The following is a 60900-nucleotide window of genomic DNA, read 5'->3' on the forward strand; positions in this document are numbered from 1 at the left end:
TTACCTTAATAATTATAGGCTAAGAGTGAGCTTATGTGATTGGGATTATTATTGGTTGCTTTGGATCAAGGTAAATAAATTCATGCATAATGTTTATTATAGTTATATATGTAAATATCTACGAAATGAATAATCTTGTTCATATGGATTGGCATTTTATGGTTTTGAAGTTATTTTACTCTTATAACTTAGGATAACAAATTATATTTTGATTAAAAGTTTATTTAAAATGTCTTCTTAAATTATTTTAAAAATGACTTTTAAATTTTCTTTCCATAAATTATTTTTCTTTAAAATATTCATAAAGCTTTGCCAATTCAATGTCTTATAAGAGAGTTTTACCGAAATATTACTCAATGATTCATATTGAAATATTTAAAATTGTATTTAAGGTTTTAGCTCATTGCGCGTAGTTACAAATGACTTACTGAACTACTGACTAGGTCATTAAGGTTGCAGGTGACGTACTAAACTACTGACGGGGTTATCGAGGTTACAAATGACTTATTGAACTATTGGTCAAGTCACTGAGAGTATAGGTGATACTATGTGGCATGAGCAATTAAACAAATGAAAAGTTTTTGTTGATAACTTCAACATGATCATTCTTGATCTTGAAGATATCAACATGAAACTGGAAGATGAAGACAAGGCAATAATCTTGTTATCATCTCTCCCATCTTCCTATGAACATATTGTAGATACTTTGTTGTATGGAAGGTAGTCAATTACAATGGCTGATGTAAAATATTCTCTCAGTTCTAAAGAGGTGACAAAGAAGTCAGAAGTAAATGATGGAGAAAGCTTAACAATAAGGGGTAGACCAGAAAAAAAAAGATAACAATAACAAGAACAAAAAATGAGGGAAGTCTAAGTCAAAGAATAAGAATCTGAAATGTTTCCAGTGACACAAAGAAGGACATTTCAAGAGAGACTGTTCAGAAAGAAAGAACAAGGGAAACGATGGGCTCAAAAAGAATAGAGATGTTGATGTTGCATCCGAAGAAATGGATGATGATGGCTATGACTCAACTAGTGTACTTTTGGCCACTGGAACTCAAACCAATGGTAAGTGGGTTCTAGATTCTGGATGTACTTATCACATGTGCCCTGATAAGAATCTTGTTTTTTTTTCCATTTATATGCTTTTTAATGGTGGGGAAGTTATGATGGGAAACAACTCACTTTGCAAATTAATTGGTCTTGGAACCATTAGACTTAAGATGTTTGATGGGGTGATTAATGAAGTTAGGCATGTTTCTGATTTAAAGAGGAACTTAATATCCCTAGGAATTCTTGATCAAATGGGTTGTACCATTAAAATATAATCTGGTGTTATGAAGATTATTAAAGGGTCAATGGTGATAATGAAGGGGACTAAAAATAATGGCTTGTATGTGCTGCAACGAATTGCTGTGACAGGGGAGGTTAGTGTCTCAACAAGTCAGAATCTTAATAAGACACTTATATGGCATATGAGATTGGGGCACATGAGTAAGAATGGGCTAAAAGTCTTAGAAAGTCAGGGAGTCTTAAGGGGTGATAAATTATGTCCTGTTGAGTTCTGTGAGGTATGTGTTCTAGGTAAATCCTCTAGAACTAGCTTTAAAACTGCAGTGCATAAGACTAAAGGGACCTTAGATTACATCTACTTTGATCTGTAGGGGCCAGCACAGACAGTATCTTTAGGTGGAGCTAAATACTTCCTATCATTGATTGATGACTATTCTAGAATGGTTTGGGTGTATGTTTTGAAGGGTAAAAATGAAGTCTTTGAGAAGTTTAAGTAATGGAAAACACTAGTAGAAACAGAAACCAGTAGAAAGGTCAAGAGGCTAAGGATTGATAATGGATTGGAATTCTGCAATCAACAGTTTGATGATTTCTGTGCTCAGAATAGAGTTGTAAGACACAAGACAGTAAGGCATACTCCACAGCAAAATGGACTTGCTGAGAGGATGAACAGAACACTCATGGATAAAGTAAGGTGTATGTTGATTCATTCAAAACTTCCTCAGTCTTTATGGGCTGAAACATTGATGACAGCTTACTATCTAGTCAACAAAAGTCCATCAAGTGCCATAAACTTTAAAACACCTGTAGAGATGTGGTCTGACAAGGCTGCAAACTATTTTGATTTGAAGATATTTGGTTGCCCTGCATTTGCACATGTAAAACAAGGGAAACATGAGCCTAGGGCTTTAAAATGTGTTTTTCTTGGATATCCTGAATGTATAAAAGGTTATAGGATTTGGTGAACTAATTTAAAACTACCTAGGTGTATAGTAAGTAAAGATGTGGTCTTCAATGAACAAGAAATGCTTAATAGTTATACACAGAAACTTAGAGACATAGACAAGGACTCTGGTTTACCTAATAATCAGATTAAGGTGGAGCTTACTCAAAAATTTGGAAATACAATATCTGATGAGGTAGTAGAAGATAAATGCAGAGAAATAAATGATTCTAATGAAACTCCAGACAGTCAAACAGCATTGCAGGATTATCAGCTAGCCAGGGATAGAGAAAGGAGAGTTATAAGGGCACTTAAAAAGTATGCATATGCAGATTTGATTGCATATGCATTGACAGTAGCTTATGAACTAGACTATGATGAACCTAAATCATATAAGGAAGCTGTTTCAGGGAAGAATGCAGACCAGTGGTTGAAAGCCATGAAAAAGAAAATGGATTCCTTGTATAAGAATGACACCTGGGCACTTGTGAAAACCAGAAAAGAAGAAAGTGATAGCCTGCAAATGGATTTACAAACTCAAGCAGGGCATCTCAAGGGTGGAACCAAGGAGATTCAAAGTTAGACTTGTTGCAAAGGGGTTCACTCAAAAGGAGGGCATTGATTTTACTGAGGTATTTTCACATGTAGTAAGGCATGCCTCTATAAGAATCATCTTGTCACCGGTGGCTGTAAACAATATGCACTTTGAACAAATGGATGTAAAAACAACATTCTTACATGGGAGTTACAAAAGCATATTGTAATGGCACAACCTGAAGGTTTTATAGATGAATCAAAGGCTGATTAGGTTTGTCACCTGAAGAAATCTCTGTACGGACTTAAACAGTCTCCAAGACAGTGGTACCTCAGATTTGACAGTTTTATGTTGGAGCAAAATTTTCAGAGGTGTAACGTGGATTGTTGTGTCTATTTCAGAGAGGAGTCAGGGGTGATAGTTTATCTGGTATTGTATGTAGATGATATGCTCATTGCCAGTGTGAGTATGAGTCTAATTGAAAACTTGAAACAGAAACTTAAGGGAGAGTTTGACATGAAGGATTTGTGTCCAGCAAAGAAAATTCTAGGAATGTAGTTACATAGAGAAAGAAAATCTGGAATTTTGTTTCTTAGTCAGGAAGAATACATCAGAAGGGTACTTGATAAGTTTGGAATGGCAAACTCAAAGCCAATTCAAACTCCTTTAGCACCTCATTTCAGGTTATCTAAACAACAGTGTCCAAAAGCATAAAATGAAGTGTCTGAGATGATGAATATACCTTATGCAAGTGTTGTAGGTTGTCTGATGTATGCTATGGTCTTAACTAGACCTGGTTTATCCCATGTCGTGAGTGTTGTAAGCAGGTATATGGCAAATCTGGTAAGGAACATTAGCGGGCTGTAAAATGGATACTCAGGTACCTAAATGGAACAACAACATATAATTTAATGTATAGAGGACAAAGACAAGATAACAGTTAGACTGTTGGCTATATGGATGCTAATTATGCTGGGGACCTAGATAGAAGAAGGTCACTTACAGGATATCTTTTCACATTCAACAATTGTACTGTCAATTGGAAGGCTCAAATGTAGAGTGTTGTGGCACTTTTAACAACAGAAGCTGAATACATAGCTACTGCAGAAGCAGTTAAAGAAGCAATCTGGCTAAAGGGAATACTTAAACAGCTTGGTGTTGATCAGAGGTCAGTAGTAATAAACTGTGACAGCTAGAGTGTTATTTGTTTAAGCAAAAATCAAACACACCATAAAAGAACCAAGCATATCGATATCAAGGTGCATTTCATAAGGCTGGAAGTGTCAAAAGCAACAGTGAAGCTGCAGAAGATTCATACAGACGAATATTACTGATATGCTGACTAAATCAGTTACAACTGCTAAGTTTAAGCTTTGCTTAGAATTAGCAAGAATCTGTCAAGAGTAAGTGACAAGTAGTTGAAGAGAAGAGTAGCAGGTTCATGAGGGTTTCAAGCTCAAGGTGGAGAATGTTGAAGTATGAGCTTTGAAACTAGGGATGGCAATGGGGAGGGGACCAATCTCCCCATACCCATCCCCGATATTTTGCGTATGTCCCCGTCCCCGTCAGAATTGCTTGAGAGAATTCTCATCCCCTCCCCGAATAATAACAAGGGATCCCCAAGGGTCCCCGGTCCCCGAATAACTAATAGTCTAATACATTTTTTTATTTTCGATTTTAAATTAATTATATTAAAATAAAAAAAATTTCAGATAAAAATAAAGTTCAAAATATATCTTACATTAATATTGATCCATTACAAAGTCACATTCAAAATATAAATTATTAAAATAATTATCTTTGTCAATGACTCAATCTTCATAATCCTACAATAAAAAGAAAAAAAATTATTTTTATATCGGCAATAAAATAAATGAAATAAATGTAGATACTTAATTAATATTTTTAATAAAACTATTTACCTCCTGCTCGTCTTGCTCCTCCTGTTCTTCCTCGAGAAATGTGGTAAATTGAGAGATGCCCTCAGATTTCAAATCTAAAACAATGAAAATGATATAAGTAACGTAACTTATAAGTGCAAATATTAATAACTGTATAATATAATTACAATGTAAAATAAACTCATACTACTATTGTAAGCTCGTAACCAACTTTGACAGCACATTAAGGCCTCCAATGTGCTTGGATGAAGTTTGTTACGGTGTGGGCTCACAACTCTACCACCGGTGCTAAAAGCTGATTCAAAAGCAACTGTTGTAATTGGAATTGCCAAAATATCTCTAGCAATTCGAGCTAATGTAGGATACCTATTAGCATTTGTCTTCCACCAACTCAAAATATTAAAATCTTCCATCCGGGGTATAACTTTCTCATCCAAATATGAATCTAATTCATCTGCAACAACTGCACAATCTCCATTGTTTACATAATCATCAAAACATGTCATCCATTTGGTTGCTTTCTTATAAGAATCTCATGTAGATCTAGTAGAAGAACTACTACCAGTATAATCAAAGCAATAAACAGTTGGTGAAAACTTCAATTGATACTCTTCCACTAATTCCCAGCAAAGGGTGACCACTTTCCCAACATACAACTCTTTAACACCACCATAAACCATAGAAAAGTAATATTCAATGAACTTCTTTTTATACCTTGGATCAAAGATACAAGCCACACCCAAAATTCCACTCATATCTTGCCAATATTTATCAAATTTCAATAACATCAACTGAGCCATATGTTGAATCCTATCACAAGGTGATAAAAGCCAATCTTGTAAAGATAATTTAATCTCACACACATGTTGCAAGAATACATTTGTTGTTGGATACTTAGTTCCTGAAAATAACTCAGTGACATCATAAAAACTTTTCAAATTCTCTTCCAAAATAATGGCAAACTGCCAATCTTCCTCACTAGGACAACACTTATATTGTCCATCAATATGCTTTAATCGAAGAAAAATATTTTTATATTGCAAAGCAGATGAAATCATAAGATATATGGAATTCCACCTAGTAGGACAATCAAGCACTAATTGTTTATCATATTTAACATTTGAACGACTAGCAAATTCTTCAAACTTCTCCTTTCTTTTACATGATCCAGTCCAAAAAACAACACTCTCACGAATTTTTGCAATTCCATCACTAATCACAGTCATACCTTCTTTGACAATCAAATTTAATATATGGGCACAACAACGAATGTGAAATAATTGTCCACGTAAAATGAGATCATCTTTATTAAGCTTAATCAAAAGATATTCCATCATGCGGTCATTGGCAGAGCAATTGTCCACAGTCACAGAAGATACCTTATGTTCAAGGTGGAGATCCATCAAGCAATTAAATAATGTGTCACAAAGCTTTAAGCCAGTATGTGAACCTTTTACATGCTGAAACCTATAAGAAGAAAATAAAAAATATATATATTTTTTGTTAAATTTTTTTAATTAACATTAAAAAATAAGTTAAATACAAAAAATAAAAAATAAAGACCTTACCTCAAAACTAGACTCCGTAACGTCCAAGATGTTGGGGAAAAATTAGGTTTTTAAATTTTTATTAAACCTTTTGAAGATCGCTCTCATATAATATATAAGAATACGTAATCTAGAAATCGTACCTTGAAAATCCAAGTTGGCTTTTTCCGCTGAAGTGTTTTAGGCTCCTAGATCACGATCCGCCACCACCACTCTTGTTAGATCATGATCCGTCACCACCACGCTTGTTAGATCATGAACAGTCTCCAATGATCTTCCAGGTTATGACTCAGGTTCGATCTGCACTTGACGTGTGGGCGCCTTTATCACTACCAAAGCAACTAGCACGAGAAAATTTTTCTCTCAACAATGGAGAGAAAAATCTTATTCTCTGATCTGTATAAAGTGGCTTCCGTCTTTTTCTTTAGGGAAAAATAAGCCTTTTATATCACCCTTTAGTGAAAACCCTAGGCTCCAAATAATGCTCTAAATAAAACTCACGTTATTTTCTTTTTCAATAGGGGACCCACCTTGTAAAATAACATAAGGCCCCTTATACAAAAGCTAATTAAATGGAGCCTCTCACTAAATGATATATTTAGGCTTTTGACCCAAATAGCTAGTTATCTTACTTATTAGTCCAGTAGTGGTGCAGTCAATTAAATGAGCTAACCCGGGGATCATTTGGGAACATACAATAGTGGCTACAATAATTAGGCCTGTAATTAAACTAGCCCAATTATTTAATTCCAAATTTACTCCACTAAAAGATTGGAACTGACTTCCATAATTGTATGCTCGAATAATAATTCGTCCCAAGCCACATTGATTTCTTTACTGCACAATCCTTTGTACCACATCGTTAATTAAATTGATATCTCAACTGTCCAATCAATTTAATAACATCTTATTCTTTGATCCTTACTGGTTTTCTCTAATGATCATTTTCAACATACTAAATATGTTGACACACTCTGGCCAGAGAATTCTATGATCAAGTGCCGAAAACCCATCAAGAGATGTGTTGTACAAATTCTATATTGTTAATCCATAACTCCAATACTCATAATTGCTCCCACCAAGATACCGGGTAATCTTGACCACAAGGTTGTGTCGTGCCCATTGGTAACTCAAATGGAATAACAATTACAATCATGAAATCATAATTAACTCAAGATTAAGATTACAGTAAAATCAACGCCTATGAGATTTAATAAGTCTGACAGTTATTACAAAGTTAATTAAATCTCATATGTGATCCTGTTCAATGTAGTCGTACTACATCAATAAATTCATACATGATTAAGACAAATCATTCAATGAATTTATTACAGTCTATACCTAAATAAAGTGCCCAACTTTATTTATCAACTGTGAACTAAATTTATTTAATCATAAGATAACTTGTATTTATGTCTTCTGTGAATCTACATGGTGATCACATAAATACATATAATATGATTAAATGGACTTTAATACAAATATAAATGCAATTAAGATATTTGAATAAAATACCTCATTTATTTTATTAATCAGAAAAATTGTTTATTACAATTAAATAAACACATATGCTTTTAAAGAGCATATTATCCCAACACAAGAATCATCAATAAAGTGTCCAGTAACTGCCATGTACCCTTTTGTTTGGGTATCTGCAGTCCACATATCTGTTGTGATGGCCAGCCTACTTTGATTGCTCGCCAAGGCATTCAAATTCTTAGCCTTTTCGTTCTCATACAAATCCAATATCTCCTTTTTAATTGTATTTTGGGACACATGCTTCCACATTGGGTTAAACGAGGATAATATCTCTCTAAATCCTTCATGATCAACGATACTTAACGGATATTCATGCTTGACAATTGCACGTGCAATTGTTTTCCTTGTGACATCTTGATCAAAAACAAAAGATTCTACCTTTGAATGTCCTTTATCATCCTTGACAGTATTCAATTTTGTCATGTAATGATTGATATCTTTTTGTTTTTTCATGAAACACGATTTCATATGGTCATGCAAATGCTTTGTTCCATCATTTTGCCTTGATACCAACTTGGAATTGCAATGGTTACATACTGCCTTTTGTTCCCCATTAATTATCTTTTTCTCAAAATGATCCCAGACAATAGATCTTAATTTTCTAGTGCTTCCTCTTTTTGATGACCCATCCGAAATAACATTTTCTGTTTGACCATCATCATCCACATGGACTACATCCACTAATTGTGGTGTTGGTGTAGCACTTGACATGTTTGCTTCTATTGGTCTAAAAATATACAAAATAAAATAAATTAAACATAATATCAATTTAAATTTTCAATTAAAAAGATTTGTGCACAAGAATTTTATAGAATCAATAAAGCATCAGAGTTGTCTTCCACTTTCATTATATAAAATGACAAAAACTTAGTTTACTTATGAGATGTGAATGAAAGAAATTAATAATAAAAAAATTAAACATATAAATTGCAAGAATCAAGACTTACTTGTGGATGTTGATCGTGAATGCTTATTTGACAATGGTGATGTGGCGCATAAATGATGGCATGTGAATGGATGTGGTGTGATGTGAGTGATAAATAAAAAGCCACCAAAGAAGAGTGCTGAACGCGCAAAGACTTTGATTAATTTGCAAAGACTGACTTGACAAAGACAATTGTAAGCGTGCGCTGTTCGTTTGGGATTTTTTTAATTTGGAACGCACATAGGGATCGCAATTGTACCCGCAAACCCACTCAAACCCACCCGCCAAAATTCACCCGTTACGAGTAATTTTATCCGTTGCGGGCGGGTTTAGTATTATAAATTAAAACCCGCATATGGATGCGGGTGGGTTTGGTATTAACCTTATACCCGGTGGATACCCACATGGATATCCACCAAACCCGCAATAATTTTTTTCAAATATTTTTAATTTAATTTAAATATAAAAATATATAAAGAAAATAATGTAATTAATCAAATTACCAAATAGCCAAAGGCTCAAAGTTGTGTATGTGTGTATATGGCTCATCTCCTATTCTAAAGTCATAACCTAAAGAAAACTAAAGACATTTCCCTTCGAATTAATATTTGAAAATATTAATCTTAATTATTATTATAGGCATTGTGTTGGATGGGTGCTTATAGTGGTGAATAAAATGAATATCTTCTCTTGGATCTTGTTTTAAATGATAATATAGAATGTAATTATGATTTTTAGATATTAGTTTGTGCTTTTTAAATAGATTTGTGTAATTTATACTTAAATTTGAGAATTTGTGTTGAATTGATGTGGAAATTTTACTTTTTCATTTACATTGTTTAAATATAAAATTGAATATGTTATATGGAATTTGAGGTTATTATTATAAATTTATATATTAAAAATTTGTGATTTTAAATACGGAAACCCGTAAAAAATCCGCCGGATACCATTGCGGGTTTGGTAATTGTTAAAACCCGTTGTGGGTGGGTTTTTTAAAAAAAATTAAAACCCGCTGCGGGTTGCGGGTGGGTTTGGTAATTTAAATTTTGTGCGGGTTTTGGTTTGGTAATGGCAAACCCGCTGCGGGCGGTGCCCATTGCCATCCCTAAACGCACAAGAACAGAGAGCTGTGTATTTATAGGCAAGCTTTTCAAAATCTGAGACGAATTTCAGCTTTTGGAAATTCTTTCCGAACAAGAATAGGTTTACCAATTTGGTATTGCGTTCATTGTCCCGTCCGATACGAATTAGGATTAGGACTGTTGTAAATTATAATTAGGCAGCTCTCTCCTGTATCATTGTGGTTTGGATTAAAAATTTAAGACTTTAATTAGTTAATTAAGTTTAAAAGTTTAATAATATAAATATTTTGATATTTATTATTTTTAACAATATTTATAATTTTGTTATTTATTTATTAGTAATTTTAAAAATAAAAATAAAATTAAAAATTAAAATGGGGAAATGGGTAGGGGATGGGGATTCCACCTCATCCCCGTCCCCTCCTCGAATAAAAAATTGGGTAAAAAATTTTTCCCGTCCCCTCTCTGAATAAAAAATTGAGTATAAAATTATCTCCTTACCCTCCCCGAATGGGAAAAATCCCCGAAGATACCGTCCCTGTGGGGATTTTTGCCATCCCTATTTGAAACTAGGTTTCCAGAAAGTCATATGTTATGTCGATTTGCGGTTGTAGTGGTATATGACATGTCAGTGAAGCCCTCTTTAGATCGTATGACAATCTTGTTTCATCATCTATTTCTGAATAAGTAAAGCACGTGGCTATCACATGATTTCACTTATCTTTACGACCTGTTGAGTTGTCGTTTTGGGGCTTTCGTTTAACGTGTTGCGAACACGTGGCTCAGAGACTGTTATATTATGTTACAAGAGCGGGAAAATTCTGGAGTTTTGGCTGTTAACAAACCAGAATTCAGCTAACTGGTGAAAGAACTTTTTGGGTTTTCTTGGGCGAATATTTATAGCCTTAGGAGAGAGGAAATCGAGTAATGAGAAGCTTGTAACTTCATCTTTAAGCTTGTATCTTGATCTTGGTGATTGAATAAAGACTACTACTCTGTTCTTCAGTGGATGTAGGTCATCTCCAAGCCGAACCACTATAAATTTGTTCTTTTTTGCTTGCCGTCTTCAGTTTTGCTTTTGTTTCTTTTGTGTTTACTTAGTGTTTCTTTATCAAATATAAGAGAGATTAACTAGTCTTGGGGATTCTTGGTTGATTAAATTCAATCAAGGTTTAACAATATATAATTGTTCAATTATAATAAACTTTAAATTTACATTAACATGCATGATAAGAAGTTTTGGTTTGCAATTAATCAAATCATATGCTAATAATTTTCAATATTTATCAGTATGAAATAACTAACTTAGGATAAATAAATTAATTGATTGATTTTTTTAATTTAAATATCTTGTATTTTCTCTAGTAACCATTTGGTCCACTTAATTACTATAATGCCACCTAACTAAAGTGTTTAGTGCAAATAATATGTTTACTCTAACCCACTCTTCATTCTCTCTATTCTCTCTAACAAGTCTCTGAATCAGCCATCGAAACCGAATCCTATCTATTAATGGAATAAATAAATAAAAGCCACTGATATTAAGTGTTATAAATTGTGAGGTATTTCAAAATGCCACTATTCCAAATTGACAAAACAGATGTGGTCATCACCAATGAGCACACGGGGTTGGCCCATTTCTTAGTCACTTGATAAAAGCCGAATATATTTGTTGTGTTTTGAATTAAAATCAGTTCATTGAACCGATTGGATTTGGTTAAACTCCATGTCTTTATATTGCAGCAGTGGCTTGCAGCAGTTGCTGGATATCAGGAGTAAATCGGGTTGAAGCTGATTTTTGGCAAAAATCGAGGGATGTCGTTGGGTAATTCAAGGCCGTAAAGGCAAGCTGCTGTGATTGATTACCTATATGAAAATTTTCATTTCTTCTTCTTCTCCTTCTTCAACAAAACCATTACAGGGAAAACAAATTAAAACTTGTTGTTCGAATCAACTGTAGTTTGGAGTGCGCTATTACAGTTGTAACACCATTGAATTCTGAAAGGTCAAACTGTCTTTAATTCCTTTACGCACTGAGGCGGATTCACTATAGGACCACTGGAGGCTTAAGCCCACACTGAAAAAAAAAATCTCTATTTCATAAAGAAAAATTAACATATTTCTAAATAGTTTTGTCAAATTATTAGATAGTCCATCCTTTAAAATTTAAACTATTATTTTATTAATTACAAAAGTTATACTTTGACTTAAAAATCAAAGCTCACAGCTCAAAATATTTATAATTCCTAATTATTAAATTGCGGGTGCCACAGTTTAACTAGAGATTGCATTAAATCAAAAAAATAATATTCAAGTTTTCAGTTTTTATGTCTTATTATTATTTAATTTAGTTCCCGATAAATTATTTTTCTACATCCGCCACTGTTTACGCACCTAGAAATTATCTGAGAAGGAGCAAAATCTTTTCTTTAAGGATAGTGCTTCTGGGCACATCCTGGCTTCTTAATTTTATCACTTTTTGTGTTTTTGTCTGTTATTTTGCAGCTTCTGAGTTTTATCGGTTGGTTTATTTGAAGATTTGGTGAATTGAGAAGAACTTGAAGCTACTGGATTATTGTTGACTTGCAGCCGAATTTTATATCAAATTTATTGCTTGGAATTTGAGTTCAATTTGGCTTGTAAATTTATTATTGGTGGGCATTTATTTTCACAGCTATTTTACTGATTTCCTTTGACTTGTTGTCATCGTAGAGGGAGTTATTTTTTACTGCTGGAATATTTCAAACACCAGTTCTCCTTACATTAGGTGCAATGGATGAATTCATCTCCTCTTTTTTTATATTATATATCTCTTGAAGGCTTTTAATTCTATTTTAGGGCCATCTTCTAATTCTTTTGAATTAAGATTTATAAAATTCTGGGGAGATGCTATTAGATTTTTTTTTTTTCCATTACCTTAAATTTCTTAAGCTTGACATCAACTATTGTTGGCCTCATTCTCACAAGGCTGGTTTGAATCTTTTTCTGTTAGCCTGTTTGGTGAGGAATTATTTGATTAATTGTGGCTTGTAGGTAAGAATTATTATGATTTTTTGTTGTTCATCTTTTTCATTTATCAAATTTTAATTCACAATTTATTTTATATATATTGTTATGTAGGGAATCAAAATTTGAGGACGACAAAACTTTGATAATCAACTTTTACATGGATTCAGTTGTTCAATCCACATTGATTCTATCTTTTATCAACACCAAACTATCATTGTAGCATTTGGTGTGATTTAGTGATTAATCCACATTGATTTTATCTTTTAGCAACACTAAATCATGCGGTACCATCATGTAACTTTTGTTATATTATTTGTATTTTGTTTAAGCTGCTGCACATGTTTCTATTGAAATTATTTATAAAAGAATATTTGTCACTGATTACTAAGTCATTGTAATCGCATCGTGTATCTTTTGGTGTATTATTTGTATCTTGTTTAAGTTGTACATGTATTTGTTGAGATTATTAAAGAATATTTGTCATTGATTCATTGATTACTAAGTCATTATAGTAGCGTTGTGCAGCTTTTGGTGTATTATCTGTATTTTGTTTAAGCTACATATGTATTTGTTGAAATTATTTATAAAAAAAATATTTGTCCATTGATTCATTGATTTTTTTCCCTAGAGGTAATTAACAAAATCAATTTCAACCATATATGTGTCTATTAATTCATCGATTTTTCTTTTAGAGGTAATTAATAAAATGATCATTTTAAATATATGAAGTAGAATAAAATGAATTTCAACAATCATCTTCTTGAAAAAAAACTAAAACTTAATTAAAAGTATGATTTATAATATATTTCCAATTGCATAATCAATTAGAACTAATATTTTTCGACTATAATTTATTTTTTAAAACCGTGTTTGCCCCTAAAATATAGTGTATTTATAACAGTAATTAGTTAGTTGAAATTTATATGATGGAGCAGGCGTAGTGAAAGCATAATTAATAGGGTAAGAAAACTAGATTTCGTTCTAGTACTAGACCAAACCAACGTGATTAGGTTATGTTCTAATCGAAGTGTGATTAGATCTCATTCTAATCCAATGACTCAATGAGATTTTTAATAACATGTAATGTGAGATTAGATGATGCTCTAATCCAAACGACTCCACAAGAGAGATTTTGATAAATAATTTCAAAGGGAATTATAAAAAAAAAATTTATTGAATAATTGAATCTGAGCTATGAAAACAACAAGATCTCTCTATTTATAATAGAGTAAACCAACTTCCCTAAGTTAATTAAATCTCATACCTTAATCGACTCTAATGAAAATAGAAAGTCCTAAAATAATGAATATCATGATTGACTCTAATTAAAATAGAAAGTTCTTAAATAATAAAATTCTAGAATTTTAAAATTCATAAAATAACGTCCTACATCAATCTTTCCTTCTTAAAAGAAACTCATCCTCGATTTTGAATACAAATGGAGGATGGAACTTGTAGTATAGTAGCAAATCATCTTATTGTCCTTCTCATCAATCTTTCTTGAAACTTTGAAGAATCCATACTTCATTAACTTTCTTCGTTTTTACATTCTTCGTTGTGATGATGACTTCCAAGAACGAATAATGATTAAATAACTCTTGCCCTTCTCCAATTGTCGCTCAATGTGCTCTCCAATAAGTTTCACCTTTGCAATTAAATCTTCTTCGAGCACAATCTTCTTGTCTTCAATGTGCATAGGTATAAACATTTCAATCATTTTAACTTCTTCAACTTGATTTTACTGCACAACTTTAATTGTGCTATTAGGCTCAGTGTGCAAATCAAGAGTTGGTTGTTCTTCTTCTTTAAAAATCCCAAAGAGATAAAACATCTCATCATCTTCAATGCTTGTCTTATCCTCTAAGGAAACATTATGTACATTCTCACACATATTGTCATATTGAAATTTTAAATTGATAATAAATTGTACATTTTCATCTAGAATTTTAGGCACATCCTCGATATGTGGAGAGGCACAAACTTCTTTCATGTGTATGTCTTTCACTTTAGGCTATTGGCTTGTGATAGGATTAGGGATCTCAAATTGGTGTCGAGGATGAGGTTGTCTTGATTGCTTCAATGCTTGGCTTCTTTCTCTTCTAATTTGCGATAAAGTTTGTGATTCAATTTGCTTTGCTACAAGAATTGCATGTTGCAAAGTGTATATAGTGTATGCAAGCCCTTTCATAAATCTTATAATTGTATTCCCTTCACGCTCATAATAATAATTGCATCCATAAAGTTACTCAATCTCATAAGCATAAGTAGAAACGGATCATGTACCTTACTATACTAAACAATAATCAAGAGTTAGTTGTATGTGGCAGCTGTTATGGTCGTTTACGTTTAGAGTTTTTGTTTTGTTGGATTTTTCGTGTTTTGCTATTTTTGGTTTTTTTTTTTTGGGCGATGGATTTGGTGGAATGGATGTGGGTATACCTGAAAGTTGTGCGATTCATATAGAACCTCTCTGATAACAATTGATGGAGCAGGCGTAGCGGAAGCGAAATTAATAGGGTAGGAAAACTAGATTTCGTTCTAGCACTGGATCAAGCCAACGCGATTAGATTACGCTATAATCAAAGCGTAATTAGATCTCATTCTAATCCAACGACTCAATAAGATTTTTAAATCGTGTAATGCGAGACTAGATGACGCTCTAATCCAAACGACTTCACAAGAGAGATTTTATTGAATAATAAAAATAATTTTAACAAAAATAATAAAAATAATTTTGGCTTTCATTAGACAAGTGTGTGATAAAATTAATTTAACTTCTAAAGTACTGCGGTTAGCGTTTACTAAATATTTTACTGTTGTAACTTAAAGGTTAGAACTGTCCAATCACAATACCAATCTGGGCTATAATAAAATTTTGATTTCAATTAAAGTGATCAATCAGCCTAATTGGTGCAGGGGTCCAAGAGGATGTGGATGGCAGCACATATCTGTGTTGGCTAATTAGGCAACATTCTATTTAATTGGCATGCCACTTTCAGTTGTTCTTACATTTAAGTTGAAGCTTTATGTTAAGGTTAGATCAACGAATTACTTTTTCAAACTTTCACTAATTGTTTCACTTCCAATTCAATGACTTTATTAGCTTTATCATGTTTTGAATAGGGTTTGTGGATTGGCGTAACTTGTGGCCTCTGCTGCCAAGCCATCACCTCTTAGAACTCATTGCATCGTGCAGAAGTTGGACTAAATTGAGTATTCTTGTAAACAGAGAGATAGAAACGTCTATTTTTGTTTAACCAAGTTTCTTCGTGAACTAAGAAACAAAAACGTATAAACACACGTTACATATTAAATGCCTAACTAGGGGATTTAGAAATTTAGAGATTGTGTTAATCTCAAGTAGGCCTATGGGATGCTGAAACTTCAATTTATTCATTCATATGAAATAATGCTTGAAAGAATTTTGTATCTATAAGAGAGTTCAGTAAGTTCAGTATATTATGTTTTTGTTTCCGAAATGTTCCATATAAGGTAGTCAAATTGTAAATTATGGACATCTTCTCTCTACTTAGATGAATTTATTTAGTTTTGAGAAAATTATAAATATATTACAATCGAGGGTCTAAGAGTCTAAATTTATACACTTAGGGTGCGTTTGATACACTGTATTGTATTAAATTGTATTGTATTATTTTAATGCTGGTGTATTGTATTATGTTGTATTGCATTAATACTGTATTATAATAATGTTGTACAATGTTTGGTGTTACACTACACTGTATAAATTTTTAATTATACAATATTTGGTATTGTACTATATTGTATTAATTTTTTGTGATTAATTTAAATTATATATTCAAAAATAATATTTATTAGTACTTAGAAAAATATTAAATATAAAAGTTTTAAATTTTAGAAATTTAATATTTTTAATATTTATTATTAGTTATATTAAATTATAAATCTGCTAATAAAGTATAATCTAAATATAAAAAATATAATAATGTAAAATTAAAAATATCATATAATATTATTGAATAATAAATTATTGATTTATATTAATAATTATAATGTAAAAATAAAAAATTAACATTAACATTATATTATTTATATCAAAAGTTAGATTTAGTTATTATTATAATTAAAGTTTAAAAAAAAAAAGACAAGCTTTATTAGCTCACCCCTTTAATGCAATGCTCTGTGTGTTGGTTTTGATGCCAAACATGAGTGTGTATTAATTTAATACAAAATAGTACTTTTATGCAACTTTATGCGGGCCACCAAACGTGCCCTTAAAGCAGCATAATTTAAAATTTTACATCTCGTAGAAATAAGATCTAAACACACACCTTAGAAGAAAATCTCCTCTCTCCCACATTTGTGGGAAGAGATTTTGTATTGAGTCCTCTCGTAGGACGGTAGGAGAACTCGAGGTAGCACTATCAATTTTGTAATAAGTTGTATGTCCAAAGTAAACAATATCTACTCACTTATTTGAGCCACGCTATTACATTCAATCCATTTTCTTCCACATATTCCTTCACAAGATCCCATAAGAAATGTTCTGCACCATAAGATTACCGCAATTTGTATTTTTTTTTTAGGTCTAAGAGGCTATTGACTTTTCTAGTAAAACTTAGTTATTCATCAACTTAGCAGTTGCTTTGTCTTAAGACTTGCTTCTACCCACACACGAATCCATCGGAGATCTAAACCAATAAATCTATACAAACCATTAAATAATTCCACTCTCACTTCGTTAAACTATATCTTAAACCAATGCTTGAATAGAAATTCTAAAGTACGAGTATCTAAACGCGAATTTCATTCAGGCTATTACATTTTATGGCATAATAGTTAATTGAACAGAAACACTAACGCTATATGGTGTGATAATATATCTGGATGAAATTTATTAGCTACACTATGACAAGTAATAGTATCTTTTAGGGCTATTAAAATACCTAAAGTAAATTTAATTTAAATAAATAAAAAAAAAGAATCAGAAGACTTAAAGAAGAGATTGTAAATTAATTTGGATGGGCGATTTAGGTGCTAAGATAAAGAAAATGCAAGGCCTAAGTTTGAGAGGAGCTTATTAATTTATACATAAAACCTGAAGAAGAATTAGGGTTGGCAAAATTTTCATATCCGGATGTGGACAGATATTCCGGATATCCGGATCCGTAAAAACTTAAAATTAAATAATTTAAAATATAATTTAAAAATTCAACAGTTTAATTAATAATATCAAATAAAATTTAATTATAATCCAACAATTAACAATTTAACATAAATAACATATAACATCAACATAAATCCACAAATAAAAATATCACAACATAAGTCAAATATAAAAAATTACTGACAAATTAATTCCAATCAGGCGAGGCTTACACGGCCAGGGTTGAACGATAGCGAGGCTTCTTCAACGAGTACCGCAAGGCTTGGACAACAAGGCTTCAACGACAAATCAAGCAAGGCGATAGAAGACAACGACCAGTTGAGAGCGAGATTTGAGGGATACGACTTATGGCTGCTGGTGAGGTGAGTGTGTGTGTATGAAAGTTGAATGAAGGAAGCGAGTGACACTGACAGCTAGGGATTAGATTTTTTTTTAATTTAAGTTAATATATTTTAATTTAAAACAAAAACCAACCGGATCTGGATATCCAATTTTCCAGATGCAAATGCATCTGGATTCATATTCAGATATGTGCGGGTTTTAGTTTTTCAAATCCAGATCCGCATTTTCAAAAATATAAATTTGGATTTTTCCAGATCCATATTTTATGGATCCTTACGGATGCAGGCCGAATCCAAATTATATTACCATTCCTAAGGAGAATGAACATATTAAACCATAAACATTGCTTCTTGGATGAATATATGGAAGTCAGGGTATGTTTGAGATTGCTTTTGCTTCCCAAATAATCTATTTTAGGCTAGATTTTGAAATAATCAACTTTGCTAATAATTTGGTTGCTTGTTTGGTAAATTTAGATTACAAAATAATTACTTCCCAATAAATTTGCTATACATGTTTGGTAAATTGATCTTAAATATAAGGTGTCTATGTAAAATGATTAAAATATCCACATTTTGTTAAGAAACTGGTATTTTTATTCAAATTTCAAACTAATTATTAAATAATTACTGAAATTATAACAACTCATCTTTTATCAACAAATAAAGCACATATGCAATAGATAAAAATTGTTTTTTAATTAAATAAGTATATTATTATTATTATTATCATCATCTAATAATTACAAAATATTTTTTGTTGCCAACCTTACCACCATTGCCAACACCGGAGACAGTAATCGTTCATGTTCATTCACTATAGGTATCATTGGATCGCAAATTAATTTTGCGATCTACTCAATAGTGGAACTTAAGTCAGTATCGAAGGCTTTGTAGCGAAGCACATACTGCCCAAGTGTATATGAAAACTGTGTGGCAACCGCTCAAAGGCAGTGGTAAAGAGCACAATCCCGCCTGATTCTTGACTAGCGTTTATCAACCCATCAGATGATAGTGGCAGGCAGCTTACCTTTATTTGTCTCCTTTTCATGGCAACATTATAGTAGCCATTTTATTTAAGGAACACACGAGGCACCATCATTTCTTCTCCGCTAACGACGGCATAACAGATTGTGTACGGAAGATAGTTTGAAGTCTAATAGGGTTTGTGGTGTCACACTAGGAATACTTCCACTAGACGCTGATGATGGTGACAGAGACATTGCTGGCACCGGCGATGGCTTTGGTATTTTGTTGTTTTTGAAAAATTAAATTTCTAAATATTAATAAATTACGTAATTTAGTGCATGGGTATTTTTGGACATATGTTTCTAAGATAAGGATAAAAATGGTATTGCAGATTCTAATATCAGATTTTTTTTTTAAATGTGATATTCCAAAGCTAATCCTAGTAACTTTTAATGTTTAGTACAAAAATAAATTATTTGAGAATCAAATTTTTAAATAATTTATTTTTTAAAAGTGTTTTTGGGTGCTAAATTATCAAAGAATGATATTGATATGTGTATGTATGTATGTAGAGAACGTGATACATCATATGCATAATAAATTGCCAAAAAAAAATAAAGTAAAATAATCATCCTGAAGAACAAACTAATTCTTGTTGGGAATGACAATGAGCCGGGCGGAACTCGGTTTACAAGTTCCGACTCAGGTCCGTCATGTGGCGACGGGCTGGTGATCCCGATTTTTATTGAGAAAAGATATTTGATCCTTTTAATAAAGATTTTACCTATTAAAATTATATTTACATAAGTTTTAAGGGCAATTAAAGTTAGAAATATTTTTAAGTGCAGTAAATGTATTCATGTATAACGAATAGTAGAAAAATTTGTGTGTGTGTATACATTATATGAAATCAACGTAGGTATTGATGGAAACAAATAATGTCTTAAGTAAAACTATATGGAAAAGTATATTAATCATTTATACAAATTATGGAAATAAATTTGTGCGATTCCATATACATATGTGTATTTGTTGAAACAAAATAATAGAAACGTATGAGTTTTTTGCAGTTATCGTATCATTATCACTAATATATTGTATCAGTTATAATAAGGCACTTGGTTTAATTATAATTAAACATTAAAAATTGGTACAATTTTTTAAAAATTTTTAACACCAGTCTTACGTCGGGCTTGGGCTATTTCTGTAAAGCCCTAGCCTGACCCCCTCATATGGTGCCCGGCAGCGGCCCAAGCTATAGCATCATTTTAAAATTTATTTATTTATTTTGTGATTTTATGGGAAAGTTTTAGAAATTTGAAGTTACTTGATCACATAATTTTCATTGTTTCTCAGAACCGGATTATGATCTGATGGAATTTGAGATGTGTTTGATTGATCTTAATTTTTTTATAAAAAAAAATGAAAATAGACATTTCGAATAAGTCAAAGTGTCAAACTAAAATATATTAGTAGGGAAGGCTGAGATTTTTGTCATTCGAAGATAGTGAGGGAATAATTTTATATGAGGAAGGGCATGGACCATTTTATATCTAATATTTTATTCGAGAAAGAAATGGGAATTAGATGAATGTCATCCCCTGTCAATTTCTCCTTTATCATTTTTAATTTTTTAAAATTGTTGGTGAATATATTTAAATTTAAATTAAATTTTAAAATATGAGTGTAATAACAAATATCATAATATTTATTAAAAAAAATATAGATATTATTTAATATCAAGACTTTGACGTAACTTGCCACTATTATTTAATGAAGATCGAGGAGGTCATTTTGTCATGATTTGAATTGTGTGATTTTTGTAACAGGTAATGGAAGAAATATTATCAAGCTTTGTTTTTTTTTTTTTGGATAAGTTTAAAGATTGACTTGTAATATTGACAGCATTGACTTATAGTGACATAATTTTATATGTAATTTTTTTTTTTAATATAGTTAAATTATGTTCAAAAAATAAAGATATAATAGTCATGAAGGAATTGTGTACTCTTTAGAGATTTCTATTCCTTTCTCTCGTGTAATTCCAATGGAAACGGAAGGATATAAGGACAAATAGTCTCCCCTTCCCATTACCATCAGCAAGCATGTAGTTAGACGAATCAAGGTTAATATCGTCATTTCATTGTCATTTTGTATTAGGTTTCATAGTTTCATACTCCTTCTATGACATTATTAATAACAGAAGCAAAGAGTATTTATTTAATCAAAACCATCATGGAAGGCTGGAAGCTCAGTAGCCGTAACCAGATCTCGTGTCAACCGTCAAGTGCACAGTTTCTGTAGCCATCAACGTTTTTTTTTTTTTCCTCTGTATCTGGGTGAGTATTTTCTTGCCCGAACTTTGTTGATTCAAGTTAAACTTTTAGAGCTCTTGCATTATTCAATCTAAATTTTCAGTTTTGTAGGAAATTGCTCATGAGTATCGCGAATTTATAAAACTGAGAACCAGAAAATTACTTTTTATGAACTGGGTATTTACTTTTAATAGCTATAATAATGCGATTGAAAGCAAAATTTGATCTTGCACTTGCTTCACCTGCATTTTGTCTGTGATAATGGTATTATGTATATATTAGCAGTAGGATCGGTGTAGAATTAGATTCCTCCGTGATTTTCAGCTTAATTTGAGTTGCTGTTTTGTTCTTCTTTAAGCTTTGATGGTTTATATGAGCATTATGTTATAGAGTTTTGTTCATTTGGTATTGCTGTAGAGGTACTAGAGTGTTGGCACTCGAAGGAAACATACTGTGCATTTTATGCTTTTTCTCAATTCAATTTGTGCTGGAGATGATCTTTGAGTCAGTTGGTCCATTGAAAGGAAGCTTAGGCATGAGAGCATGTGGTGGATGTCGCCGTTTCCTTTTCTTTCTCCCTTTGGTCTTCTTCCTCCCTTATCTGTTATCAGGTAATAGTTTTGGTCTACTTCTAATTATTCCGTTTACAGCATTTCAATGTTGTATTTATTTATAAAGGGAATTTTTGCTTGAATAATGATTGGTGTCCATCTTCAGTTCTGGAATTGCATGAAAAGTCGGTTGTAGAAGATCTTCCCAGGAAAAATAGACAGAAGTTTGATCATCTGATTCTTGGTCCAGCTGCTGGCCAACGGTTGCCTAACCGTTTGCAATGCCAAGGTAGGTTCATTGTCCTTGTAAATAATATGCTAGTATTTCCTGCTAATATAGACTTACTATTTCTATTTTGGATTTCTAAAATGAAATCCTTCTTAATCCATTATTATCTGTTGATCATCTACTTTAAATTTGAAAATAGTGGTTTCAACATATTTGAAATTGATTGGCTAATTAGCTCCATGGTATTTTTCTCCCAATTGAAACTGGCCCTGCAGTTCCGTAGCCTTTTTCCGCCAATAAACACGTATGTGAATGCTCAAATTATGAATTGGATCATATTGTGTATGTTTAGAGTTTATTTATTGAGAAGTTTCCATATTTTTGGATGTGAAGGCCTTTTAAATCTCACATTGTAATTTATACTCTCACTCATTTGGTGGTCATATGACATAATCTATGGAAACATCCTCTTTAATTGTACTTGTCAAAACTTGTCTTTAACACAATTATCAGGCTCTTGCCTACCAATTTAAGCTTTTGGGTCAAGTGGTTTTACTACCAATACTAATGCTGAAGGTTTTATTCCATGTTTTCTGTCTCAGGATTAAAAGCTCTCAACAAGACCTCTTTCCAAGCCTCTAGCATTGGAAATAGCATTTCCTTTGTCACTGTTTTCACAATTTATAACACATCACTTGATGTTCATGTAGATAGCAGAGCATCAAACATGGTTACAGTTGGAAATGCTTCATATAGTAAGACAGAGAGGTCAATGGCGATACTGAATGTCTTCATTAACTTTATTCAGGCAAGTCTTTGACAAATCCATCAGAAACTGGGGTAGAGTTCATGTTTCTTATCCAAAAAAAAAAATCTGAGAATAACGTTCATTGATTTTACATGGTAATTCAGATATTAACTTTGAGCTTTACTATTTTTAGCATCTATTGTTGCAACTTTGGGATGACTCATCTAAAACTTAAGAGCGATCTTTATGTTGGTGTATTTGGGAACTCTTATCATTGATAATTATATTTACATTTACTTATTGTCATAACTACCTTTGTCTAACATAGTAGAATTGAGAGCTATTTCATCTATTAATGGACCTGTATGGTTTGCAGCTTTCAAATTTTACTAATTCATGACTTCAAACATAAAATTATTGCAGGTGACAATGCCCAAGAGTGATGTTTTCATTCTGACTGATCCAGCTTCAGACCTCTCAATGCCCAGAAAAGGGGTCACCATATATCCCATTCATGGTGAATATTCACGAGACAAATTGATGCTTCAAAGAATCAGGTCTTACATTGTAAGAGCAAATCGCACTGATAAATAGGTAGAATGTTTTTGTTTTTCATTCATATTTCTGAGAAATAAAAATCATTTGCAGAAATTGTCTATAATGTCTTAATTTATCTATGTATATTTCTGCAGCTTTCTTACCAGCTTTTCATTTGTATTTTGTGTTCCCTTTCAAGATTTTTTTTTTTTTTTCTTGTTCTTTCTACTTATTTTCCCCCTAGCAATCCTTCATTGTAGTTTTTCTTTTGCCCCCTCACCAAACTCTTGTGCAGACTCACAAATAAATTCATTTTGCTTTTGGTCTCATTTCTTGCGAGAAGAACATTCTATGCCCTAGTTGCATTTGCCACAAAGAGTTAATAGTTACTTATTCATATCAGAAGATATCGTTGAAAATTGTCTTATTTTGCTTAACGATTAAGATTGCAATGATAAAATAATTAGTCAAGAATTTTGCTTCTTGAACTATGACGGCACTGTTTTGAATTTTATGTTTCAATGTTATTCTGTTTATGCAGACTTTTCTAGAAAGAAGAATTCGGGAGCATTCTCAGGGGCAAGGGCATATAAATCATTATGTCTTCACTGACTCAGATATAGCCGTGGTTGACGACTTAGGACATATATTTCACGATTACCAAAACTTTCATCTGGCTCTGACTTTCAGAAACAATAAAGATCAACCTCTGAATTCTGGATTTATTGCTGTCAGGGGCACCCCAGATGGGATTTCAAGGTGCCTAATTTTCTCCTTCTGTGCAAGGCTTTTTCTACTAGAATAAAATTAGGTGGTGGAAAAAAGTTTGAAATGTTTCTATTGTCCGTTACGGAGACTTTGAAATTGAAATCTATATCTTGCAAATCTTTGTGGGTCATTGGTTGGAGTTATTGGTCCATTAGTTCGTTACAGATTATAAGATACATGAACCAATCTTGTCTTTTTCCTATTTCCTTCTTTTTTTTTTTTGGGGTCCTTCCTTCACAATTTCCTGGTGCATGAAAGGCTGTATGAATAATGACAATAAAATTCACTTGAGAAAATTACAACCTGAAATTGATTTCAGGGCGAAGATATTTCTTGAGGAAGTATTAAGGGTTTACAGTTCCAAATACATGAATGCCTCCAGAATGCTCGGTGACCAGTTAGCTCTTGCCTGGGTTGTAAAATCGCACCCTTCTTTTGATGCAAGGAGATTTACCAAAGCACAGCCCTTTGTTGAAGACATTATTGGAGCTTCTGTGCTATTTCTACCATGCGCTACGTACAATTGGACACCACCTGAGGGTGCAGGCCAATTTCATGGAATGCCTTTGGATGTTAAGGTATGCTTGAATATCTAAATTCAATTGCTTAGTTTAAATATTTTGTTTTTTTCATATGACTTCCTCTTGCTGTCACATAAAAGTTTTCAAGTGTGCATTATTTTAAAATATTGATTTTATTATTGTATAGGTTGTTCATTTCAAGGGATCAAGGAAACGCCTAATGCTCGAGTCTTGGAACTTCTTCAGTTCTTCTTCTGACATTTCAGATATGCTGTGTCTCATCTTGATGAGTGGGAGAACAAAGTATGACTTTTGAAGAGACCTTTTTGTTTTCCCTTTTTTTTTTAATTTTATGATATTACACATTCTCTTGAGGGAATGGCTGATTTCATTCATATGAACTGGGTGGGGAATTCTTGGTGCATCATGTGAATTCCATTTGAGTGAAAAAAGTTGTTTGTTTGCGGGGTATTTGGTTCACACAAGCCCTCGACACCACCCTTTTCCCACCTATAATGTACATTTCATATGAGTAGTGACAGAGGTAGCTGAATACACACACAGAAACTCAAAATTATGGCTCTTGTTAGAGTTCTTGGATTCCTTTACTCGAGGGTTGAAGATTGTTTGACCATATTCATTCATTTCCTGCAGATTACACTTTTTTGCCTTTTCCACACTTTTGTTGTTGAATTTTCAAAATTAGCGGACAATTTTTATATACACACACACACACATGCATGCATGTATGTTATGACTTCAGTAGATATAGATAGGTACATGAATGTCATAGCGCACCCGTTGTCCTAGACTCTACTAAACAGTAGATGAGAGTAGGTACCATTCGTCTACTCCTGTGTTCTATGTAAGAGAACCACAGCCACTTAATTCAGGATGAAAGTCATAAAAACTTGGAGGGTCACCCTTCATTTTAACCCAAAGGCTATGAGACTCAGTAAACTTTCCCTACACCAAAGCATGGTTTAATTATTTATGGTGAAAGGACTAATGGTGGCCATGAACAGACTATCTGTCTACTCCTGGGGCCAAGCACTGGATATATGAGCCCTTCGACTTGAGCTGGTCCAATCTTGCATAACTGTGAAGTCAACACCAACGGACAAAGAGGCATTAATAGTTCAACGGGAAGAACAAGTCTTATAATCAATTTTGGCCGACTAAAATGTATTGATGATCATAAAGATTAACATTTTAGCCTCCAAATTTAGCTGGGCTAATTGTGAGTGCAATCCCATGAGTTTTAGTGCTAATAGGAGAGGAGTTGTGATAAGTGTGTGCTTAGTGAGTGAAGTTTTTCATCTCATCCAAGCCCCTAAATATTAAGAGTTAATAGCTCGAGTGAAATACGTACCGTATGATTATGAACAAATTTAAGATACAATTGAAACGTGTATCACACGGTTGTGCGAAGAGACACATGGGAGGCTCCAATCTACCCCACAATTGACACTACATTAATTTCAATTGCATGATCAACGTTCACGTTCTCTGATTTTGCCACCTGTAAAAAGAAACAGAAGACCAAATACTAGGCGTAGACTAATAAGCAGACAAACAATAACTTCACCTGGCTCGACTCTAATAAAGTTTTGGGATTCATTGATTGATTGCTATTACTATTCAAACGGTAATCTGAATCTCTCTTTATATATCAACGCCACTGCCTCTATCTTCACTTTCCTTCTTATCTCTGATTTTCCTTCTCCAATCAAATCTCCAAAATCTTTTACTTCCAAGTAAAAAAGCAATACCAATAAAAACTTCCAATTGGCAGATTTTCTGTGAAGCTTCTGGGTCATCGTACATATCTATATCACTTTCATCGCTATATAAAAACAGAAAACACACAATTCTAGAGCACATTTCTGTTCAATGGAGTTTCAGAAATCTCTTTGCCTTTCCTTGGCTCTCTTTGCATTTTTCATCTCTTCCTCTCACGCACTCAAATTCAACGTGGGTGGCAAACACGGCTGGGTTACAAACCCTGGAGAAAATTACAACAAATGGTCTGGGAGAAACAGGTTCCTCGTCAATGATACCCTCTGTAAGTCTTAAGGTTTACTCTGTTTCTGTCAGCGTTCTTTGAGGATTTTCTGTTTGAATATCACTGCTTAACCTGTGTTTGGGGGTGACGATCTAATGAAAGAATGCTGATTTCGATTTTTTTTTTTTTTTAATTTATGGCAGTTTTCAAGTACAAGAAAGGATCAGACTCGGTGTTGTTAGTGAACAAAGATGATTACGACAGCTGCAACACGAAGAAGCCTTTGCTGAAACTGGATTCGGGTGACTCAGAGTTCAAGCTTGATCGTTCGGGTCCTTTCTATTTCATAAGTGGAAACCATGATCATTGCCAAAAGGGACAGAAATTAATCGTCGTCGTTTTGCATGAAAGGCCCCCCCCTCCCTCAACTGGACCCCCCACCACGAAACCTCCACCGCATGCCCCGTCTCCTAAGTCTCCTTCTCCGGCCACACAGCCGCCGGCGACTTCCCCCTCCACCTCACCAACATCTCATGCACCTTCGGCTAATCCTCCTAAAGGGTCCTCTCCGACGCCGGCAACTTCACCTTCCACGTCTTCGCCTTATCCTCCAAAAGGATACTCTCCAGTGCCGGCGACTTCACCTTCCACGTCACCATCATCTCATGCGCCTTCGCCTTATCCTCCAAAAGGGTACTCTCCGGTGCCGGCAACTTCACCTTCTACGTCACCATCATCATCCCAATCACCTGCGGCTAATGCTCCAACTGGGCTGTCACCGGCTCCGGGAACTTCCCCCTCCACGTCACCGTCATCGCAACCACCTGCGGCTAATGCTCCAACTGGGCTGTCACCGGCTCCGGGAACTTCCCCCTCCACGTCACCGTCATCGCAGCCACCTGCGGCTAATGCTCCAACAGGAGTATCTCCCCCGCCGGGAACCTCCCCTTCCACGTCACCGCCGGCGGTTCCATCGTCACCTGGTAATGCGCCATCATTGGCGCCGTCGAACTCAAGTAATCCGGCAGGCGGGACGCCACCGCCGTCGCCGTCGGGGTCGCAGACGTCGGGGTCGCAGACGTCATCAGCAGTGTCTACTCCTTTGAGTTTGGGGTTGTTGGGAGTTTCTCTTGTGTTGGGTTTGGTTTCGGGTATTATATTTGTTGGGGTCTAATTAGAGATATTATATGATTTAGGTTTAAATTTGTAATTTTTGGATTTTATTGTGGTTCGTTTGTGAATTATTGATTTGTTTGTTTATTATTTTCGGAGAAATAAGTTAGTTTAATTTTTATGTGGTCGGAGTTTGTTTTATTGAAAATAATATTGATTTATATAAATTGGATGTTGAAAGTTATGGATATCATTGTCATAACCAAACATTATTTCTTTCGATATATGATTTCTATTATATATCATCTTAATTGCTTAAGACGTGAAATTTTGATCACTTCTTGATAAGGTTATCCGGTAATTCTTGTCAATTTTTTCCAGCTTCAATCCATCAAAATAGTTGATAGGTGTGTGATCGTTCACATGATATAACTTGACCTCATTTGACTTTATTGTTTCTAGTTAGACTTGTCATTATATACTATAATTATTTAGTTGAGATTCATTAAAGTAGTATTTCAATTTTACAATGGTAAGTGTGGTCACATTCATCCCATTTGGGTGATGAGATGGAATATAAATTAAGTAATTTTATAAATTATAAAATTAATTATTTAATTAATGATTGTCGCATCAACTCTGGGGATCAAAATATTACTTGAAAAGTCTTAGTATAATTCTTATGTATAAGACATATGGTTGACTAACACATTACATATGGACGTCAATGATGAATATGTATCAATTCAAACACAAAATATGTATAATTACGGAGAGATAGCGCAATGAATATTAATTGGAAAGTGGGTTATAAGAAAATTAGAATATCTTTACCATTAAGGAAATGTATATAATACTAGACACTATGAGTTGGAAGATTTAAAGGACAGCTGGCAGCATTATTAAGTATTTTAATGCATAAATGGGTGAGGATTATTTCAATTGATTTGCTACCAATTTTTTTTCTTTCTTTTTGGGTATAGGAACGAGACAGATTCTAAAAAAGAGCATTTTACACATGGGGCTTTCTTGAAATAATTGATTTGCTGTCTGTAGTATCACAGATTCACAGTGGATGATGATATCTGGACATACCGACATAGATTTAAATTAGTAAGTTTTGGATTTTATAGGGGTTTGTTTGTAAAAATCTTGAATTGTTTATCTTTTTCCTCAAAAGTTTAATCAAATTAAAATATTGGAATATTACTTGATAATTATAGTAATATTTGCAAGTGATAAATATGCTTCTATACACGTCAAATTATAAAGAATAAATAAATAAAAATAAAAGCATTAATAAACATATCTTGGCTATAGTGAGAATATTCGTCCATTTTATAATCCTTTTGTAAACAAACTATAATTGGAGGATACAGAAAGAAAAGGGCAAGGTGATGATGATAAACTTTTGATTGTAGTTTCAATTATCAAAACAAGAACTATTAAGCTTATTGATGAAGCCCCCCATCTTTTTTGTGCTTTTTAATGCATGTTTAGTCAAATTTTATCAATGCGTGATGGTGGGGCCTATAATATTTTTCCAATAAAAAGATTATGAAATTAGGGTGTGTTTGGTACATAGATTACAGGGTATTAAAATACTGTTTATATTAATTTAATACTAATATTTTTTTTCTTTTTTTAATAATAATAAATAATATAATTTTTTAATTTAATATAATATTAATTTTTATTTCTTTTATTTTTACATCATAATTATTAATAAATTATTATTCATATTTTAATTTTTATTATATTAAAAATATTACTAAATAATGTATTATTTAATTATATAATAATTAATATATAAAATTGATTAATAAGTACTTAAATAATATATAAAAATAAGAATATAACTTGATATTACATTTTTTAATTATATTATAGTAATTAATATATAAAAATTAATATAACTAATAAAAATATTTATATATGAATAAATTTAAATAATATTAATTTAAAATTAATACTAATAAAATAATAATATAAAATATCATTACGTTATGATATTATTTAGAGATTATTTGATTAAATTATTTACTTTGATCTTTATTTCACATGTTATATATTTAGAAAATACCAAAAAATAAATGTTATGTTGTCGATTATAAGGCTATAAACTTCAATCTTTATAGAAAAATTATTTTTTAATATTTAAACTAAAAAATAATGCTAAATTTCTAAAATTTAAGACTTCTAGATTTTGTATTTTTCTAGGTACTAATAAATATTATTTTGTAAATATATAATTTAAGTTAATCATAAAAAAATTAATACAGTACAGTGTAGCACTAAATATTGTACAGTATTGTTATAATATGATGCTGATACAATACAATATAATACAATATATTAATATTAATATAATACAATATAATATACCAAACACACCCTTAAATGATAAACTAATATCAGAACGTTCAAGAATAATCAAATTAAAGAGAAGGTTAATGCGGTAGCATCCTATTCGTTGTCTCATTATGATCAATTCTCCCAACTTTACAACATTTTGATGCGTTGTCGAATAAAGAGAAGGTTAAAAAAAAAAAAAAGTAACCATCGTTTTTTTCAATTAGCTACATAGCTGTGCATGAAATCATCCCCCCCCCCCCCCCCTTATATTAAACGTTGATTCTATGTTTAAGACAAAAAAAACAATGAGGGCGGCCCTTATCCCGAATACTCTAAATGCAACGGCTGTGGTTTTTTTTTTATTTTTTAAAAAAGACAACATTAGTTTAAAGTTTAAACCTTTTTAATAATAAAAGATGAAGAGTTTATATTATTTTATCGTGCGTCAAGTTTTTTGGCCTTTTATTTATCGTCAGGTATTATAGTCAGAGTTTTATGATTGCCACCGACACACCTGAAAACATCTAATCTATCTATTTATACGGATGTGTGTGTGAGTGTGTGTGTATTTAGCGACCTCAAGTCATCTTATAAATTTGACGACATAAATTAAATAAATCTTAGACTAATTATTTTTGGTTAATTTACCTCCATTCACATAAATCTTTATAATCATGCACCACATATTTCATTCAAAATTTCAAAGTGGAGTTCCCACGAATGTATGCAAACCTTTAGTTAATGTTATCTTTTTAGCAAATTCACATGGAATTTTGGAGGATCAATCATCTTTTATATTCTTCTTTATCTCATTATCTGTCTCTCCATTAAAATTTTTGAACCGCTTGTTCAAAAGTGAGACTTTTTCCTATTGAGTAGAGACACCTTACTCGCTCGTCACAAGGCGAAAACGACACCCAAATAAGAAAAAGCCACGTATGTGGGGTACAAAATTGACAAAAAAGGGTGTCCCAAACATGTTACCATCACTCGTTTCTCCACGTAATCCCCTCCCACGTCAATCACAGGACAAAATCTTAGATTGTTACTTGCAACTCCCCCAACTGAGCTTATAATCACATGCAAACGCACCTATGTTAATGTTCCCACCCGTATTCTTTTTTTGATGGGGCCCCAACCATATTCAATCATCCATCCATTTTTTGAAGGCTTAACTTTTCCCTGAACTACAGTTCAAAAAAAATATATATATATATATAAACTCTCCCTGAACTAACCAATGGGCCTTTACCATATTCAATCATCCACCCGTGTTGTCTTTTTGTCACCACCCGTATTCTTTTTTTGATGGGGCCCTAACCATATTCAATCATCCAATTTTGAAGGTTTAACTTTTCCTGAACGGTCTTACTTCCATGGGAGAATCATTACATTTATAATGGTGAATATAAGGGTTCGAGCTTCTATAAGAATTTTATAAAGATTAATTTCAGTACTCTCTTAATTATTAGTTAATTGAGTAAAGATAGTCTCTTCCTTACTTATAGTGTGAGTAGAGTAGACACCCCTCGAATATTAGAGAGTGTTTAAAGAATTTGAACAAGTGCTTAATATTAGTAACAATCTGTGTATAACAGAATTCAAAAAAAAAATTTCACTGACTTAGCTAATAAGCTTCAGGATTAAGGCTAGTTTGGTAATATTATAATATTTAAAATAATTGTCATTATTTGTATTTTAAAAATAATTAACTAGAAGGGAATCAATTAAATATTTAATAGAATTTATTTTAAAAGTGTTGCGAGTCTTATTGTTAAACTGTTGTAAGAATATAAATAACTGAATTCGACAAAATATTGAATAAAATCTACTTAGACATTTATAAGCATGTATATAAAATATTTTTGTGTTGTGTATATATAACAATTAATAACTAAAATAAATATTTTATGTTATTAATTTTATTTGTTTATTTTGTTATCTCTAGATAATTGGTTATAACAATAATCTTTTACTATTAATGATTTTATTTCTTAATTAATAAGATAATTTTAGATTTTTATAATATACCTGAGGATATATATGAAATTGTATTAAGTATACAATAAATTCTCAAAGTTAAATTTTTCAAAAACTACTCATTCCCTATTTTTTAAAATCTCATATAGGATAAAATAATTTTACCAAGAGTGATTTCTAAAAGAGTTTACTAAATTAAATTTACTTTTAGATTTTCAAAATCAATTTTAAACTTTCCAAAAATAATCTTAAACAGACTCTAAGTCGAGTGATTTTCAAATAATTTTTTTTAATTAATTATTGGAGATAGAATAAGTAGTTAAAATCTCCTGAATTTGATTATTTGATAGGACTCGATCAGGCATGTGCTCTCGCAACATGTGTAATGTATAGAAGTTTAAAAAATATATTTGAGATGTTTAAATTTAGACTAATAGGAAATTAACACTTATTGGGATGTCGATCTATTCATTGCGTTTGTACATGGAGTGTCGTTTTGGAGGACAAGCAGGGAATGCCTTGGTCAAATCAATAAATAAAAAGTGCCGTTTGCTTTCATCTTCAAGACAAGAAGCTGGATGGTCGCTTGACAGGAAGAGTTATTTTCGGTCCATCAGTATGTGTCGGCAAGGGAAGGGGGTTGCAATTTCCAGCTTTGATTTTTCCATCTTTGATTTGGACATTTCGAGGTGGCAGTCCATCACCTTTTTAAGTCAATGGCGTGACTGAATGAATGCAAAGACCAAAACAAACATTTGCCGTCTTGAGTGTGCGCAAAAGACTTATGAAACCGTACAAGAAAAAAGTTCTGCAAGTGTACATCATTAACAGTCTGCATTTCCAAGTGCTCTGGAACTAGAAGAAAAATGAATATCCTCAAAACAAGTATTAGATATAAATCCCGGCATATCGCAGGGGAACAAACCTTTTTGGACAGCCGGGAAGTGAAAAATAAGGGCTCAGGGCATTATTGAACACCGAGTAATATTAATAACTTGGAAGGCTAAAATTCTCTAGAGAGAAAGGACACTCATTGCATCGTCAAAAAATACTTTTCTGCAAGTGAGAAGAGTACTATCACGCGGATTACAAATTATACAACATGAGGCAAAAAATGATACAGAAAAGATAGAAGTATGGCCATGGCACTGACCGTATGAAAAACTTGGCTGAAATAGCCTAGCTAGAAGAACCACCATCTCTTTTGCCGAGCCTTCTGCAACAAAATATAAGCAAGCACTGTTTAAGAATGCATAAATAGAAAGGAGATGAAAGTGCAAGTGTACTTTTCATGTAGTAATTTTTCCGAAACATTAAAGCAAGATCTAAAAATTCCTAGTTACACCCAGCTGAGAAGAGACAAATCAATTCAAGGTAACACCCTGCCATACTGCTTAGTGCTTACCCACCCCCAACTTAAAAGTTTAAAAATATATATATATAATTGCTAAGAAGGGCAGAGAAACCTTCTGATTCTTATTCTTATTTTCATTCTGTGGATGCATTAGAATAGGCCGAGAAAGGACAGCGTTGTCAATGTTCTGCACGAATGGCCGCACCTTCTCCTCCAACATCTCATTCAACTGATAATAACAAAATAATCATACCCTACTTCAGAATGCAACAAAAACGTATTGACAACACTGCAAATTAGCCCACAGAAAATGCAGGATAGTATTTAGGAAATGCAAATCGATGTATATGTATGATTGTATATGCCATGTAACATGCGTGCATGAGTTCTAAATGTCATTCCATCTTCTGGTAAGCTTCATGATTCTTCCTCTTTCAGTTCACAACAGCCAAACTTATGAACAAGAATGAATGCATAACTGAGTGCAACTGTGTGAAAAGCAAAATAATCAGAAAAAAGGCTAAGCTTATCAACTTTCTGCAGCAATCAAATTAAAGAAAAAGTTTTTAACATTTCTTTTTCTTTTCTAGGTTCTCTTGATTAACAAATCATAGTTACCCAAAAAGACAGATGTGCAAAAAATTTTGCCCTGATTTTGACAAAGATTTGAAATCTGATCTCTTAAATAAACAGAAAGCTTTTCAGTCAAGTCTTTATAAAATCCATCATGTTATAAGCCATAGTAAATCTTGTCAGCAAAGCCGTAATCTCACCCAAAAGGGAAAAAGGAAAATAATATACTGAGCGTTCAATCAGGGAGAATAAACATTAAGTTTTCCAAACCTTTTCTTGCCGCCATTTAGTTTCCCACTGAGCATCCAACATTTTATCAGCAATTTCTCTTTGAGCATTAAGAAGAACAGTCTTCTCATATAACTTTTTTGGGTCTTTGAGATCATCCTCACTCCAAGAAGAGGCATTTAGTGGAAGGTCCAGGTCCTGCAAGTGCTCAACAGTTGGCTCCAATAATATTTCCTTAATTCTATTTAGCACTACCAACATGTAATAAAAATTCAAGCAAATACTGGATATCTAAACTACAGTGTATAGATTAGCAATATAGGGTACGCACACCCCAGTTTTCAGGCCGCAGTGGAGGATCAAGCTTCATGACTTCTGTCTCTAGAGCCTTCTTGGCCTTGTAGTAAGGGATGTTTTTCACTATAACAGGGTCTTCCCTAGCACGGACAGGATCTATGGAGATCAAGGCCTGCAAATGATAAATGATTTCATATTAGTGACTTTGAGCAATAGTGCACAAGTAGGTAGAGTCCTGCTCTTGGAATCCTCAAAGAGAAGGATTGGCGAGAGCCATTTCCCAGTAGTGGAGTGGACCGAGGAGCATAGCATTCGAAGGTCAGCATAAGGAGCGTAGCGTTTGAGGGTCAGTATCTATCTTCTAGTTTTTTTCATTATTTATTTTATAATCATTATGTTGATTTCCGGTTGCATTGTGCAGAAGTTCAATTATCAATACACAGATAGGAATAGGAACAGAAAGTGTTTGCATACATACACACAGACAAACAATGGAGTCATCAACTGATTGAAAGATATCAATATATGTCATTAATCATGATCCTCACCAAATAGAAAAAGGTAAATCAGTTACATTTCTAAACAGTATAAAATCCAGACAATTAGAACATCTTGAATATTGAAATCTTTTTCACTCTTTCATATTCATTCCAGGATAAACAAATAACTTCGTACAATCATGTTTGATACATCAAAATTGGAAAGGGATTCTGGAAATGAAATAGAAAAGGGGTGGAAAATTAGAGCATTAAGAATGGAATTTCAGTTATTCAATAATATGAAAATATTGCATAATTCATGTGTCCTTTAGAAAGAGATAGGCCATAGGGGGGAGTTTCTGTCATGTCAAGTAATCCCCACAAACTCACAAGTTCATCATGTGTAAGTACTAAGGTCAATATTCAAAATGTGATAAAACTTCAGGAAAAGGAAACAAAACTGAAACCAGAACTTAAGGACTGGTTAGATAAATCAGGACTTGAAAATTCATCGGAAGTCTTTTTGTTTTAAACAGAAAAAAATTTAAATTAAAGTGCTTAAACTTTTTATTCAATATGAATCTCTGCAAAAAGGGAACACACTAGATGGAAACATAGTTTAATAAAGACAAATTTATATAATACTGGGAAGTACTTGGAAAGTATGAAAAGAAATAAGAAATAACATAAAGTAAATGAAATCTTTCACAACTTCCCACAGAATCCAAGTATTAACCACATTGCTTTTCAACATCCATCCCATGGAAACATCCAATTGGCCATGACCATATCATTATCATTCTTTTACAGGACATTACACAGCAGACTGCCAACTTTTTCTTTTTTGTAGAAAAGTCACATTTGTGAACTGAAAGAGTCAGTGAATTTCGGAAGAAGAGATATTTGCAGTAAGAAGATTATCTTACTTCCTGCAAGTGCTCCCAACCGGGACTTCTCTTGGCCACCAACTCACGAAGTTGATCGTACCTCATAGATTCCTAACCATGCAAAGACCAAAAAAATACAATCACCCACCATTAGCAGCAGTAATTTCAAAGATCAAAATACTGAATAACCATAATAACAATATCAATTCAATTGTTAGCCTGAATATGAGATGTTCAGCTCTAAGCATACTGTTAGAGAGTTCATATTATTTTTATGTTCTTCTTTCAGCTTGCGTGGAATAAGCAAAATGGTGAAGCCACAACTTTAGGTAAAATAAATAAGAATTAAAACATGTGGCATTTCATAAATGGAAGTTCAAGAATTAGCTGGAACCATATATCCAGTTACTGTTGGGATGAAAATAAAAGGTCAATGACTCTGTGCAGCTAATGCATGGATTAAAAAGAGCATTATCATTATGCTTTCAAGCTCAGGCTAAGTACTGGTGCCAAGTTTTAGCATGCTTTTTTACAGACACGGTTTTAACCAAAACTTCCACACACTGAGCAGGTAATATGGAATATGGGATGTCAGACTCTAATTTCTAAAGTATACAGCAAAATCAATAATCTAGCCAAAACCTTTTATTAGACAACGCTTAAAGAAAATGAACAATTTTATAAAATTTTATGCATGCAATGACATTTTTTATAACAGCGGCAGAATCTTGACTTTGAAAAAATAAATTTGCAATCCATAGTACATAAGGTGTAGAGAGAGAAAGAGACAGAGAGACAGAGAAAGAGAGAGAGGATGGAAAATTGCAAAATAAATAGTAACCAAATAATAATAGGGGGAGAAAGAAAAAATCATTCTGGAACCTTGTATTGCCACCAAATTTTCTGCTTGACCTCATCATCAAAGTCAAATCCACCCACAATTTGAGGAAAGGTCATCAACCAGAATGCTGCAATACTGGGGTCTCTCATGCTTTCAACTATATGCTGAAACAGTAAACAAAGTCAAAAAACATAGTATGAATTAGAACAAAATGTTGTTCTAAGGCACTAACTCTGAAATCTGCATTAGCTATATTTTTATGTAAAAAGAATTTATAGACAGTAATCATATTTATACATAAAAAGAACGATGATTTAAAAAGCATTGCATACCGGGAAAGGAATATAGTAACAACAAAGTAGACAATAAAATTGACCTTCAAGAATGACTATCCCATGAATAACAGCAAACTATATATATCCATTCGAAAGAATGTTACAACCCTAATTGAACGTTTTCCCAAATCCTGTAATTCCTTTCCTACATGGAGCTCCACTGAACAATTTGAGCATTTCTTCAGTCAGGGTAATGCCCATTGAGGACCAACAAAAGGAAGCCTCAAACAACGTCTTTACAAACTTTAAAAATTCTTTTGGAGGACTGAAAGTGGATTGTCCAATGTTGGAATGTTTCAAAGAACTTAAAGAAGATTGCCCAATGTTGATAACTACGATGATTTCTAAAATTTTTACAATTTGTTGTTAAGTAATCAAGATATGTCCTTCAATTGTACATTACTTCCAAAGTGTGAATATTAACAAAGTTGTGTGATGAAGCTGTACAAATATTATCAAATCACCAAAAAGTTTTCCAATCAAAACTAGAATATTGCAAAGAACAAGAAAATTTGAAAAGAATTAGAAGAGACTCCATCATTTTGATAATTACAAACTGCAGCTTCCATTAGTACATGAATCCAAGATATGAAGCAACAAGGCTTTTTAAATATTCATAACAGTGAAAGATTTAAAACTACTGCTAACAATAAAATTTTTTTTGAAACGGATATGATACTGACCTCATACGGGTAATCCATCTTTCTCAGTACATTGTAGGCTTTCCATGGAGGTTCCATGATCTGCAGAAAGAAAACAAGGATAAAACTGCATCAATTCAAATTTATAGCAAATAGACATCAGTGTAACTAAGTACAGCTCTTTTAGCAGTGTCACAAATATCTACAATTTGTCGGACATTTCTACAGTAGAATATTTGGCGTGTCAAAGAATTAGTAACACATCAAGCGTGTCCACCTTCTCCAACATCTATGTAGATGGTTACAGCATAATGAGATTCATTTTTCGTAGATTATAGGTAATATTTTGAGGTACTATGTAAACTTTGTTATGGAACTCCTACATACTCACAAGCTTGATTGTTGTTTTATTTTCTATGATCCTTCTAAACAAACAAAACACGAAACTTTATGAGTGCACAAACATAGAAGTACAGACGTACTGTATCTAAATTTCTGTAAGCTGCCATGTCTGGCACTGCATGTATGTATTAAACAAAAAACTCATTTTTGTATCCACAGACCATATCATAACATTGAAGTATCAAAAAATTCATAGAACAACTCACATCGTCGGCAGAGATCGTGACTTGTAGCTTGTTTTTGCATTCAGGACAGCCCATTACGCCCTGCAAACACATTTAGTTATTTCAATCAGAGATCAAAATAAAAAGAATACAAGTCAAATATCTGTCCAGTCTCTTGGCTATAACTTTCATTCTTTTTGACCCAAACAAAATAATAATATGGTTGAAATATCTCTTTCTAAAATGCTGCATGGGAATATATTCAAAGCAGCAAACTATCTGTGAGACAAGAAACATGAATGAAGGGTGGGAAGAACTTGTTAACTTAGTCACATGTGCTAGGAAATAACAGCCTCACCGTTCCATCACAAGTTGGGCAGTCTTTAGATGGCAATGGTGTGTTAAGATCAATTGTTGAAGGAAGGTGCACCAACTCAGCTCGATTGTCAGCAATGGCATCTGCAACGTGTTCTGCTGTTGCCTTCTCCCCACTACAAGAAAATTTACCATAAACATCAAATTACTACGGTTGGATTGACACTTCATACTTATAATAAGATAACTAAGATGATAAATCAATAAGACCAACAGTACTAGCTTCTGATTCTAAGCGCACGAAACCCTACACAATTTGCAAGCTAAAAGAAATCAGACCTCAAGGACACCTGCATGGAATCCTCATGCATTCATGAAACTGATAAAGATCACAGGAGGCAAAGCAGAGTCTTCACACCTTAGGGATTCCTATGCTAATGTTGAAACCAGTAATTACATGATTTAACTACAATGTGGTAGATATAGTGACCAAGAAGTCATATTACATCACTATTAAACTATATCAGCGAAGACATAGTAGAAAGCCAATTATAGTAATTCTAAGAGATACTTAAGAGGCGGATGAGAAATCATATGCAACATGTCCGCTAAAAAATGGTTCAAGAGAACAAATGAGAGTAATAACCAATCTGTGATCATACACATGCTTAGAAGTTAACATACTGAAACTCTCTAGCTAAACTGACTCCCACAAACCAATTATTGAACCTTCCATCTTTGTCTTAGATGAAGAGAATAATAATCCAGTATGCTTAAAAATATCAAACTGATTGGAGACCAGTCTCTACCTTCTCAAGGTGTAACCTTTTACTTGATACTGCACCTGACCTGATCCTCGGCACATGGTACACCGCAATGCCTGCCATCCGTTGCATGTCCGACAATGCCTGCACTTTTTAGACCAAGTTCTTGTAAGAAACCAGGTAATTCTTTAAACAAAATGCATATATGTACTCCCCTTCAATTGTGAAAAGCTTGATACAGAAAATTCTATCTTGATGAAAGAACTAAAGCGAAGACAAACTAAAATGACAAACAGAAAACGATCAACGATGATAACAGAGCGCCAGAATAAAAAATTCAAGAAGATATCGAAAAGCACCTCTGACAAATCACCTTCTTCCCCAGCTCAAATGCAATATCATAGGTCCCAATTGCAGCAACAGCCTGCACTCATACCCGTCCAAAAAAAGACAACAACAATTCATTTTAAAATGTTCCCAATAATTTAGCAACCATCCAAATGAGAAGAGAGAAAAAAAATAATTTTGAAGGCATTAAATATGAAATTTCACAAATTCTATAAATAGTTGTCAATTACAAACTGTTTTATCTTTCTATAAACACACTGAGAATCGATTGAATTTCGAGAAAAGCTAGAGAAAGAGAAGGCGCTTACGAAGACAGAAACATAAGAGAGCTTGGAGATGAGCTCGGGGACACCGAAGCCGCGAGGGGCGGAGCCAGCGATGTCAAAAGCGAGTGTAAAAGGAGACAAGACGAGCTTAATTGGGAACTCGAATATGTCAATGAGTTGCTGACCGTGTCGAGTCGTGAACTGCTTGTAATGAAAGTCCGTGAACTGCTTCACGCTCTTCATAAAACGGTCGGAGCCTCTCGACATTTTTCAGAATCATTTAATAAGCGTATCAAATGAGAGTCAGTGAGGGAGAAAATGTAGAAGATAGGCAAAGTGTTTATGTTGGGGACTTGGTGGGTTTATCTTCTGGGTTTTGGATAAGCTGAGTTCAGGGGTAATGTATCACTGTAACCAAACTGCAGCGTATCAATTCCTTGACGTGTCTTTAAGGGTAAACTGGACTTTTTGTAATTTATATGGGCATATACCTCAAGAAGGTGAAATTAACAAGATAAAAATGCCTACGAAAAAGAATATCCAGTTGAGTGGAATCATTTCTTGATTGCTTTATGCAATGTTCTGTATAAGATCATATCCAAAATGTTAGCTAACTGCATAAAATCAATTCTTGATTTGGTTATTTTAGATTCTCAAAGTGCTTTTGTCCCAGGTCGAGCTATCACTGATAATATAATCATTTTCGGCTGAAATTATGCACCTCTTAAAGTGAAAGCGGCAAAGAAAAAATGGTGTAGCTGCTCTGAAAATTGATATGTCTAAGGCGTATGACAAGATTGAGTGAAATTTTCTTCAAGCTATGATGCTTAAGTTGGGGTTTGATGCCAAGTGGGTGGAGTTAATTATGCTTCGTGTATCAACTATCTGATATAGTGTGCTACGGGAGGGGAAGGAAGTTGGTCCGATTGTTCCTTGTAGGGTTCTTCGTCAAGGAGACCCATTATCTCCGTATTTATTCATTATTTGTGCAGAAGGATTAAGCTCTTTAATTCGAAGGCAAGAAAGGAATGGCTTGCTTCATGGTGTTAGAATTGCGAGAGGTGCTCCATCGGTGTCTCACTTGTTCTTTGCCGATGATAGCTTCCTTTTCTTTAGGGCAAATAACAATGAACCTTCCTTAATCAAGTAGTTACTGGCAGTATATGGTCGAGCCTCTAGTCAAGAGGTTAATTTCAATAAGTCTTCAATTTCATTTAATGCTAATGTGCTTGACTCTGTAACTCGGCAGGTATGTGATGTTATTGCGGTTAACACGACCACTAATCATGGAGCCTACCTTGGTCTTCCATCATATATTGGCAGAAAAAAGAAAGAAGTTTTCAGGCATATTCGGGACAGGCTCTGGCAAAGGCTTCAGGGTTGGAGTACGAGGATGCTCTCTCGGGTTGGAAATGAGATTTTATTAAAGACAATGGCCCTCACTATGCCTAATTATGCTATGAGTATTTATTTGCTGCCAAAGGATATGTGTAGAGAATTAGAAGTGATGATGAATTCATTCTGGTGGCGTAGCAATCGTAGTGGAGGGAAAGGAATTAATTGGCTTAAATGGGAGAATCTATGCAAACTAAAGGGGTGCGGTGGCCTTGGCTTTAAACAACTTCATTTATTCAATATAACGATGCTAGGAAAACAATTGTGGAAATTGTTAACTTGTCCTGATTCTCTTGTAGCTAAGATTATTAAAGCTCGCTACTATCTGCGAACCTCTGTCCTTCAAGCTTCTGTGGGGCATAATCTTAACTATGTGTGGCGCTCTATTTTGGTTGCAAAGGATGTGGTGATTCAAGAGAGTCGACTGCAAGTTGGATGTAGGCATACGATCTCCATTAGTAAGGATCCATGGCTTCCCGATCTCAATGATGGTTTTGTTTCTTTTAATTTTAATGCAGAGCTTGCTACAACACTTGTTAGTAGTTTAATGGTGTCTAATCAACAAGCCTAGGATTATGATATTGTTTAGGATATGTTCAACACAAGAGACAAGGAGATGATTCTTCAAATTCCCCTTAGTTCCCGTTGAGACAATGATGTATGGTATTAGCTAGCTGATCCTTGAGGCTGTTATTCGGTTCGTAGCTGTTACAAGTTATTTCACTCTATTACCCTTGGCTCTTTCACACGTGTGTGGCGAAAACTATAGAACTTGAATGTGCCGAGTAAGGTTAAGAATTTTGTTAGGCAAGCAGCAACAAATGTACTGCCTACTGCAGTTAATTTAATTTCGAAAAAGGGTGAATCTTATCTCTACTTGTGTTGTGTGCCATGCTTTTGACGAAACTGTTCTACATTCTTTGCTTAAGTGTTGTTTTGCTAACTCTTATTGGTTTTTTTTCCTATGTGGGTTTTGTTGGCCATTGCTCTTCTTTCTTAGAGTGGCTTGATCACATTTTTACACGATGCAGTAAAGAAGAGTGCCATGTTGCCATGATGATTTGCTGGAGAATTTAGGTTAATCGTAATGACAAAGTATGGAATAATAAAGCTAGTTTAGTGTATCAGGTTCTTAACTCTGCTGGGCAGCTTCTCTATCAGTGGCAAGAAGCAAAGAAGCAACATTTTTATGTTGATGCTGATGTTCAAAAACTGGTTCATGGGGCAATGTGTTGGGAGAAGCCAAAGTTTGGTTGGGTTAAGTGTAATGTAGTTGTTGCTATTTTTTCATCCCAGGGAAAGATTGAGTTTGGTTGTGTGCTTCAAAACTCAGAGGGCGTTTTCTTGGCAGCAAGATGTGCTGGTATGGTTGGAAATTTTGGAGTAAGGGAGGCTGAAGCTCTTGGCATCCAAGAGGCCCTTAGTTGGCTTAAAGGATTGCAGTTTCCTTGCATTATTCTATAGATGGATTGCTTACAAGTGTTCCAAGCTTTATTTGAGGAGTTTTCAGGGCCTAATGGTTTTGGTTTAATAATTGACGAATGTCAAGCTTTAGCTATATCTATAGGAGAAGTGTAATTCTCGTTTGTGCGTTGGTCTATGAATCTAGCTGCTCACTCTGTTGCGAGGCAGGAAGTTCTATGTCAGGTTCCCAAGAGTGGAATTTTGTTCCACCTTTGTGGTTATTAAACAGTTTGTAATTCGTTTTGTTTAATGAAATTGTTTTCCTTTAAAAAAAAAAAAGAATATCTAGTTGAGAATTATCAAACTTCATTCTTAACTTTCAAGTATCAAGTCGGGTACATTTAAGTAGGTGGAAAAAAATCAAGTCGAATGGTAAATAAGTCAAGTAAAAAGTTAAGTAGTAAGTTGAGAAATAGATCAAATTAATATATTTAATTTTTAAATAATTATAATATTATATATCTTTATCTAAATGAGTATAAGATTTTTTTAGGGGAAAGGACCGTGAGACCCTAACGTTTAAGTAAAGAAATATAAAGCATTTTAACATTTCAAAATAGACATATATTCCCTTTCTGCTAGTAAGTTCTGTTTGTTTTAAGAGTAAATTTATTTTTAATTTATAATTACTATTATATTCTTGAAATAAGTAAATTGATATATTAACAAAATATATTTGATTAAATTCAATCATCAACTGGGCTACCACAACTCCTGACGCCATGCGCTTTGATAATGAGATCAGAGCCAAATACACGTAGCAAATAATGACAGCTGCCATAAACTTCATATGGAGGCTATTCCAGCAAAACACTTATGCCAATGGTAGAAATATACCTCAAGTTGCCTTATTCATTGATGACTTGAAACTCAAGGAACTTGCTTTCACATACAATAATAGAATCCATTTCGGTGACGATTTTATTCAAAACATTCATGCTGATTCGACAAGCAAGAGTCTAATGGAGTTATGTATCATGATACGATGCATGTGTGGCTGTGAAATGACATGCCCTTAATGTTGGATGTATGGATGGAAATAAAATCCGAATCTGACCCGCATCTACAAGGATCCGGATCTGAAAATGAAAATTCGCATGGATTCAAATGTACTTGCATCCGAAAAACAAATATCCGGATCCATATGAATTTTGTTTTAAATTAAAAAATGTATATAATATATTAACTTAAATAAAAAAAATCTAATCCCTAAACTTAAGTCAATATTGCATTCAACTTTCACACACACTCACTTACTCATGTTGTTGTTGCCAATGCCCAAAACCGAAGTAGCTCACCACCAATAGTTGTAACCGGTAATCCTCAAATCCCTAACGCCCAAAATCAAAGGGTTTGTAATGCTATCGACCAGTCGTTGTCTTCCTCGCAATCTCACCCGAGCCTCGCGTCAAAGCTCGCCTGAGCACGTTGTTGTCACTATGCACTACACGCCTTGCTGTCATCTAAGCCTCACCTATGTTGGAGCCTCGTCATGCCACTGTTGCAGCATTTATCACCACCGTGCAATCCTTGCCTGATTGGATCGTTCTTGCCTATAATTTGCTCTTTTGTTTCTATTAATTTTATGTTCTTCCTATTAATTTCATGGCTTTTTTTTGTTAATATTTTGGTATTATGGTTAATTGTTTGATTGTATTTAATGAGTTCAATCTAATATAAATCTATTTAAACTTGAAAATGTTGCTGGCTTAATTTAAAATTCCTTGCCGATTCAATTAAATTTATTTTTTATTAATTGTCTTTGTTGTTTTGTTTAATTATTTTAATTAAATGCATTAAGTTTCAATATAATGTAAATGCTTAATCTCATTTTTTTTTTCAGTATGCTAACTCATTTTACGAAGTACTTTAATTAGGTTTTAGGATTAGTTGAACATGGCCGAAGAGGAACAAGAAAGTAATTTTTCATTCTCTCCAAATAGCGTTAATAATGCGGATGTTAGATTGGAGGATGTTCACAAACTTGAAAATGACAATGTTGTTGAAGTTGAATCGATGGTAGAAAGTAGTAGTGGTCGTGGTCGTGGTCGTGGTCGTGGCGATGCGCGTGGTGTCGAACAAAAAGGAGGTAATGATAGTGGAGGTGTAGCGGAAGGGTCTACATCAGCACAATCTAGTAGTGGTGTGCTAATTTCTGATGTATGGAATCATTTCAAGAGGTACAAAGACGCAGATGGGGAGTATCAAGCAGTTTGCAACTATTGTAGTAAAGTATTGACTAGACATTATTCTAGTGGGACTACACACTTAAAAAATCATTTTACTAGTTGTTTAAGAAAGAATTTCAAGGATGTTGGCCAAATGCCTCTTGCCAAGAACAATGATAGAACCGTCATAGTTGAGAGTTGTTCTGAAGTAAAATGTGATATGGTGGATGATCATTTTACACGAGCTTACATTTTCATTTGTTGGATATCAAGGGTTTCGTGGTTTGATGAAGTTGGTTTAACCATCACTTGATATAATAAGTAGAAACACTATCAAGAATGAAGTTTTGAAGCTTTATGATGTTGAGAGGTCGAAGACAATAAATTTGTTAGATGCTTGTGAAAGTAGAATTGTAATTACTACGGACATGTGGAAAGATAGTAACAAAAAAAAGTTTGTATAGTTATTACGACCCATTATATTGACAACTTCTAGGTGCTACAGAGTCACATTATAAGGTAACACTTAATATTTATATTATGTTTATTTCAATATTAACGCATTTTAATGATTTCAATTACATTATTCTTTGTTTTTTTTGTATTATTAGGTTTATATATATGACAACTCCACATAGTGGTGAAGTGATATGTAATGTTTTGTATGATTGTTTGATGGATTAAAATATTGATAGGAAAGTGTCAATTGTGATTATGGATAATTGCGCTGCTAATGATGCGATGATTAATATATTGTTGGATAAATTTTCATCAAGCTCATTGATTTTAGGCGGGACAATTTTTCACACGTGTTGTTGTGGCCAATAATATTTAACATCCAAAAAACTCCCAAATAAAATGCGCCCCAAGCCGAAATATCAACTATTCCTTATTCCCGGTCCAACCCACCCAACTAGAAGAAAGTGGATGGGTGGGGCAAACAGGAATGAAGTAGAAGCCTGCTACTAGAAACGTAGTGAAGTAGATTCGTCTTGTCTTTTTGATTGATCAAAAAGATCCTTCACTCCCATTGAGCACAGATGTTTCAGTACTCTGTAGCTTGGTCGGCAATGACCAAGCCGCGGAGTTTATAAAGCGTCCTCGTAGATACACCCACCCTCTAAGTTAGTCGACAGCCACACCAACATATAAAGTGTAAGTGTGAAAGTAGGCCAAGAGTTGTAGAACTCGAGCGGCTACCCATGGGTAAACCATACTATGTTCGCCTTCTTCTCGCTTCCCAAACCTGAATCACTGAAAGGGGCTTGTATTAGTAACCACACCCATGACTCAGTCAAGTCGTTACTTAACAAGCCTTTACAGCTCAGATCTTTATGCCAACCATAATACAAAAGAAAAATCAGTCAAAGTTATTTTTAAACTAAATGAATCAATGCCAAAGCTTCTAAACTAAATGAATCAATCTACTAAAGCTTTCAAGATAAGAAGTCACAAGATGTAACAACACACAATTTTCAGTATTTTAGATTTTTAAGTAATAACACAAGCTCAAACTATAACGACTTTGTTAGCCAAGATAATGAAGTAGCTAAATGTAATCACATTTATGCAATACTAACTAGGCAACCTAAGAGGGGGGTGAATTGAGATATTAAAAATTAATCAATTCTAAAACAAAACTCAATGCAAATAAAAAACTAATTTAAAGCAATAACAAATAAATAAATCACAATATAAAAAGATAAGGGAAGAGAGAGCAAACACAATGATTTTTACATGGTTCGGCAATCCCCGTCTACGTCCACGCCTCCAAGCTCACCGGGCTTGAGAATTTCACTAAGCAAGCCTCCAAGGCTTCAAATGCTTACAATTGACTTCCAAGGTGTCAATGTACCTTCACAATAATAGATTATCCTCAATCTCTAAACCCAAGTGTATCTCAACACTTACAATCTCTTAACTTGATTTTACAAAAAGGATTACAAATGAATTTCTCTCACACAATGTGTTTGATCACAAATGAAAGCTCAATGTGTGAATGAATGAGATGAATACAAAGATTTAAAGCTCAATGATAATTGTTGGAATTCTTCTTGTTTGAATTGGATTGAACTTTCTGCTCACTGTCAGATCGCCGCTAATTAGATGTCGGATCGCCGTTTGACTGGTCAATATGACCGTTGGGCTGAATTTTCAAATTGTCGGATCGCCGTTTTATAGATGTCAGATCGTCGTTAGCGTCCAGAGGCTAATCTTTCAATTATGTGCAATGTCGGTTAACCGTTATCTAGATGTCAGATCGCTGTTAGTGTCTAGAGACTAATCTTCAATTCTGTTAGATGTCGGCGAGCCGTTATCAAGATGTCGGATCGCCGTTTTCTACAGTGAACTGCTACAGTGAATTATTTTATAAAATAACAGTTTGATCCCAAAACTTTATATAACTGTACTATGACCCAAAACGTTATAAATTTTACAAATAGGTCCAATTTCAGAATTTCTAAATAATGCTTAATATTCCTAAAACTTTTGAAAATTATGATATGGCCCAAAATGCTATGAATACTTTTCAAATAAATCCTTCTCCAAAATTTCAAGCAATACTTGTTGATTTCAAAGTTTTCAAAACTCTTTCAATTAAACCATAAACTTGAAAAACAACTAATTTCATAAAATCATTTTTCCATTAAATATAAAACCTTTAAAATGTGAAAATAATGATTTATTTAAAATGTATAAAAATAATTTGAGCTTTTAAAAACTGAATCATTCTTAATTTTGTTTGTTATAATCAAAATCAACATTATGAATACATAAATGTTAACAATTTATTCATTAATCGAAGACAAATTATATATAAAAAAAGTTCATAAGAAAGCTTTTCATCTAATAAACTATATTCATCAATTCAACAAAAATTAAACCCTAATCTACTAATCCCAACACCAAAAAAAATAATTAAGAAAAAAAAACTAAAGAACAATAAATAAGAAAATAAATTCAACACAACTCATCTTCACGGACGTGGCAACAATGACTGAGAGAGGCTTCAACAGGAACGATTAGTGATAATGACTGAGGCGACGAGCTTAGGTGACGGATACAATCACAGTCACGAGAAGATACATGAAATAGTGTGGCTGACTGAGTAGAAGATGACGACTATGAAACGAAAAGTGGAAGAGATGGCAAGCTAGTGACGGTGGTAGATGGGGATTGCAATGCATCAACATTGGCATGAATGAGAGTGAGAGTGAGAGTGAGAGAGAATAAGTAGAGAGTTAGGGTTTAGAAATTAGAAAATATTAATTTTAGTTTTTATGTTTCTTTACTCATTTATTTTTTTAGTTTTAATTGAAAGATCCAATCGGTTTTTCGCTGATGAAGATGATCATAGTCGTGAGAAGTTCTATAAAAATTGTGTGTCTGGCTAAGTTGAAGATGACAACAACGAGACGAACAGTAGAAGGGATGGCAAACAATTAATGGCGATAGATAGGGATTGGGGTGTGTCAGTGTTAGCATGAGTGAAAGTGGAAATGGAAGGGGGGGGGGGGAAGAGAGAGAGAGAGAAAGAGAGAATCGCGAGTTAGGTTTAGAAATTAGAAAAGGGAAAAAGTCATTTTCATCCCTAGAGTTTCATGCAATAGCTCATTTCATCCATAATTTTTAAATCATAACCCAAAACATCATTCCGCTAATTCACTGTTAGTTTAATGCCGTTAACTAGTAATTCATTGAGGGCAAAATATGATTTTTTTTTATTAAAGTGGTACAAACTATATTAAAATAATTTTTTTACACAACTAAATAACACTACAAAATATGCAAAATTCATTAATTTTTTCTTAAATGAAATGAACAATGAAGTGGTTTGATATAGCCACTGAATAATTGTCATAAGCAAAAAATTGTAATTAGCACAATATCTTTAAATTATTGGAAGAAAAACTCAAAAATACAACCAATTTTTATGTGCTTGCATGTGCTGAAAATCTTCTTAATCTTCAACCAATTTTTATTTTGAGTTTTACCACCACTCTTCTTTGACCATTATTGTCTCCCCAAGTCCTAACCACTATCTCCCAAGTCGGCTCACAGTGTAATTAGAGAGTATATTTATACGAATATGAAAATTGTGATTATTTTTTGTACTTCAATCTAGGACTTCCATGCCGCCAAAATATAGAGAAGTGCAAAATAATTGCTTAAAATATAAGTTTTTATTTTTTTTCGGTATTTCCTGTTCAGTGCGATTAGATAAACATCTTTTTTAGTTATATGTCAACATTTATTTATTTTTTCTAATTTTCTCTTTAATGAAAAATCCTTTTTACCTTCAATGAATAACTAACAAATGACATTTAACTAATAGTGGGTTAATAAAAGGATGTTTTGAGTTATTGTTTAAAAAATAGGGATGAAATTGGCTATTGCATAAAACTCTAAGAATGAAAAGAGATTTTTCTCATTAGAAAATAGAAATTTTATTTTTTATGTTTCTTTACTTACTCATTTTTTTATTTTAATTAAAAGAACCGATCGGTTTGTTGGTTTGGTTTAGTTTTTAGTCAAACCTAACATAAACCAATCGGTTACTCAATTTATGGCCTTTTCGATTTTTGGCCTTGGAACTTAACTAAGAAATTTTGGTTTCTTTTGGTTTGGTAGTCACCCTAGGAATAATGGGAATAGGTAGTGAATGGATTTGATTTTTTTTTTTTTTTGGGTTTATTGTTAGTGTTTGTGATAGACATGTGTTGATAAAATTGCTCCAAATGTTTAAAATTATGAAAAAAATATATAAACGAAGCGGCTTGAAAATTGAAAAACACAAAATAGGCCCAATAGCCTTATAACCATATAATCGATGAACAAAACTAGAACCGAATGGTTGGGTTCTTTCTCTTACTTGGTTCATGTTCAATTAAAAAAAAAAAACTTATTTGATTCAGCTTGATTTAGCACTGAATCGCACCATGCCTAGGATTGACATTTCTCAACAAACTAATCAATCATTCAAGAATAACAATCTCTAAGAATAAAAAGAACTAATCTGCAAAAAGGGAAAAAAAAGATTGTTCTCAATTTGCGCAAACCAATTGAATGGACGAGAGCCACAAATTTAAAAAAGTTAAGAAATTGGATTGATGATTGATATAAATAGTTTGTAGAAAAAATAAAAACAAAAATAAAAAGCATGCTTATGCGAGTAAAATGCTTTGAAGAGAGAGAAAATATAAGTTGGATTAATAAGATTTTTATTTGTTCTTACGTGTAATTGAAAGTTCGAAACAGAAGTGGGGTTTTATGAGAATAATAAACGGGTGCTAATAGCACGACTTTTAAGCGTTCTTAAATGCAATTGAAATAGTGGTTCAGTTTTATGAGAACAACGCGGGCGCCGGGGGGGGGTTGGGGGGGGGGGGGGGGGGGGGGTTGGTGGTTATGAGGAATCAGAAGTTCTCAGTTGGGCCCAACAAGGCTCTCTAACCCAACTATTACAATTGATTCAATCATTTTATCGGGTAGGATTCCCGTAACTTACGAAATTACCCTTTGACTGTAACAGTCAAACAAAAGAAATGTTTGGTGCGGAAGAGTCAGCGCCAATTTGGACATAAAATTCATTTACGTGTAAATTGAATTTAATCGAGGGGAGGATAATGAAAAATAGCCAGCATTGAGTGAAAAATTGATAATATTAATATTACTTTAGATTTAATTTAATTTTTTTTAATTTCTAGCCATTCGTATGGGATCTACCTTGAATCAACAAATTTCATCAAATTGACTAACTTCGATTCAATTGTTAAGTATAGGATAGTGTGATGCAAGAATTTTGTGATTCCCCATTTCCATGAATAAAATTAGAGTTTAATTTTCATTCATACAATATTTAATGGGAAAAAAAATCGGATTGTATAAATTAAAGTTGATTTGTTTAATTGTTTCCCAGGTTGATACCTCAACAACATAAATCATGGAACCTTGAACGACCAATTGTTGATGATGTGTTGGTGTTGGCATTTCCCATGCCGCTAAAATAAATTATTCCAATTTCGAAGAAAACAACATCGCTTTTGTAAGTGTAGATTTATTGAGATTTGTTTTTTTAGGGTGTCAATTTTTCCCTACAATAATTAATATATATAATTTTCCTCTTTTCATTTTTATAATGACTAAAAATCTTCATGACAGCATAAGTTTATAATATTACTTTTATTTTTAATTACTCTTTTATTTATATTTATTATAAATTAAATAAATCTCATGAATAGAAAATAAATAAAAAATTAAGCATTAAAAAAATATATGTTTTGATATGAGTAAAAAAATTAATAATAATTTTTTTTTGTACTTATTTATTTTGTAAAAATTTTCTTATAATAAATATATAAGAAAATTATTATAAAATGATAAAAAATTATTATAAGAAAACTTGAATGACAAATAAAAATTTATTATAAGATAAATAATAAAATATTTTGCCTATACTTTTTCCATTTAATTTTAAAATATTACAAAATGTTTATTATAAGAAAATGTTCACAAAATAAATAATTACAAGAAAAAAATTTATTATTAATTTTTTTGCTCATATCAAAACATATATTTCTTGTTTTTAATACTTAGTTTTTTTATTTAGATTCTATTAATGTAATTTATTTAATTTATAATAAATGTAAATAAAGGAGTAGTTGAAAATAAGGATAATATTATAAATTTATACTGTCAAAGAAATTTTTTGCCATTATAAAAATAATAAGGGGGTAAATGGTATATGTTGATTACTGTAGAGGAAAATTAGCAATCCCTTTTTTTTTTCTCCTTTTGGTTCATAGAAACTTATAGTGTTTGCAAATATATTTTTTATTTTGTTCATAAATACCACATTATTTTAGGTTTAAATCTTAAATCTTATTCTATATATTGTATTGTATTTGAATTCGATGCAGTCTTATTTAGTTATTATTAGTTTCTGAATGAAACACATTCCTTTCAGGAAAAAAGAAAAAAGAAAAAATAGATTGATTTTTTTTTATAGTTAAAATTCCAAACACTATGATTAATAGATAATGATTAATTTGTACTTATTCATCTTTTTTCTGTCATCTTTTTTCAGTCATTTAATTTTAGAACAGAAGTTGTTATTAAAAAAACGTAAAATAGATAAGAAATTTAAATGACATATACCTACAAATAAAAATGGAATTTACTTAAAGCCTTTGATTGCAACAACTCCACAATTAAAGCAATGTCAAATCTAACTACCACATTAATCACCCATTTACCCAAACTTAATTCTTGAAACGAAATCCCAACAACAGCAAATCTAATTATAAGAATAAGAAAATCACATGAAAATCCACAGAGCAGACGTGGTCAACTTTTGACAAAAATCACAAACAGGAATAACATGTGACCCCTTGAGTTTTTATATTTTTCATATTTAAGGACTTAGGTTGCGATTGTTTTTTTATCTGAAATCTGAATATATCTGAATTTATCTGAAGTCTGAATAAGTCTGAATGACATGTTTGTTTTTTCTTTTTCAACATCTGAAGAGAAAAAAAAAACTTAAAAACTAGTAGTTTAACATAAATATCCTTTTAAGTGATACATATATTTGTTCTTTATAATTTATAATTTTCACAAATTAATTAGTTTGGTGGCATTAAAAAAGATACTATCATTGTTGATCTTAATTTAATTTTTTAATAAAAGATGTAATGATAACATCAAATTTTATTATAAAGTCAATATTGTAATTATATTTTTTATTCATCACAATAGATATAATTTGATTTGTTCAATATTTTAGTTTTGTTAATGTTATCATGTGAATCAAAATTTAAAGCAATTAAAAAAAATAACTTCAAGAATAATACAAAAATTAATGTTTATATATAATGTTGGAAATACATAAATTGTTAAAGGTATTTTTGAGATTTGAAATTGAAAATTTTCATTTAAACTTCAGACTTCAGATAAAAGTGAAAATTTTCTACTTTTTCTATTCAGATAAAATTATCTGACAATAAGTGATAAGTTAAAAAAAAAACCTAAAATAAACAAATGTCTGAAAAAAATTAAATTCACATTTCAAACTAAAAATCAATCAGCACCTTAGAGCATCACCAAAAGGCTCTTCAAATAAGATTTTATTACTTATTTAAAGAGCCACATCAATATTTAAAGCTCCAAAAGACACTCCAATTAAAATTCTTTAAATAAGAATTGATTCTCTCTCTTCAAATTTGGAGAGTTAATTTCTCTCTCTTTAATTTATATTTTATTATTTTTTATTGAAGAAAGAGAGAGAAGTGCTTTAATTACTATTGACTTTTCCTTTAAAAAATTAATTATATGATTAAAATAATATTAACTTATTTCTATTTGAAAAGTCTTTTAGAGAATATTATATTTTTTCACCTTTTTATTTGCCACATAGGTAAGCAAATAGGTATTTAAAGAATAAATTTTATAAAGTCTTTTGGAGATGCTCTTAGTTTGCCCATAATGTGTTTCTTATATGTGATTTAATGTTGTGGTCGTATTTGACAGGTGGATTTGCACCCCACAAAATTACAGGAATTGAATGAGTTAACATAATACTTTATCATATTTGGTGTAAAACTTAACTATATTTGTATAAATTTCAATTTTAAAAATTTATATTGTACTCGTTGTAATCATATTAATAATGATTAAATTAGGCAATTTATTGAAAATATATATGTAAAACTTTACTAGCCGCCATTTCATCATTGACCATTGTTAGCCACCATCCGACCACTAATCGTCAAAATATATTGGAATCCTCGTCAGCTAATTTTGTACAACTGTACAAGTGTTGTCATTTCATTTGTTAAGAAATCGCAAAAGAAAAAAATTGCCCACTTATAATATTACTGTTTAAAATAGAGGCAAGTTTCATCATGATTGCCTTTAAAGCCAATCCATCAATTTTTCGGTGGAATTTATATGGGTCATTCTATAATGCCGTAACTAAATTTACGGCATTGATGCCGTAATGGATATGGACCGTTAGATTTGAATAAAAAATCTCTACCATTAATTTTAAATAAATAGGTAACTTGTTACCTAAGTAGCAGGTAATTACTCTTTTTTGTTCAAGTTTCAGGTTACATTTACTAATTTTATGTGTGATTTACAAGTTTTATGAAATTTTTACAAGTTAATGTTGATTTACAAGTTTTATGTAACATTTACAAGTTTTTGTTTTGTTTACAAGTTCTTCTTATAATTTACAACTCTAACATTAATTTACCTATTTTTCCATTAATTTACTAGTTTTATGTGTGATTTATAAATTTTTTGTTCAATTTCACACTTAATGTCAATTTACAAGTTCTATGTCATTTTTCTAAGTTTTTGTTTTGTTTACAAGTTCTTCTTACAATTTACAACTCCAACATTAATTTACTCATTTTTCCATCAATTTACTAGTTTTATGTGTGATTTATACATTTTTTGGTTTATTTCACACTTAATGTCAATTTACAAGTTCTATGTATTTTTTCTAAGTTTTTGTTTTGTTTACAAGTTCTTCTTTCAATTTACAACTCCAACATTAATTTACCAATTTTTCCATTAATTTACTAGTTTTATGTGTGATTTACATATTTTTTGTTTCATTTCACACTTAATGTCAATTTACAAGTTCTATGTCATTTTTCTAAGTTTTTGTTTTGTTTACAAGTTCTTCTTACAATTTACAACTCTAACATTAATTTACCAATTTTTTCATTAATTTACTAGTTTTATGTGCGACTTACATATTTTTTGTTTTATTTCACACTTAATGTCAATTTACAAGTTCTATGTCATTTTTCTAAGTTTTTGTTTTGTTTACAAATTCTTTTTACAATTTACAACTCCAACATTAATTTACTCATTTTTCCATCAATTTACTAGTTTTATGTGTGATTTACACATTTTTTGTTTTATTTCACACTTAATGTAAATTTACAAGTTCTATGTCATTTTTCTAAATTTTTATTTTGTTTACAAGTTCTTCTTACAATTTACAACTCCAACATTAATTTACTCATTTTTCCATCAATTTACTAGTTTTTTGTGTGATTTACACATTTTTTGTTTTATTTCACACTTAATGTAAATTTACAAGTTCTATGTCATTTTTCTAAGTTTTTGTTTTGTTTACAAGTTCTTCTTTCAATTTACAACTCCAACATTAATTTACCAAATTTTCCATTAATTTACTAGTTTTATGTGGGATTTACATATTTTTTGTTTCATTTCACACTTAATGTCAATTTACAAGTTCTATGTCATTTTTCTAAGTTTTTGTTTTGTTTACAAGTTCTTCTTACAATTTACAACTCTAACATTAATTTACCAATTTTTCCATTAATTCACTAGTTTTATGTGTGATTTACATATTTTTTGTTTCATTTCACACTTAATGTCAATTTACAAGTTCTATGTTATTTTTCTAAGTTTTTGTTTTGTTTACAAGTTCTTCTTGCCAATTACAACTCCAACATTAATTTACCCATTTTTCTATTAATTTACTAGTTTTATGTGTGGTTTACAAATTTTTTGTTTCATTTCACATTTAATGTCAATTTACAAGTTCTATGTCATTTTTCTAAGTTTTTGTTTTGTTTACAAGTTCTTTTTGTAATTTACAACTCCAACATTAATTTACCCATTTTTCCATCAATTTACTAGTATTATGTGTGGTTTACACTTTTTTTGTTTCATTTCACACTTAATGTCAATTTACAAGTTCTATGTCATTTTTCTAAGTTTTTGTTTCGTTTACAAGTTCTTCTTGCAATTTACAACTCTAACATTATTTGAAAGCCTAGGCCCGATCATAGTTGCTTTCAAATTTTTTTAATTTTTAATTAATTTAAAATTAAAAAATGGACATTTGACTAAAAAGTTTAAAGTAACATAAAAGCTTTAGAAATTGTTTAAAGTAACATAAAAATAAAAATCACTCAAGATTGCAACCATATTATTATATAAATAATAAACATATATAAACAATGTTTTTAAGTTTTAGGGTCAGGTCAAGCATGTAGGGCCTGAACCCTAATCTAAATTTAATTGGGTGCTAATATTTAGGCTTGAGCCTGATCCTAGACCCTTAAATTCAAGTCAAAGTTTAGAAAATTCGGGTCAAGTCAATCTGACTAAAAAGTCAGGCCAAGTGTTTCTTGCATGTATATATGTTTGCATCTTAATTTTAATTTTTATTTATCATATAAACTATTTTATAAATTTGTTTTCTACAAACTGATGTAACATAATTCATTTAGTTAAGTTATGCCATCAAAAGTATCTAATTTCAAAATATATGATCTCTTTTCAATTTTTTTTGAACCCAAGAAATTAGAAAAATACGCAATCATAGTTCAATATAAATAAAGTATGAATATAAATGTCTTAGGAGTAAGGTAAAAGATTGTATAATTTTTAGATAAAGATCAAGTAATTAACAATTACAGAATTTTTAGATAAAGATCAAGTAATTAACAATTACAAGTTCGGTAGTTATTAGCCAAGAATTGGTAATGGTTGGGTAAAGAGAGATGGGTAATGAGCAGGTAAAATGGAGAATAAATATCATCTTTTAAGGATGTTTACGACTTATTTTTAATGAATTGTTATATTACTAGAATTACTCAGTGTGATGTCATATTTATAGAATTAAGTCACTTTTATGGCATAAACAATATAATTTCCTCAGCGTGCAAGAGCATGTTAATCTGAACAATAGAAATGAAACCATCCTCATTACAAACCAACCGAAAAGAAAATATTTTAGTACTATTATATCTTGTTAACCAATGAGGACCATTATTGTTAACCATTCAATCAAGCCACCCTCCCTCTTTTACAATTTTTTTTCTTAAAAAAGGGAAAATAGCATTTAAAAATAATGGCAAAAATACTCAAATCATGGAGTTAAGCCACTATTATGCTTGTAATTATGGAAACATTACTCAATATGATGTCATATCTGTAAAATTAAGCCACTTTCTTGAGATAAATAGTGCAATTTCCTTAGAATTTTAATAATTTCTATTAAAATATGGAAACAAAATCATAATATTGAAGAAAAAAGAAAAGAATAAATCATTCACCAAAATAATAGCTATATCAAAATTTGTAGAAAAATTCCTCAAAGAGCGACAAAAAGTTCACTCATACTGCATCATTTATCAGCTCCAAGCTTCTTTTGTAACATAAATTTTGTCCATTTCCTTTCATGCAATCAAACAAAGCCCAGTTCTCTAAGCTCCTTGTGCACATTTTAAATACTGCGGCCGTGGCATGGTTTTCACGATAATTTCTCTTTAACTTGTAGTTGTAGGCAAAGTTGAAGTACCTTAAGCTTGCGAGGAGGAAAGCTTTTGAATAAATTTACCTATTTAGCTAAATTACAAAGGTAAATTTGGAAGTTAGTCTAAAGTTAAATGGTTTCTTCTCAAAGAAAAGAAAAAAAGAATGCAATGGTAATAACTTATTAAAGTGTTATAAAAGATCTTTCACCTAAATTAATTAATAATATGTTCAAAGTTTTACAGCCATTCGAGTTTTGACACTTTCTTGAATGATAAGTCTAAAGTAGAAGATCCAGAAAGATGAACTTAAATCTTTCCCACCAACTGCCGAAGGGTAATCTCCTTTTAATCAGTTTCAACTAATGAAATAGGATCTTAACAACCAGTTCTTTGTGAAAAAATACAAAATAAAAAAAAAAACATATGAGAGAAAATTTGTACCTCAAATAGAGGATTTACACATTTTCTTAGGCCAATGGCTTATAACATTGTTATCATTTGCATTTTTCAAGATCTAATCATATGGAAGTTTATGTAGAATACAGTTAGAATTGCCTACAACAAACCAGAAAAGCTATTATAATAGGCACCTAATTAAATCAAATTAACTTGCTCACTCTGGAAGTCCAACAAATAGATTATTTACAATACAAAATTAATTAGCAGGAAATAATAAAGATAACATGTGAAAACAGTAAATTTTGATGAAGAAAACCAAAGAATACAAAAGAGTGAAAGAAAGAAAATCAAGCAGATATAAAAAAATTCAAAAGAAAATCAAGGTGAAAAAAGGAATTCCCCAAAAATCAATACTAAAAGACAAAATTAGTACCAAGAATTGGCTAACTTGGTGGGCAGTCTGGCTCGAAAAACAGGAAAAAAAAGCACAATTCAAAGATAGCCTTTGCCCGTTCTAGTTTGCAAGGATTATGTGTTTTGGAATTTAACGAGCTTTAGCCTCTTCGAGTTGGCCACTGGGAAACAACCTCTGCCCTTTCCCAACACATGATGAAACAAAACGGCGGAACGGCGATGACGTGGAGTTGGTAGTGGAGAAAGACTCAGTTGCTCTTTTCCTCTCAATATGAATCGGCTGAAGTTTTACTTCGGTCCTATCATAATCCCTAATTAACGTGAATGAGTGATTTTAAAATAAATCAGTTATAATAATTTTCTAAAAAAATATAATAATTCTTTTTAATTTTAATCGGTTAACTTTTACTTATAAAAAAATGTTAACCAGCCTGTTGAAAAAATAAAATTTATATGATTATAATTATTATGTGCCGTTGATCTAATCTAACGGTACATAATAACTACGACATTGATACCGTAATTTTAATCACAGCATCATAAAATTTTTCGGTGGAATTTATATAGATATATATATATTAGAAATGAAAGTTTTGGTGGTATAAAAAATGATTCCAATAGATTTGGATAATCAATGGTTAACGGAAAATAAATATTAATTTTAAAGGGGATTTGCAGGTTATTTCGATATTGGACTGAGCCTATTGTGGCACTGACGTAACCAAAAATTCATATTAGTAGAGGGAAAATGGGTCCGCCTAAGTTACAGTTAACGCAACGTACTGCCTTATAAAATTTCGTTCAGCCTCTTATACTCTACATTATTTATCATTAATTTATAAGTATTACAAAACTTTCTTGATTATAAACTTTCGTTCAATCCCTTGTACTCTATTTTATTTCATTGAAACTCCTAAAGTACCAATTCACCCCCTATAATTTTAAATTTTCAAAACAATCTCCATTTAATTAAAAAATATAATTATTATTAAATGAATTATAATTTTTAAATAGATTATTATTATTATTATTAACAAGAATCAAAGTATTATAATTAATTAATCTATTAACAATAATTAATAATAATTTTTTGTTAAATTGTTAATGATAATAATTAAGGATAATTATTATTAATAATTTATTTTTGAATAATAATAACAATAAAAATAACTAAAATATATAATAATAATTATGATAAAATTAATTAAGGATTTTATAGTAATTTGTTACAATTTAACTCACTCTGATTTTTATTCTAAGACAAAGTAAACACATAAATTATAATATAGTTCATTTTAATTTCAATTTATACAATTCAAGTAAATAAATTATTATGATTCAAATTTCTCATTTCGATTCTAGCTATTTCGATTCTAACTCATTATGTTTCTAGTTAGTTTTTATTCCTTTTTAGTGAACGCACTATAAAATTGTAAACAACTCTATATTCAATTAGGCAACTCTATATTATTTACAATTTATTCATAAGTATTATGAATTTTATAGTGATTTACTAAAAATGAATCGAAATTATCTAGAAACATAATGGGTTAGAATTAAAATAGTTAGAATCAAAATGAGGAATTGAAATCATAATAATTTATTTACTTGAACTGCATGAATCAAAATTAGAATGAATTATATTATAATTTATGTGTTTATTTTATCTTAGAATAAAAATCAGAGTGAGTTAAATTGTAACAAATTACTATAAAATCTTTAATTGATTTTTATCATAGTTATTATTTTTTTATTTTATTAATAATTAATTTTTGAATAATAATAACAATAAAAATAATTAATTGATTTTTATCATAGTTATTATTTTTTTATTTTAATTATTTTTATTGTTATTATTATTCAAAAATTAATTATTAATAATAATTATCGTTAATTATTATCATTAACAATTTAACAAAAAATTATATTTATATTTATAATTATAATAAAATTATTATTTTATTATAATTATAATTCATTTAATAATTATTATATTTTTTAATTAAATAGAGGTTGTTTTGGGAATTTAAAATTATAGGGGGTGAATTAGTACTCTGGAGTTTCAATAAAATAAAACAGAGTACAAGGGGTGTTACGAAATTTTAAAATTCAAAAAGTTTTATAATACTTATGAATAAATTGTAAATAATATAGAGTATAGGGGGCTCAAAATAAATTTACAGGGCAGCTATGTAACTTAGGCAGGCCCGGGCAAAATTTATGATTGCACCTTGAGAAACCAAATTTTTAAAAAACACTGAAATCTTATATATTGAAGAGCAAATACATAATTTTGGATATTTTCTATTTTAATTTTTAGTGATAAATTTAATTTAAATCAATTTTTAATATTGAGTTACACATTTGGACTAAACTAGATCAAATTTTAAATTAGATATTAGGCCTTATTTTAATGGATTCCGAGTCAAGCAACTAGGCTTATAAATTATAAATGAAAGAAATATGTGTGTGATTTTAAAATTAATTTTGAACTTGAATTTAT

The 60900-nt window shown here is 31.8% G+C and overlaps 3 protein-coding genes across 13 annotated transcripts; 2 read left to right on the plus strand and 1 right to left on the minus strand.

Annotated features, from left to right (window-relative positions):
- The first annotated feature begins 21289 nt into the window (after positions 1-21289).
- Positions 21290-25510, plus strand: LOC102607864 (hypothetical protein). Of its 3 annotated transcripts, none has more exons than XM_025093414.2 (8): positions 21290-21572; positions 22082-22159; positions 22266-22388; positions 22931-23136; positions 23500-23643; positions 24155-24372; positions 24701-24959; positions 25090-25510. In XM_025093414.2, the coding sequence occupies exons 2-8, from the start codon at positions 22084-22086 to the stop codon at positions 25216-25218; spliced, it is 1155 nt and encodes a 384-aa protein (XP_024949182.2). In that variant the 5' UTR covers positions 21290-21572; positions 22082-22083; the 3' UTR covers positions 25219-25510. The 3 variants fall into 3 exon arrangements, with proteins under 3 accessions (XP_024949182.2, XP_006464778.1, XP_015383273.2); XM_006464715.4 differs by having other exon boundaries at positions 21291-21572; positions 21966-22159; positions 23039-23136; XM_015527787.3 differs by having other exon boundaries at positions 21293-21572; positions 21966-22159.
- Positions 25511-26621: 1111 nt separating this feature from the next.
- On the plus strand, positions 26622-28268 carry LOC102607570 (early nodulin-like protein 2). Its single transcript, XM_006464713.3, has 2 exons — positions 26622-26967; positions 27111-28268. Exons 1-2 carry the CDS (start codon positions 26796-26798, stop codon positions 28079-28081), a joined length of 1143 nt encoding a protein of 380 aa, XP_006464776.1. The 5' UTR covers positions 26622-26795; the 3' UTR covers positions 28082-28268.
- Positions 28269-32747: 4479 nt separating this feature from the next.
- Positions 32748-40632, minus strand: LOC102606799 (uncharacterized). 9 transcript variants are annotated; one of them, XR_008051844.1, is made up of 14 exons: positions 40292-40630; positions 39995-40059; positions 39681-39779; positions 38915-39047; positions 38599-38658; positions 38033-38092; positions 37056-37178; positions 36213-36284; positions 34842-34979; positions 34553-34708; positions 33822-33938; positions 33509-33571; positions 33281-33411; positions 32748-33080 (listed from the first exon to the last, which is right to left on the minus strand). XR_008051844.1 is itself a non-coding variant. In XM_052434176.1 (13 exons), the coding sequence occupies exons 1-12, from the start codon at positions 40514-40516 to the stop codon at positions 33539-33541; spliced, it is 1281 nt and encodes a 426-aa protein (XP_052290136.1). In that variant the 5' UTR covers positions 40517-40631; the 3' UTR covers positions 32748-33080; positions 33509-33538. The 9 variants fall into 9 exon arrangements, 6 of the variants coding, with proteins under 6 accessions (XP_052290136.1, XP_052290135.1, XP_006464775.2 ...); XR_008051843.1 differs by having other exon boundaries at positions 32748-33163; XR_008051842.1 differs by having other exon boundaries at positions 32748-33210.
- Between the last annotated feature and the right edge of the window lie 20268 nt (positions 40633-60900).

Source organism: Citrus sinensis, chromosome 9, assembly GCF_022201045.2.
Source record: "Citrus sinensis cultivar Valencia sweet orange chromosome 9, DVS_A1.0, whole genome shotgun sequence".
Classification (NCBI taxonomy): Eukaryota; Viridiplantae; Streptophyta; class Magnoliopsida; order Sapindales; family Rutaceae; genus Citrus; species Citrus sinensis.

Excerpts from the sequence above, each read along its gene's own strand:
- LOC102607864 (XM_015527787.3), top strand. The coding sequence starts at position 22,042 with ATGATCTTTGAGTCAGTTGGTCCATTGAAAGGAAGCTTAGGCATGAGA. Across the intron at positions 23,137-23,499 it reads TCTTCATTAACTTTATTCAG|GTGACAATGCCCAAGAGTGA; the intron begins GCAAGTCTTTGA and ends AAATTATTGCAG. Across the intron at positions 24,373-24,700 it reads ACCCCAGATGGGATTTCAAG|GGCGAAGATATTTCTTGAGG; the intron begins GTGCCTAATTTT and ends AATTGATTTCAG.
- LOC102606799 (XM_052434176.1), bottom strand. The coding sequence starts at position 40,516 with ATGTCGAGAGGCTCCGACCGTTTTATGAAGAGCGTGAAGCAGTTCACG. Across the intron at positions 37,179-38,032 it reads AGATGGATTACCCGTATGAG|CATATAGTTGAAAGCATGAG; the intron begins GTCAGTATCATA and ends TTACTGTTTCAG. Across the intron at positions 34,709-34,841 it reads TGCGGCCTGAAAACTGGGGT|GACCTGGACCTTCCACTAAA; the intron begins GTGCGTACCCTA and ends GAGCACTTGCAG.
- LOC102607570 (XM_006464713.3), top strand. The coding sequence starts at position 26,796 with ATGGAGTTTCAGAAATCTCTTTGCCTTTCCTTGGCTCTCTTTGCATTT. Across the intron at positions 26,968-27,110 it reads CCTCGTCAATGATACCCTCT|TTTTCAAGTACAAGAAAGGA; the intron begins GTAAGTCTTAAG and ends AATTTATGGCAG.